Source organism: Chiloscyllium punctatum, chromosome 17 (assembly GCF_047496795.1).
Source record: "Chiloscyllium punctatum isolate Juve2018m chromosome 17, sChiPun1.3, whole genome shotgun sequence".
In the NCBI taxonomy this organism is placed as follows: Eukaryota; Metazoa; Chordata; class Chondrichthyes; order Orectolobiformes; family Hemiscylliidae; genus Chiloscyllium; species Chiloscyllium punctatum.
Window position 1 is genome coordinate 52,526,135 of NC_092755.1, and position 57,595 is coordinate 52,583,729.

The following is a 57,595-nucleotide window of genomic DNA, read 5'->3' on the forward strand; positions in this document are numbered from 1 at the left end:
ATCTTTCCCCTCTCACCCTAAACTTATGCTCTCTAGTTTTGGACTCCCCTGCCCTGGGGAAGAAACCTTGGCTGTTCACCCTATCCTTGCCCAATGCTCCAGGGAAAATAGCCTCAGCCTATTCAGCCACTCCCTATATCTCAAGCCGTCCAACCCTGGCAACATTCTTGTATATCTTTTCTGCACCCTTTCAAGTTTAACATCTTCCTGTAGCAGGGAGACTGGAATTGAAGGCAAAAGTCATTTTCATTACAATTATATAAATCCCAATCACTTAGGAGGTGGAAAGTGGAATGTTTTGAAAAATGTGATTTGAGTTTTAAAATGTATTCATGTTGAGATAATATTGCGACAAGATCTGGACAATATCCAGGCTTGGCAAGTAATGTTCATGCTTTTCCAGCAACACATTTTCAGCTCTGATCTCCAGCATCTGCAGTCCTCACTTTCTCCTCGAAGTAATGTTCATGCCACACAAATGCCAAACAATGACTATTTTTAATAAAAGACAATATGCCCGCCATCCCTTGACATTCAATGGTATTACCATTACTAAATCCCCCACTATCAACATCCTGGGGGTTACCATTGACCAGAAACTCATCTAGACTCTACTCAAAAATACTATGGTGAGTAATTCACCTCCTGATTTCCCAAAGCCTGTCTATAATCTACAAGACACAAGTCAGGAATGTGATGGAATACTCCAAATTTACCCAAATGGGTGCAGCTTCAACACTCAAGAAGCTTGACGCTTTCCATGACAAAATAGGTTGCTTATTTGATACCATATCCACAAACATCTACTCCATCCACCACTGATACTCAGTAGTGGCAGTGTGTACTATCCACAAGAAATCCACCAACGATCCTTCCAAACCCACAAGCATTTCCATCTAGAAGGACAAAAGTAACAGATTTATGGGAACACTACCACCTGCAAATTCACCCCAAGCCACTCACTATGCTGACTCAGAAACATATTGCCATTCCTTCAAAGTCATTGGGTCAAAATCCTGGAATTCCTTCTCTCATATCATTGTGAGTCTACCTACAGAACATGGACTACAGCAGTTCAAGAAGGCAGACCACCACCATCTCCTCAAGGGTAACTAGAGTAATAAATGCTGTCCCAGCCAGTAATACCCACATAGAGTCATAGAGATGTACACCATGGAAACAGACCCTTCAGTCCAACTCGTCCATGCCAACCAGTGTCACAAAGCTAGTCCCATTTTTCCTAAAAGCTGTTCCCTGACTCAAGCAGACTCTGTCCTTGATTTTTTCAGAGGTGCAATAAACGGGACTGGACTTTGATCAGTCTGGTTTGGTACAGAGATGAAAATGATTTTGGGAGGCCTTTTGTTTGTATGTAAACAGATGAAAATTCTGGCCAAAGTGGTCATGCTTTAGAAGTGACCTGTATAATGAAAGGGCAGTCGTCAGCTCTTTAGCTGACCTGAGCTGAGCAGTTTTAGTTCAGTCTGAAACTGGGAAGTTCAACAAGGAGATGTGTGGTAACTCTTTTTTCTGTCCTTCAACTTCAACCCATAACCATGGTTTTTAAAGGGAGTTTGCTTATTGGGACTGTTGTGTGTATTTGGAACAGCACCATTAAGTCTAGTTGGGTAGATTGAGTTCTGTAGGGGTTCTTTATTTTGTTCTTAGTGTTTCATTGTGTAAATTTGTGCATACATTTTTTGCCTGTTTTAAACCTAGTAGTCAAGCTAGCTATCTTACTCTGGATAATTTTCATTGTAAACTTACCAAAACAAATTGCAAAGTTATAGTCTAGGGCTGCCTGCTTCAGAATGTTTTATGTTGTCTGGCCTAGTCCAGAACACCAGATATCCCAATCCAATCTAGTCCCACCTGCCAGCACCCGGCCCATATCCCTCCAAACCCTTCTTTTTCATATACCTATCCAGATGCCTTTTAAATGTTGCAATTGTACTAGCCTCCACCACTTCCTCTGGCAGCTCATACCATATACGTACCACCCTCTGCATAAAAAAGTTGCCCCTTAGGTCTCTTCTATATCTTTCCCCTCTCATCTTAAACCTATGCCCTCTAGTTCTGGATTCCCTCACCCCAGGGAAAAGATTTTGTCTATTTATCCTATCCATGCCCCTCATGATTTTATAAACCTCTATGAGGTCATCCCTCAGCCCCTGACACTCCAAGGAAAACAGCCCCAGCCTATTCAGTCCCTCCTGATAGCTTAAATCCTCCAACACTGGCAACATCCTTGTAAATCTTTTCTGAACCCTTTCAAGTTTCACAACATCCTTCCCAAAGCAAGGAGACCAGAATTGCATGCAATATTCCAAAAGTGGCCTAACCAATGTCCTGTACAGCCGCAACATGACCTCCCAACTCCTGTATTCAATTATCTGACCAAGAAAGGAAAGCATAACAAATGCCTTCTTTACTATCCTATCTACCTGTGCCTTACTTTCAAGGAGCTATGAACCTGCACTCCAAGGTCTTTTTGTTCAGCAACATTCCTGAGGACCTTATCATTAAGTGTATGAGTCCTGCTAAGATTTGCTTTCCCAAAATGCAGCACCTCGCATTTATCTAAATTAAACTCCATCTCATGACTGAATACCAAACAAATTAAAATCAAGGCAAATTGATAATATATTAATATAATCTGTACCTATGGGATTAATATGTTTCCTAAAGCTGCCCACTTTTGATGCATACTGACTTGTATAGCATCAACCTCATGTTGAAGGTTGCTCATGAAGGAAGGCATGATTTTATAATCCTTCCTGCCACACAAATAATAATGAATTCAGTGTAGCCCAAATGTGGTACACTACACACAAAATGACTTGGCAACAGTTTTCCAGCAGCAAAGTTTGTTTTCTATATGACTATGCAACTTTCTCTGATACTACAATGGAACTCTTACAACTTAGACTAAAGATATAGAATGCAATATTGTTGTCAATCTATTCTCCAGCTGACTTATGAAATTTGAAATTCTCTTTGTAAAATAACCATAAATTAATTTTTTTATAAAAATGAATGGAGTTGGCTTCAGCCTAAATTTGTGGCAATTTGAAGTGCTATGAAAGAGGTTTTCTAATTGCCTAATGCTCCTTTAATTTTTGAGTACACTTTTACCATGTCACTGGGCAATGAAAATAAATCTACATAATCATAGAATCCCTACAGTATGGGAACAGGCCAGTTGGCCCAATAAGTCCACTCCGACCCTCCGAGGAGCAACCCACCCCATTGCTCTACATTTACCCCTGACTAATGCATGTAACCTATACATCCTTGAACACTAGGTGCAATTTACCATGGCCAATTCACCTAAACTGCACATCTTTGGATTGTGGAAGGAAACCCATGCACTCACAGGGAGAATGTGCAAACTCCAAACAGACAGTTGCCTGAAGCTGGGATCAATACCAGATCCCTGGCATTATGAGGAATCAGTGCTAACCACTGAACCACTGTGCCACCAATCTTAAATGCTTCCATAAAAATCACTCCTTAAAAACACTCAAGCTATCTTGGCAATATATTGAATATCATTGAGATGTTTTGAGATATACTGTGTTTTGATACAGTACATTTGTATTAGGCTCTGAAGGCAGCTGATGACTAGGATATAAAATGTGAACAGGGAAGGCTAGAATGGCTTAAATTGTTTTTAAACAATTGACTTTTCAGCCATAGTTCAATAATAGTACTCAATCAGAAATTTTTTGAAAATATATTTTTATTGAAAAATAGATTTTTAATATTACAAATACAAAACAAAACAATACAAAGGAAGAACACAAAAAAAATTTAAAACCCACATCGCTCTCATGTACAAATGTATAAATATATATATAAAAATATACTTTTAAAAATCCCCAACTACTTAACTAAATAAATAATAACTAACAACAAACTAATAAATAATAATAATACAGCTAAGCAAAACAAAGCACTAAGTCTCAAATATCGAGAGCATTAATTTTCACATATTCATACATTCACAGTTCCCCATCTCTGGATATTGGACCCATAAAGCAGAATTGTTATAGCTATACAAAAGCCCTTATTCGTGTGGCAGACAAATCTGTGTTCAGGCAGTTGAAAAAGGGCTGCCATGTCTTATAGAAATTCTCAGTTTTGTGGTATACCATACTTGTCAGAAAATCCAAGAGGATGTGCTCCATAATAATCTTCTGCCAATCCAATAGGCCCAGGGGATTTTCGGACACCCAACCAAACAAGATATTCTTTCTTGCACATAAAGTGAGGATGTTGAAAAGCTTTTTTCTTATGCGCATCCACAGGAAATACACTGGGCAGGCCAAGCAGAAGAGAGATCAGGTCCTTTTCCATCCTTACACCCAAAATCTCCTCCACAGTACACCAGTACGTTTGAAGCCTACCACAGGACCAGAGATAATGGGTAAGAGTGCCTGTACTATTCCCACACTTGGGGCATGTTAAAGATACCCCTGGTTTAAATTTAGACATACAATCCAGAGCCAAGTGGGCCCTGTGGAGAATCTTCAACTGTAAAGCATGGATTCACTGATTATTTGGTTTGTACAGAGGGTATTGGGGGGCCATTGGGCAACCTGTCTACTGTAGGATCCATAAAACAATTAAAATCTCCCCCTATAATGATATGCCAGGACCAGAGACTGATCAAGTTAGATTAAATTCCCTATAGTGTTGAAACAGACCCTTCAGCCCAACCAGTCCACACCAACCATCTGAAGAGTAACCCACCCAGACCCATTTCCCTCTGACTAATGCACCTAACACTATGGGCAATTTAGCATGGCTAATTCACCTGACCTGCACCAACTTTGTGACTGTCAGAAGAAACCGGAGCATCTGGAGGAAAACCAAGCAGACACAGGGAGAATGTGCAAACTCCACACAGACAGTTGCCTGAGCCTGGAATTGAACCCGAGACCCTGGTACTGTGAGCCAGCAGTGCTAACCACTGAGCCACCAAATTTAGAGAATACATCTACCAGAAATTTGAGGGAATGTGCCAAAGGGCAGGAAACATTTAAAACACCATATTCTTGCCTGTTTTTCAGGGCTTTGAGGATTACCAATCTCCTGTGTGTCTTTAACACACTCCCGTAACTTAAATGGGAGAGTCCTCTGAACCAATGTAGCCATTCCCCTACGTCTATTATTGAATGATGAAAAGTAAACCCGATCAAAGCCAATCTGCTGCAGATAATGCTCCCTATTATCCAAGTGTGCCACCTGTAATTAAGCAATATCCACCTATTCCTTTCTAAGACGCAAGAGTACCTTTTTCCTCTTAATTGTTGAGTGACTCCCCTTGATATTCCAGGTACATCATTTAATCAAGTCATTAGCCATAACCTTCTGCAGTAACATTGAGAGTCCAGAGAGGAGGAAGCGCCAAGAATGTCGCACGATCTACTGAACATAAAAACTACATAAATTAGAACCTCTACAGTTAACAAACCTACAGAGCTATCTAAGACTATATACAACAAAAACTAAAAAAAAAACCCCAACATATAAAGCACCAATGGCGCTGAATAGGGCAACTCACTCCTTGCCTAAAGGGGACATCTATACATCCCAAAATCCAATTTCCCATCCTGCTGCCAATACTGCAGCCAGGGCATTTAAATACCGAAACTGGGCATAAACCACCATTAAGTAGGCATCTAGCCATCCCAACCATTTTCTCTCCTTGTAGCAAGAGCTGCACCACAAACACAAGCAGCAAAGAAAGAAAATACACCATGGAATAATAATGTCAACAAAGAAATTTTGAAAAAAGAAGGTTATGTATCCCACCCATCCTTTGGTATAATTTAATATAGAAATTGAAAGCATGCATACCAACCACTCCCGGGCATAGTTTAGACCAGATTATTACCAATAAAAAAGAAAAAGAAAACCCCGACCAGACTTACTCTTTTTCTTAAAGGAATGTTGAAACATATCCAAAGCAATCTTCTTCCTGACCCCTCTGCCCCCACCCCTACTCTGGCCTATCACCCACACCTTAACCTCCTTCCACCTATCGCATTTCCAACACCCCTCCCCCAAGTCCCTCCTCCCTACCTTTTATCTTAGGCCGCTTGGCACACTTTCCTCATTCCTGAAGAAGGGCTCATGCCCGAAACGTCGATTCTCCTGCTCCTTGGATGCTGCCTGACCTGCTGCGCTTTTCCAGAAACACATTTTCAGCACATATCCAAACAACACTACTATTTGTACATACTAAATTGTTCAGATTAAGTTAATTTGTCCACAAAGTCTCTTGCCTTCTCTGACGTGTCAAAGAGATGTACAGATTCATATAAGGTGTTTCATTGTGTAATTTTGTGAATAAATTTTGTGTTTTACAATCTGGTAGTCAACCTAGCTAACTTAATCTGGGTAGTTTTCACTGTGCACTTACTGAAACAAATTGCAAAGTTATGGTCTGAGCTGCCTGCTTAAGAAGGTGTTGAGTGCTCTGGCCTCGTCCATGACACCCCAGAATTCTTTTTTAAGTCTTACTCAAGAGACTTGAGCACATCAAGGCAGACAGTTTGGTGCACTACTGAGGGAACATGGTATTGTTGGATGCACTGCGTTTCACCTGAGACATTATGGGTCCTTTTCCATCTTCGGTGGATATAAGAGATCCTAAAGCAATATTTGAAGATGAATGGAAAGTTCAACTACTGGGTATTATGTATTCTTCAACAGACTATCTGCTCATTCTTACTGTTGAATGTGAAGACATGCTCTGTGTCAATTGACTGCTGCACTCCCCTCAATTACAATAATTGCTAAACATTTTATGTAAGTGTATCATATTATCGAGTTTGCCAATAAATGCAAGATCACCTATTCAGAGATATTATTCTGCAATTCCGAAACAGGCGGAACTTGAAATTAGGGGCTCTCAGTCTTGAAGTAGGGGTATTACTAATGGGCCACAAAAGCCCTTAAGTTTTATTTTTCAAAGATAAGAATCCCAAGGTTCTGTGATGAAACCAGTAAAAACTGCCTGAATTACTGAATGTTACAATTGAAACAACTTCTAAATAGTTGATTAGTTAGGTTTATCCGATTACAAGTAAGTATCTCATTTGAAATTACATCACCAAAGGAGGGGGGAGGGGAGGAGAGTGTTGTTTTATTCAAGGTTATTTTAAAACACAATAAGAAGTAAATCAAGCAAATTTGGAGAAATCGAAACAAAATGGTGAAGAAAAGCACCCAATTTGATGATATATTCTGCTGCTCAAGGACCTTGGTCATAAAGTTGGTAATTAACTACAAGCAACCTGCCTGTGCACCTCAGTCTTGAGTATTTAGTCTCCAGTTTACATTATTTGTTCTCCTGTCCTCGACTAAATGTTCTCAGCAGAGTTCAAAATAGGAATATTTAACAATTCAAATAAAGCCAAAATATTGAAGATCCTGGAAATCTGAAAGAAAAACAGAAGTGCTAGATAATCTCAGCTGATCTGGCAGTATGCAGAGAGAGGCAAGTAGAGTTAAAGCTTCAAGTCCAATATGACTCCTTGTAAAAGGTCTTGTTTATTTGAGATGAGATCCTGTTGGTTGTTATTTGGTAGGCAGTATTACTGACATTGATAAGAGGGTGAAATTCCTGTGAATCTTTGTCATAGGTAGGAAGTACAGCTGAGGATCTGCCAATGGAAAGGCTGTGTAGTGACATGGAGAGATATATTTTCGTTCTCCTTTCACATTGTTGCTAATGACATAGGTTCAGAGAGGAAAAAATACCAAGGCATGCTAACTCCTTCACCCAGACACACATTACTTTTAAGATTTGGAGATGCAAGTGTTGGACTAGGGTGTATAAAGTTAAAAGTCACACAACACCGGGTTATAGTCCAACCTATTGGACTATAACCTGGTGTTGTGTGATTTTTAAATTAGCTTTAAGAAAAGCATAAACTGTTGGAAGTGGAGAGAAAACAGTTAACATTGACAGTCACCCACAACCACCTTATGAATGAGCAGCCCTCCAAAAACTAGTTCTTCCAACCAATGGAAATAGATTATCTTTATCTAGTGGGGTATAACTACAGAGTAACTTCTGCATCCTTATACTCCACATATAAAGATCAGTATTCCATTATCTTCCTCAAATATTGTGAACCCTGAACTCTTCTCAACAAAAGCTGCCACACTTACTGAGCGTATGAAAACTCCTTGATTGAGTTCACTCAAACCTTTGTAATTTTGTGCTTTCCATCCAATCAGGGGGTAGGATGTGACCAATCAAGAGCAGACACCCATTTCCCATCCAGTCCATATGCAGCATGCGATCCGCCTAACCAATCATGAAACAGGATTCGTTCCAATCAGTGAGGAGAGATGCTGCTCCACTGTCCAATCAACAGCGGACAGCCGCCATCCAATCAGTGAGGGAAGCTACGCGACAATCCAATCGGCGAGGAGATCCTGAGCCTCCACCCAATCACTAATCAGTTGCTGCAGCTGACGGGCCGTTTGGCGCCAAGTTTGCAGTCGGCAGGCTCCAGAAACGAGTTGTTGTTGTTGTTCAGTGTCGGTGGTGGCGGCTGCAGATTGAGAGGGTGGAAATCCGGTACCGGGTGTATTAGCACACTATGTTCCTGTCGGATTTCCGGAAGGAATTTTACGATGTGATTGTAAATCAGGTGAGGAAACGGGAAGGTGAGGCGGCAGATGTACAGGCCCGGACGCTGCACAAGCCCAGGCAGCAAAACTCAAGGCGGGGAGCGATATTATCGCTGGACTGTTAATCTAGAGACTCTGGTAATGTTCCAGGTTTGGATCTCGCTACGGCAGATGCAAGAATTTGAATTCAAAAGAAAGCTGGAGTTTAGAGTCTAATGATGACCATGAAACCACAGTCGATTGTCAGGGGAAATAAAAATCTGGTTCAATTTCATGTCCTTTCTGGAAACTGCCATCCTTACCTGGTCTGGTGACTATATGTGACTCGAGACACACAGTATTCTAATTGACTATTAACCACCCTCTGGATGGGTAATAAATGTTAGTTTAACCAGCAAGGCCGTCATCATGAATGAATAAAACAAAACTGACCTTAACCTGCAATCACTGCCACTGGGAAGTAGCCTCCTTCTCCTTTTGATTAAAGTGACATGGTAGCATTTGAAATTTAATATGCATCAATGAGCTGTCACTTTTAAGAGAAATCGGCTTAGGAAAAGAGAGAGTCAGGGCACTTAAATCCATGAGCTCTTAATAATAGGAATGGCAACATTCAAATTAGATCACTTTGTAAGCAGACAAACCGGAATGTTTGTTAATAGTTAGTGTTAGGTCTTTGTTCGTATGTGATCTTGTATTTTACTGTTTATCCTATCTGAGAATCAAGGCTACCAGTATTTATCGACCAATCCTTGTTGTCTTTGAAAATGTGATTTTAAAAAAAATCTGCTGTAGTCTCTGCCAGGCAAACAGTGTTATGAAAGGAATTGTTTAACAGGCCACCCATTGAATTATGCAGCAAAAAGCTTTCAGAGATTTACAAGGGGCTTCATTGTAAATCATAGTTTAACACCAACACAAGTTTCCATCTTTTTCTGTTCAGAAGTCTACTTAAGGACTCAGAACCCAGAACATTTTTAAATTTTCTAATTGACCAGTTAGAAAATTGATATGTTATCTCTCAGCTCTGGAGCATTTGGGACTTGAAACTGTATCTCCTGGCTCAGAGATAGTGTGCACGGCAGCACAAAAGCCCAGTTTTGTTTTTATATTTAAACATGCTTTTATGCACTCCTGAACCTCCCACCACTAAAAAAGCAAAGTCCGATGATCGTCACCTACTCTGAATCAATTCTGGAGCTGTTCTGGCTTACCATTAAAGGGACATACATTTCTAGCACTCATAGAAAGTCCCAGTGACAGTGAAGGAGCAGCAATATATTTTCAGGTCAAGATGTGTGTGCCTTGGAAAAGAGTTTACAGGTACTCGTATTGCCATATTTTATTGCCCTTGTCATTCTAGGTGGCAGAGGTTATGGATTTAGGTGATGTTGAAAGAGCCTTGCATTTTATTGCAGTGAATGTGATTTGCCGACCCCTATATTCCCCTCTAATCCTGTCAATTACTTCAAATCTTTGACTCTGTTATTTTCCTTTTCTAAGGAAAATGGGTTGTTCAGATCAACTTTATCAATGTACCACATAATGTTGCATACTTCACTTAAGTCTCCCTTCAATCCTCTATTCCAAAGAAATAAGACTCTCCAGGCTTTACTCAGATAAAAAAAATTCATTCATGGCAACATCCTCTTAAATCTAATCTGTGCCCACAGTATTGCTTTGGTGATATTGAAAGTTGGCAATAAATAGCTGGACTTTGTCTTATTTGCCTGTCATTTGTATGATTGAATTATTATTCAAGGTGATTTGATGCTTCAGCATCATTCAATACCTGAAAGGAAATGATTGAAATTGGGAAGAAATAACATAAACAAGGAAACGAAAATAGGTTTTGAAGCACAGTATGCTTGAACTGATTGAATGACAGAAAAGGTTTTAGGGGCTTGGTGTCCCTGTTTTCGTGAAAGACTAGTTGGACTTCCTTTGCTTGCCTTCTATTTAGAACTTTTTGGACACCTAATCTAGATTAGTAAAATGGTAATAGTAACATAGAATAAACAAGATGTAACAAAGACTCAGCAGTTGAAATTCTGGATAAGTGAAATGCTATGCTTTGCTGCCTTTCATATTCAATTATTTATGTACTTTTTCTCTTGGTTTATCACCTATGTAAAGATTGGTATATTCGATTCATGTCACTAGTGTCACTTCTGTTTAGTTGGCCAACCACCAATTTGCACTGAGTGGTGAATTTTCACCCTCTGTTCCATATAATGAGATGTTGCACATCTCTGGAAAATCCTGCACATATTTCCTATCTGATGAAAAAAGTTCCTCTTCGTCTACCCCATTAATTCCTTTCAAAACCTTCAAGCAAATCATCTTTAATTGTATACCCCATATGTTGCTATTGAATACAGAAGTTTGAACATAGTACATCTGTACAAGAAGGAATCCCCATTGTCAGCACCTTTGGGCCAGTGCCAAAATCGAACAGCTGTTTCCACACCAGTCAAGAGACAGCCTGACATAGTCTTAGTAATTGAATCATACATTGCACACACTGTCCCAGACAACACCATTAACCCTGGGTACACCCTGTTCTATCAGCAGGGCAAACTAAGCAGAGATAATAGCATAATAGTATACAGCTAGGAGGCAGATGCCCTGAGAGTCTTCAACATCAGCTGCATACTCCATGAATTCTCATAGCATTGGGTCAAGTATGGGCAAGGAAACCTCCTGCTTGTAACCATATCTACAAATATCCGCATCCTCAATGATGGGGGAGCCCAGCATATCAGTGCAAAAGGAAAGGGTAAAATATTTTCAACTTACTTCAGCCAGAAGTGCAAAGTGAATGATGCATCTCAATCTCCTTTTGAGTGCCCCAGCATCACAATGTCAGACTTCAGTCAATTTGATTCATCTTCGGGCTAGTTTTAGCATATTGGTGTTTGAGGTTTTTGAGAAGATTTGTAGGAGAAAGTGAGGACTGCAGATGCTGGAGATCAGAGCTGAAAATGTGTTGCTGGAACAGCGCAGCAGGTCAGGCAGCATCCAAGGAACAGGAGAATCTACGTTTCGGGCATCAGCCCTTCTTCAGGAATGAGGAAAGTGTGTCCAGCAGGCTAAGATAAAAGGTAGGGAGGAGGGACTTGGGGGAGGGGCGTTGGGAATGCGATAGGTGGAGGGAGGTCAAGGTGAAGGTGATAGGCTGGAGTGGGGTGGGGGCGGAGAGGTCAGGAAGAAGATTGCAGGTTAGGAAGGCGAAGCTGAGTTCGAGGGTTTGACTGAGACAAGGTGGGGCGAGAGGGAAATGAGGTCTCCGTGACTCCCTCGTCAGGTCCACACCCCCCACCAACCCAACCTCAACTCCCAGCACCTTCCCCTGCAACCGCAGGAAATGCAAAACTTGCACCCACACCTCCCCCCTTACCTCCCTCCAAGGCCCCAAAGGACACTTCCATATCCGCCACAAATTCACCTGCACCTCCACACACATCATCTATTGCATCCGCTGCACCCGATGTGGCCCTCTCTATATTGGGGAGACAGGCTGCCTACTTGTGGAACGTTTCAGAGAACACTTCTGGGACACCCGGACCAACCAACCCAACCACCCCGTAGCCCAACACTTCAACTCCCCCTCCCACTCCACCAAGGACATGCAGTCCTTAGACTCCTCCATCGCCAGACCATGGCAACACGACGGTTGGAGGAAGAGCGCCTCATCTTCCGCCTGGGAACCCTCCAACCACAAGGGATGAACTCAGATTTCTCCAGTTTCCTCATTTCCCCTCCCCCCACCTTGTCTCAGTCAAATCCCTCTAACTCAGCACCGCCTTCCAAACCTGCAATCTTCTTCCTGACCTCTCTGCCCCCACCCCACTCCGGCCTATCACCTTCACCTTGACCTCCCTCCACCTATCGCATTCTCAACGCCCCTCCCCCAAGTCCCTCCTCCCTACCTTTTATCTTAGCATGCTGGACACACTTTCCTCATTCCTGAAGAAGGGCTGATGCCCGAAACGCCGATTCTCCTGTTCCTTGGATGCTGCCTGACATGCTGCGCTTTTCCAGCAACACATTTTCAGAGAAGATTTGTAGCTCAGGTTGAGGTTCGGTTGTAAGTTTGCTTGCTGAGCTGGAAGATTGTCATCAGTGAGCCTCAGGTGAAGTGCGGTTTCTATTGGGACATAACACCAGTGCTTCACCAGAGTCTCGCTGGTAATGTTACCTGGTATGGTGATGAACCGTTTGAAAACAAACTTTCCAGCTCAGTGGGCAAACATACAACCTGAGTTCGATTCAATGATAAGAAAGGCTGATGGCTGCCCAAAAGTTGATGCTGTTATTTTTAGGTAACAGAGACTTAAATCTCCTTTAGAAACTATTGACATCAGTTGGCGGCATGGTGTCTCAGTGGTTAGCATTGCTGCCACACAGCACTGTGGATCTGAGTTTGATTCTAACTTCGAGAGACTGAGTGTGGAATTTGCACATTCTCCCCGTGTCTGCATAGGTTTCCTCCAGGTGCTCCGGTTTCCTCCCACAATCCAAAGATGCACAGGCTAGGTGAATTGGCCATGCTAAATTGTTCATAGTGTTCAAGGGTGTGGAGGTTAGGTGCATTAAGGGCCAACGTAGCGTAATGTGTGGGATTGGGTGGGGTACTCTTTGGAGGGTCGGTGTCGACTTGTTAGGCTGAAGGGCCTGTTTCCACACTCTAGGGATTCTATAAATTAGACCTTTTTAAAGCCAGAATCAAGTTCACATTTGCTCCCTTCATCTTTATTCTGCAGCGCAATGATGTTAGACATATGGATGCAAAAAGGTGAGTTTACAAAGTGCAAACTCTTGGTATTCATTCTGACTCATGTTGAAATGGCATTCCCACAGCCTGTGAAAAGGCTTACTTTAAGCTTTTGTTTTGTTTTCCAGAGGGTATTATTACTTGTTGCCTCAGATGTTGATGCCCTGTGTGCCTGCAAAATTCTTCAGGTGGGTAGTGTTGACTATCGTATTCACTAAACTCCATGTTGAATTTATATAGTAATTCAAAGTTTGGGAGAAGATTTGTAGCTCGGGTGCTCATTGTTGTGGTTCTGTTCGCTGAGCTGGGATTTTGTGTTGCAGACGTTTCGTCCCCTGTCTAGATGACATCCTCAGTGCTTGGGAGCCTCCTGTGAAGCGCTTCTGTGATGTTTCCTCCGGCATTTATAGTGATTTGTACCTGCCGCTTCCGGTTGTCAGTTCCAGTTGTCCGTTGCAGTGGTCGGTATATTGTGTCCAGGTCGATGTGCTTATTGATTGAATCTGTGGATGAGTGCCATGCCTGTAGGAATTCCCTGGCTGTTCTGTTTGGCTTGTCCTATAATAGTAGTGTTGTCCCAGTCGAACTCATGTTGCTTATCATCTGAGTGTGTGGCTACTAAGTTTAGCTGGTCATGTCGTTTCGTGGCTAGTTGGTGTTCATGGATGTGGACCGTTAGCTGTCTTCCTGTTTGTCCTATGTAGTTTTTTGTGCAGTCCTTGCATGGGATTTTGTACACTACATTGGTTTTGCTCATGGTATCAGGTCCTTCGTCCTGGTGAGTTGTTGTCTGAGCGTGGCTGTTGGTTTGTGTGCTGTTATGAGTCCTAGTGGTCGCAGTAGTCTGGCTGTCAGTTCAGAAATGTTTTTGATGTATGGTAGTGTGGCTAGTCCTTTGGGTTGTGGCATGTCCTCATTCCGTTGAGTATAGTAATCTCAAGCCAATGGACCATTTGATGGGGTACCAAACCAAAGAATTTGTTGGTATACTCTTTGTTCTTCTGAGGGAAAATTGGAAATAGTTATGTCTGAAATAAGGTCGGTACCCCATTATTTAAACATGGTCAGAGTCAGCATCCAGAATTTCTGGAATGTCTGACACTCTTATTTTTATCTGTCAGCCAGGGCTCCTTGATTGCACCAGAGGAACAGCCTCAATTAAGGAACTGAAATTCTTTGATGTCTAGCTGGTTGACCTCATTACAATAACTGCAATGTCATATTTTTTCACTATCTTTGTCTCGTTCAGCAGAACTCCTAAATTGGGACATAAATTTGGAGAAAGGTTATCTGAGAACAATTCTTCCCTGTTCTCTTCACCAAAGGATTTGAACTGTTGAAATGTCCTGCAATTGAGCACAGAAGGCCTATATATTCTGTTGAATCTGAGGACAAAACTTTATTGTGCATTTGAAATAACAACTGAATTGGTAATACACATGGTAATTGGCCTAACTTTGAAAGCTCCCTATGAATTCCAGAGAATTCACAAGTGACATTGTATCATATAAAGTGATCACAAAACTTGACATGATGTGGTGGATGCTTATTAGGGCTGTGATACATTATAGGTTTTCTTAGGGACAAGAGATTAAAGTGGTTTTATTTTTTGGTATTGTATGGTTATAATTGTAAAGGGAATAGCTTTGTCACTTCCCATCATTGTGCGAAATTCAGTGTGATCATAATGTGCATATAACAGGATTATTTAGAGTAGTATTTTCTGTAATCTTTCTCCTGGCAAGAACTTGTGGCTATTGGGTTGACCTGCCTTGGTGCCTATCAACGAGGTAAAAACAATAACTGCAGACGCTGGAAACCAAATTCTGGATTAGTGGTGCTGGAAGAGCATAGCAGTTCAGGCAGCATCCAATGAGCAGCGAAATCGACGTTTCGGGCAAAAGCCCTTCATCAGGAATAAAGGCAGTGAGCCTGAAGCGTGGAGAGATAAGCTACAGGAGGGTGGGGGTGGGGAGAGAGTAGCATAGAGTATAATGGGTGAGTGGGGGAGGAGATGAAGGTGATAGGTCAGGGAGGGGAGGGTGGAGTGGATAGGTGGAAAAGGAGCTAGGCAGGTCAGACAAGTCCGGACAAGTCAAGGGGACAGTGCTGAACTGGAAGTTTGAAACTAGGATGAGGTGGGGGAAGGGGAAATGAGGAAGCTGTTGAAGTCCTTCGGACTTGACGATTGATCTGTTTCATACAGATGTAATTTGTTTTGCATGGAATCCCTTTGACTCTGTACAGTATGGCGAGGTGGGGAACATGATGAATTTTGTCAGTTCCCATTCAAAAATCATAGAATATCAACTGATCTACAAGCCTAAAAGAAAGAAAATTAGGCAACAAAACATAGAAAGTAGGATCAGGAATAGGTCATTCAGCTGTTTAAAACTGTTCTGTAAAATGCCCTACAGCTCCTTCCATGCACCAATCCCACTTATTCTCCCTTTTATAGATACTATAAACATTTTATTATCCAACATCAATGGGACCAGGAATGTGCTGATTGATCAAATATTCCGAATAATCAAAAGGTCCACATCGTATGTTATTACATTGGTTAAATGATAGAAAGGTAATGCAGATGGTATACACTTGTTATACTTTTCTTATAGCGTAAATCACTTAAATAATAATGTAACTTTGCCTTGAATAAAACTTCTTAGCAGAGAGCCTTCTCACTCACATCCTCAACTGACTATTCGGACTTCGCAATATTTGCGGAGAACTTGACTCAAAATTGAACGAATTATTGACATTTTGTATTACCGTTAGATTGAACAAGCATATTTCCATTGAGGTAAATAAAATAACAATAAACTATACTAATTGGACAGAATAATACTGTAAACTTTGGTATTTGAGGTATATAAGTTTCGTCGCTTTATCAAGAGCGCCAGCTCATAAGGTGCTGGCTAAAACAAAAGTTTGCTTTATTTTCTAATCAACCTGTTCAGAGATGCAATTACAAGTCTCTGGGAGGGCTTGAACCTGGCCTCATATCCAGAGGTAGGAACTCTACTACTGTGCCACAGGTAAATTGGGGAAAGCTGCAGGGGGTACTCAAACTTAAATTAGTGTCTATGACCATGACCTCATGGTGAAGAAAGAATGGATGTTGGAATAATGTAATCAGACTGCATATTTGTATAATTCTGTCCAGGCCCTTTTCCAGTGTGACCATGTTCAGTACACATTGGTTCCAGTGGCTGGATGGCAGGACTTGGAGACGGCATTCCTTGAGCACAAAGAACAGGTATGTAAGTTTTATGGCAGTATGATAAGAAAGACTATGTACATTTTTAATTCAGAAATATTTGGGATTATTTCTCTTGGAAGGAACAGTTATTAACTACCTTTTTAGAAACCCCTTAGGCTATGTAATGTGGTAGGAAATGAAGGTATCTTAATGTTGTAGTTCTCTTATAGTGTGAAGATGGTTTTTTTGGAATAATTTTTCAAGAATATTGTCTTTTTTTAATGTGAAAGGTTTTATAGTCCTACATACACTGGAGTGTATTAAAAGTATATGTTCTAAGTTAGCAGGGAATAAATATGAAGTGCTACAGGACATTATTTGTCTTACATTAGGTTTTTCATTGAAAGCTAATAAGAGGCAAATCAGATCTGTACCATAAAAATGTCAACTACTGACCATCTTCAATAAGAGAAAATCTGACTGTGTCCCTTTGATATGCCACAGAATCACATTGTTAAATTCCCAATCATCACCATTCAGGCGGTTTTTGTTGACCAGAACCTGAATCTGATCAGACACATAAACACTGGTTACAAGAGCATTTCAGTTGCTGGGAATGCTGTAGTGAGTCGTCTAACTTCTTTTTCTGCAAGGCCTGTCCACCAATGCTTTAATGATCACAAGTCAGTAGTTTAATGGAATGCAATCAACTTACTGGATGACAGCGTCAGTGTTTGGGAAGCTCAGTACTCAAAACAAAACACCCTGTTGATCGACCTTCCACACACTACTTTAAACAATCAATTCCTCCATCACCAACAAATAGTGACAAGTGTGTACGATCTAAAAAAATGCAGAATAGCTACTGGCCAGCACAGTGACCTCTGCCACTTAAACGAAGAATAACAGTGAGCACATTGGAATATCATTACGTTCATGGACCCCTCCAAGTCACAAGACATCATGGAATTATATTTCCACTTCTGCACTGTTGCTGATTCAATATTCTGGTGCTCTTCCCAATACCACTGTGGCTGTATATATTAGTAACTCAAGGCTAATCACTACCTTAAGGGCGATAAGCATTTGTAGAACATGTTCTACTCCTAATCATGGTCTAAACTGAAATTGTTTTAGCTTTTATTTGAGCTGCAAATATGTTATTATTTCTTTATGTTATGATTTTCAAGATCACTTTAATGAGATGTCTCAAATCTATAGTTCTAAAATAACCACATTCCATTGCTTGGAAATCTTATCGCTTGGTATGTACCTTTGATCTCCAATTTCTGTTACTGCTTCTATTTCTATTTCTTTAAGGGCTTTTAGAAAGTCCAGTGTTACTTCACCAATGCCTGGAAACTTTCCTGTAGTTATCATTTCAAAGCATTTATTTTAAAACTCCTTGCGTGCTACACACAATTTCACTATCCTCAATGTGTGTTTCCTTTCTCTCCCCTTTCTATTATCTGTAAACATATGTTAATACATACTTTGTAAGCTATGAACCAATGTTCAATTTGTTTTTTATCACCAAAAGCTAATAGATGTGCTGTTAAAATGTGACTTTGTCAGCAGAGATGTGAGATTTACTCATTATCTACATTTGGTCTATGGACCAAACAATGAGCTCCAGGCTAGAAGGTGGACAAGCAGGGATTTTTTGAGTGAAGAGAGGAATATGATAAATCTGTGTATTCCCGCCTAAATTAATCAGTCTGTACACAGAATAAATATTCAGTGAGTTAGGTGTGCCTTCACAGGTAAGATAAGAAGCAAGAATATGACAAACTTGCAGTATGCTGATGATACAGCAGTTCTTGCAGAATCATAAAAGACCTTTAAACATTTTCATAGGTCAAACAAAATCTAGACGCTAAGAATAAAAATTTTGAGTATGAACACCAAATGGACAAAAATGATTGTAGTCAAAAGGAACATATCAGAAGAAACTAAACGAAAAATACAAGTTGATAGTCTTGTACACAGTTGATACACTGGATCAAGTAGTCAGCTTTTTCTACATAGGATAAATAATAATAAAAAATCGGAGGTGTGATGTTGATGTCAGAAGGATAGAGATAGTCAAAGTGACATCATGAAAATGAAAGATGTAAGGAAACACAACCTCAAAAAGGAATAAGAACTCTTAAGGTACAACATTCTTTTCTCATTGCTGTGAGCCTCAGAAACCTGAATAATAAATAAAAGTCTGTGGGAGAAAACAGAAGGTTATGAAATGTGGCTATGAAGAAGTATGCTTAAAATTTCATGTATAAACCATTAGACAAATTAAAAGGTGCTCAAAGGAAAAGTCAGCACTTCAACCATTTGATAAGAGCTGAGAAACTACAGAGATCCCTCCCAGAGGTCAAAATTGAGGGTAGAGGTCAGAAAGAGGGGTAAACTTGACAAAGTGGATGTGTGAGAATGGTGCAGGACATATCATGATTACAGATCATGCAAGCAGAACAGGAGGATGCTATTCTGTGAACTGCAGTCAACAAGAAAGAGGTGAAAGTTAAGATTAAAGAACAGAACTTAGATTATTCTCCTGACTATTCTCTTTGGTTGTGGGACCTTTGCAGTCAACAAGTGGGAAACCTGTCTTCCCAACAAGGTCTGGTAAGCATCTAAATGGTTACATTATGGATTGATTTCAAGCTTAGCCATGCCTGCCTTGAGTCCAAGTAAACCTCAACCTTATTTTGAAAGAAAATTGTATTTGACTGAAAATTATCCTATTTAGAAGATTTGACTATCTCTACGCCAGTCTCATCAATTGCTGCACCTTCATCAACTTTAAAGGAATTCTGCAACTCCTATCTTAGCGAACTGAGCTCCTCTGAATATGAGCTGTTAGAGAAAAGAACCTTCACTGAATGCTAACTTTCTACACTTTAAAAATCACGTGACTTGATATCCACGCCTTTTAAATTAAAACAAAAATCATAATTGTCAACTTTCCTTTTTTCTTCTTGTATGCACGTGCACCTGTATGTGTCTGTGTTCTGAATGGTTTCTTTGTACAGGGGAATGCAGAATAGATTTTGATAATTGGTGTATGTAACAAAGTAAATAATAGCTTGTATTTATGTAATAGCTTTGACTTCGATAAACCATTCCAAGGCACTTAACAGGATTGACGTGGAGATGCCGGTGTTGGACTGGGGTGAACAAATTAGTCAGGCGCAGCGCTCTAAAAGCTTCTAATTTTAAATAACCCCCTGTTGGACTGTAATCTGGTGTCATGTGACTTCTAACGTAACAGGAATGTAATTGGACAAAGACTGACACCAAACTAAAAACAAAACACTAGGACAACGGCTTGTTGGAAGAGAAACATTTTTGGGAGTGTATTTAAGAGTGGGTAGTGAGGAGAAGAGTTTTAGGGAGAGAATCTACATTCCTTAAGGAATTGCAGGTTCCTGTAGAGTTGGAAATGCTGTTAGTTTTGTTTGGATTGTTTGAAGCTAAAAAAATGTATAAACTGATTTCTATGTATAAGTTATTGAACTTGGAATAGCACTTTGCTTCCTCTCCTACTGTGTGTGTTTGCTTTTGGTTGTTTGTTGTGTTTTTAATAAAGTTGAGATTTGAGAAGATTTGTGGCTCAGGTTGAGGTTCTGGATGTAGGTTTGCGTGCTGAGCTGGATGGTTCATTTTCAGATGTTTCGCCGCCATGCTAGGTAATATCTTCAGTGAGCCTCCGGATGAGCTTTGTTCAGAGGCTCATTGAAACTGTTCCCTAGTATGGTGATGAAACATCTGAAACTGAACCTTTCAGCTCAGCGAGCAAACCTACATCCAAAGTTGAGTATGTTTTGTGTTGTGGGTAAGTAAGAACTGGCATATGGAATAAGTAGTTTCTCAAAAAAAGTAGTTTACTTCTGGATGTCGTGTGCAAATGTTGTGCTGTGCTTCTGGCACCAAATCTATCATTACCTCCAGGATACAGCCCATTGAATCTGTAATTTTCCTGTTTGCAGTTCAAGTACTTGGTGTTAATTAATTGTGGTGCTAATCTGGATTTACTGGAGACGCTGCAACCTGATGAGGATACTGTCTTCTATGTCTGTGATACCCATAGACCTATTGATATTGTGAATGTCTATAATGATACACAGGTATGTCTGTCAATTAAATTCTAACCTTAAGCATGCCATAAACTGATTTCTATGTGTAAGTCATTTGACTTAGAGTTGAATTTTATTCTCAGCCCTACCTCTGTTCAGTGTTTTCTATTAGTCGTTTGACTTTTTATCAAAGTTAAGAATGTTATTTTGTTTCCACCTTCTGCGCAAGAAATTGCAGGTGAGGAATAATTTGGCTCAGATACAATGTGAACCCTTTCTGTGTTAACCCATAGAAATGTCTTTTAACCCCAATAATAGTCATAGAGATCTGCAGCACAGAAAAAGGCCCTTGAGCCCAGCGTGTCTGCACCAGTCCAAAACAGCCACCTAACTATTCTCATCCTGTTTTTCAGCACTTGGCCCATATCCTTGTATGCCTTAGCATTGCAAATGCACATCTAAATACTTCTTAAGTGCTATTGAATTTCTGCCTGTATAACCTGTAAAGGCAGTATGTTCCAGATTTCTACCACCCTTTGGGGGAAAATGTTTATCCTCCCATCTCGTCTAAACCATCTGCCCCATACCTTAAATCCCTTTGAAATCTTGGATGAACATATCAATTTAATTGATGTTTTATGCACAGACCTATCCATTACAATTTTCAATTCTTGTGTTGTTGAAAAAGACACGTTTTGTCAAAGCTTTTCAGAGTCAGGCAACACGGAAACAGATCCTTCGGTCCTAATGGTCTATGCCAAACATAATTCTAAACTTGTCCCATCTGCCTGTTCCTGGCCCATATCCCTTCAAACCTTTACCTTGCAGTCATCAAAGCAAGACCCACAAATGCAAATTTAAAAGGAAACAACCCAGTGTCCCATCTGTCTCCGTTTACCCTGGAAGCTAAGGTAAGAAGACCATAAGAAATAAGAAGAGGAATAGGCAATTGACCTCTTGAGCCTGCTTTACCATTCAGTAGGATTGTGGCTGATGCGACTTTTCTCAAGTCCACTTTCCTGCATAATCCTTGATTCTCCTATGGTCAAGAATCTATCTTTCTCGGCCTTAAGTACACACAAGGACTGAACCACCGCTCTCTGTGGTAAAGAGTTCCAAAGACCCTCAGTTGTTTGAGAGAAGAAATTCGCTGGTTTGTTGCACAGGGCAATGCCCTGACCAGTCAGAGTCAATCTGCTTGGTTTAGAATTTAACCAAGTCTGACAGTTAACTATCGATCATTAATAGGTACATTCTTCATGAAACTGCCTTTACTAATCAGTGGCCAGTAAATCTCCACACTCATGGTATAAATGTTGTTTTAATTTCCCCCTTGCATTGTTATTCTTGTAAATTGTCCTGATGAGTGCTAGGTGAAAAGCCTTGATTTAAAATATCTTTTTTTATAAGCAGTACTCGAATTGTGTATTACAAAATTACTATGTTCTTTCCTACGCAGCTGTAAGAATTTAGATGGTTTGATGTGTTCAGAGAAACCAGGAAAGAAGTATAAATTGAATTATGCACTCAGCAAAGGGAATGTGGCCAAAAAGCTCTGCTCATGTAGTACATCTGCATTCACTTATCAAGGGTATTTCCAGCATCAGTCAAAACCAACTCCTTATGAATTGGGTCAATGTCTGCACTCGTACCTGTCAGTGACATTGTAAATGCAGTTCTGTGGCCAGCATTATTATTTGAAAATAATCGTCGTCTAACTGTGGTTTCTCAAATTTGTCTTTGATATATAAACTGCTCTGCATTTGCTACATTATTCAGAATAACTGAAACAACTGCTCTAAATCTGAAATCTAGACATGCCAAATACTAAACACACGTTTGCTGGTTGTTGCTCACGAAACCTTGTGCACTCACTTGTTTTTGATTCTGTTCAATAGGTTCTAGCTAGGAGCCTAGTTTTGGAATGTAAGCACTTTAATGTCGTATAATGACCATCTAACTGAATATATCTCTTTTACTTTCTGCATATGACTCTCTCACCTTTTTATAGAATCATTTTATGTACAATATATTTCTTTTCTTCTTGATGATGACTTACACTATTCTCCTTGGGGATATTGAACAAATTTGCAATAGCTACAAATTAATAAATATTTTTGAAACAGTTGCTGAGACTTCCTGGCTTTTGAATAACTTGATTTACATTTGAAATTACTGGCTGCCATACATATAACTGAAAAAAAAGCACTGTTCAAAAATAGCTTGGCTTCTTCCTCAGAGTTTTGCACACAGCCAAAGGAAACTCAATATTAATAGTTTTCACAGATTCCAGTCCCCCATCTATTCATTCCTACAGCATTATTAGTACAGACTTAGGTTTATCCTAATATTCTACTGACAGCTTGTTGTCTTGGGCAGTGGCACTCATTTTACAGGCAAGGCTTACTTTATAATCCCATTGATAGTAGTGGAATGGGATAGTGACCAATATGGGACTTCCAAAGAAGCATTTCTCCCCCTTTGTGCAATGTGACTGGATTTCAAGGGACAAATGAAAACAAGCAAAATAATTTTTGACACCGGAATATCCTCCCTTTGAGTCATCCAAATTAGGAAAAATTCAAGATAACAAACTGGACACAGTTTGCTTTCAGAACATGGCCTGTGCACCTATAGTTTTGGGATGGAATTCAATATTGCCTGACTTATGAATTGTACAGCAGTTAGCATGGTTAATGTGTCATATGTCCTTTAGGTTAAACTGCTAATAAAACAGGATGATGATCTTGGTGTTCCTGCCTATGATGACCTCTTCAGGGATGAAGAAGTTAAGAATTCAGAGGATTCAGGAAATGAAAGTGAAGGGTCAGAGCCTTCCGAAAAGCGCAGGCGATTTGATGAGGTGAGTGGATGATGAGAATGGTGTGTTTACTGCAGAAGTTGTGAGAATATGTTGTGCTGAGTTTAATTGCTAGGGCAACTGAAATGTTTACAAACAGACTGAAATTGGAGTTGTTCTGAAGGGTAGGTGTCAAAAAAAAGTCTGAGGGATCACACATTGCTATGCCTTTTTGTTAGTGCTTATCAGCATGGTTTACTACTCCCAGTTGGGACACATCAACATGCGCATAAATTGTCAGTGTTGACTCATAGGCACAGGACATATTAAAGATCAGGATCAATCAGATTGGCTATGTTATTTCCTAAACAGTGCAAGAGCATTTTAACTCTGGTATTGCACAAAGAGTAATCGTTTGAGTCAGTTTTAGAATACTCCCAGTTTCCTTTTAACAAATTTAACCTTACCAAGACTCAATGAGAAAAGCACATAGAAAAGTTACTAACTGAAATAGAAATTTGGGTTCATAAGCATTCATGTATGATGTTATAAATGAGAAAACTCTTCTGCACAGTTTGATCATGTCCTGCACACTGAAGTTGGAGAACATTTGGTTTATTTCACTTCTATAAGCAATTAGATTATATATATTTATGAAATCTTTCTAAGTCAGAAGGAGTTGAGCCTTTCAAGATGTCTCCCGATTAATTTGTGCTGGTGAGTGTGTTGCATTTCAGAGGATTATACTGTCTTCTAGGCAGCCCTGGAGAGGAGAATAGATCGAAGGCGTCAGCACCGGGAATGGGAAGAACGCAGGTATTGGTTACTATATTTGGTTTCATATATCTCTTTGGAAATGTTCAGTAGTTTGTTCTGTGCATATCAAAGTCAAGTTGTTAAGCATGAAACAGCTTATTCTTTGCTGTCCCCAAAACATGGAGAAGATGGAGATAATTGAGTTGATGAGAAGTCACAGTAAATACTGATAGGGTTCTTGGGAATCTTGACATTACGTTTTGAGGAATTACATTGATGAATTTCTCAACTGCCTTTCTCCTTACTAGTCTTTCCTTTCCAAGTTTGGATCTGCATCACCCACTCCATGTTGAAAGCTAGTTTTGCACAAATATTTTTGTCTAGTGTAACAGAGATACAGTACCTTCTGAAATCAACTTTTGAAATGATTCTCTAATTCTCATTGTATCTTTGGTAATTATCTATTGGTTCAGCTATTTTAAGGAGTTCTCAGCTGTACTAAGGACTTCTCACCAGTACCTTATGTAGTTCCCTTACATTGCCTGACTCAGTAGACAGGTGACTTGGTCTCTGCTAACAAACAAACCCTTTATTTATTAAAAAGGAATCCTTCAAAGGGCTTTCTTGATACTAAACCACTCCCAACTTTAGCCAAGTGGTGCGGTGTTAGAGACATTCAGGAGAATTTGCAATTGTAATGGTAATAAAGCACTTCAGAGAAATGATTAGCTGAAGTGATTAATAAATACTTCCTTTCATGTGTAGAATACACAACATTTATGGAACAGTGGACTTGAGGTGGTGGTGATATAGGATGTACAGCATTCCTTTAGATGTATGGCTGAGCTTTCTAACCCATATATCTGGACATATACTCAGAAATCTCACACATTTGTTCAATTAAGTTGGTCAACATAAGGATCATTTGTAGGTTAATTCAAGCAGAAACTGTCTTGATTTAATGCTTCTCTTTGGAATTTCAAATGACTAAGTACTTTATTTAAGCTTTCAACTTGTCATATTGAAGTCCAGTCTGGTCAAAAATGGGGCTGTGGTTATGAGAGTAAGTTGTGATGGTGGGGTGAGCATACAGATTTGGAGTGGCAAAAATTAAAGCACATGCGTGAGAAAGGGAAAAGAGAGAGAGAGAGATTTTGAGTGGGGAATAGAGTTGTACAGATTACCAATGACCTATTTGCTTGTTCTTTTGCAGGAGGGAGATTTTGTTTGAATATGAACAATATGAATACCATGGAACTTCAGTATGTATCTGTAGCTAGTCTGGAAAATATTTTAATGTTTATTGCTATGAAACAAGAATCTTCTTTCATACATGCATGTCACAATCTAACCTTTTCCATCTGAAGCTGATATATTGGGTAGAATTCGAAAGGGTGCTTTATTGTCTCACTGACTCAACAACAATTTGAATTAATAAGGTCTGAAGTTAGAGGCAAGATTGCCTACTTAACTTAAGATCACAGATTCATGTTATGTTTTGGCAATATTTAGTGAAATTAGTCCTTTTCAAAGAAATGAAACTGAAGCTTTAGTGGTATGTCACTTTGCCAAAGTCAGTCAAAGAAGGTGATAAACATTTTAATCTCAGACTTCCTTTATCTTTCATCCTCAGTGCTGGTACACTTCATCCAGCTCCTGCCTGGAAACCGGTCATGACCAGTTGTCAGATAACTAAGTACTGGAATATATTGTGCTTTACCCTTCATTACTGTCCTAAAGCATAGCTCAGTGAGTAAACATTCACAGAAGGAAGTAAATGCTTACCAGCTAAACTTTTTTCAAGAGTTAATTATTTTTCTAACCTTGATTGACTTGGTAAAGCATCTCAGAACTTCTGCTTCTTAGTTGCAGAATTGATTATCAACAGGGTGGCACGGTGCTCAGTGGTTTGCACTGCTGCCTCAGTGCCAGCGACCTGAGTTCGATTCCACCTTCAGGAGACTGCTTCTGTGAAGTTTGCACGTTCTCCCTGTGTCTGTGTGTGTTTCCTCTGGGTGCTCCAGTTTCAAAGATTTGGTGGATTGGCCATACTAAACTGCCCTGTAGTGCCCGGGGATGTGCAGGTTAAGTGGGTTAGTCTGGGAAATACAGAGATAGGGTAACAGGGTGGGTCTGGGTCATTGGAGGAGCGGTGTGGGCACGATGAACCAAATGGCCTGATTCCACAGAGTAGGAATTCTATGATTCCGAGTTTCACATCTTCTCTGAGAAGGGTATTAGCTGCTAGACCAGCAGCAATTATTAACTTTGTTTCATTGTACTATTCATTAATAAAATCTGTTCCTTGTAGTTTATGGTGTGTCCTAACTTTGTCTCCTATGCTTTAGTAGTTCTAATCAGAATTTTTTTTTACAATGGTGGCATTTTAATGTATTTAATCATAATTGTTGAATTTCAAATATCAGCAAGATAACCGGAGAGCAAGCAGATGCACTCTGTTGAAAGGTAAAGGGAATTTGAACTAGCACTGTATCAGTTGAAATTTCCACTAACACCTTTGTCTGTCCTGGAACATGCATGGAGCAGGCATTGTATCCCAAACTTTTAAAATTATTTGGGTGGCTTATGAATTTCTTTACTGAATCAGCTAAAAGACTTAGTTCAAACTCTTTCACATTTTCTAATATCCACAGTTCTTTAACTTCTGTGTTTTGTTGTTTGCAAGAAATTTTCAACACATTGCTTTGGAAATGATTTACTGTCAAATTAATCTTAAATAAAATGTTTTTGAATAGCCAAAAACCCTGTCACCTGGGTCTGTCAGCCTTGGTCAACAGTTTGTAAATTCTTAGTTCTCTGTGGTTAGTCCATGGTAACCACAGTGTTGCTACTTTAGACATCTAGAAAATGATGTATACTAACATTTGCTGATGCTTTTCTTTAAATCATAGCCCATTAACATCAAATTATGTAAAAGCCACCAAGGCAGTGATTGGATTCTTTAAATTTATGTACAGCAAGCTCCTACAAGCTGCAATGCAATAATGTCCAGATAATTTATTTTTCTTTGAGATTTAATTATTAGCCAGGATGTGGGATAACTCCTCTTGAAAATAAGGTTATAAGACCTTTTATGTCCTCCTGTGAATGCAGATGGGGGTCACCGGACTCAAAATGTTAACCCTGCTTTCTCTCCAGAGATACTGCCAAGCCTGCTGAGTTTCTCCAACAATTTCTGTTTTTGTTTAAAGCAGATGGGTCATAGAGTCAGAGAGATGTACAGCATGAAAATGGTCCTCGATTTAATGTCTCAACATCTCATCCAAAAGCCAGCACCTTCAACACTGTAACTCAGTGTTGCTCAGGGGTATCAACCCAGCTTTGTGTTCTCAAGTCTCTAGAATTGACTTGAACTCACAACCTTCTAACTCCCAAGGTGAGAGTGCTACTAACTCAGCCACAACTGATACCATTGTAGTCAAGAATTTCCACTTGAGACTCAGTGATTCAGACATAGTGAACCTTTTTTGTTAGGATTCGTTTTGATGCTGAGTTTTCTGCTGAAATATATTTGCGTACCAATGAATATAAAATCTTCTGTGGACTGGTGCAGTGTTTTGGGATGTAATCTTTAGAAGAAATTTGAAAGTTTGGGGCACCATCTAGAAAAGAAATAGGAATCATTCTATTGGTGCCCTTTTGCCCAAATAAGGACTGTATAACTTTTAAAAACCACCTTGAATGGCCACTAATGGTCGCAATAAATGAAAACACTGTGATGATCGATATTTACAGAGAAGAGATTGATTTTTGTTGTGGAGCTGATTTCTAGCAGATTACTTTCTAAACTTGAGCATGTGTTTGCCCACACGCTCAATATGTCTAGATCGCCCTGAAGCCTCCTTGCATCCTCCTCATAATCCCACCTATTTTCATCAGCAAACTTAGAAATATTTCATTTTTGGTCCCCTCGTTTATGTCCTCTATATATATTGTGAAATAACTGTGAAACACTGATTCCTGCTTTAAATCACTCGTCACTGCCTGCCACCCAGAAAAAGACCCATTTATTCCCACTCTCTTTTCATTCTGTCAATCAATTCTCAATCTGTGCCATGATACCCAATCCCGGTTACTTTAATTTTATGGCCTGTTCTCTGGGACCATATCAAAAGCTTTCTTGATACCCAAATCCACCACATCAACAGTTCTTCCTTATCTATTTTACAAGTTATTTCCTCAAAAAAATCTCCAGGAGATTATTTGAGTATGATTTCCTTTTCCCACACAGATAAGGTCTTGATTTAATATCTTACCTGACAGTGCAGCACTACCTTCAAATAGCAATGAAATGTCCTGCATTCGAAATGGAGTTCAAATCCACAAACCTGAGTTATCAATGTGGGCAGTATAAGGGCACCAAGGTGATATTCCAGACAGTGCTGTGTTGCTAGAAGTGCCATTCTTTGGCAGAGACATTAAACCCAAGTGCTCAATAATTTGTATGAAAGTAACCCTGTGATCTATTCGAGAAAGAGCAAGGGATTTTGAGCATTGCTCTAATTCCAGCAATTGTTCATCTCTTATTGCTGTTTGTGGAGTGCAGAATCGCTGCCATGTTTGCTCATGTAGTCATCAATATATTTTAACATAATTATTTCTGTAAAGCACTTTTGTGATATCATTGTGTAACATGCTGTATGACTACGAAATTGCACTTGGCACTTCCAAACACATTTCAGGACATCAGTTCTTGGGCGGCACGGTGGCGCAGTGGTTAGCACTGCTGCCTCACAGCGCCAGAGACCCGGGTTCAATTCCCACCTCAGGCGACTGTGCAAACTCCACACAGTCATTCTCCCCGTGTCTGCGTGGGTTTCCTCCGGGTGCTCCGGTTTCCTCCCACAGTCCAAAAATGTGCAAGTTAGGTGAATTGGCCATGCTAAATTGCCCGTAGTGTTAGGTGCAGGGTAAATGTATAGGAATGGGTGTGGGTGGGTCGGTGTGGACTTGTTGGGCCGAAGGGCCTGTTTCCATGCTGTAAATAATCTAATTTAATCTAATCTTTTATATTTCCTTGTAGTATTGTGGACTACCTTAAATTGCTTAATCTAAGATGATTTGGAAAATTACGGCATGGGTTAAACAGCTTTCTGGCGTATGTTATATTTGAAATGATGCAATGCTGAGCTCTTCTCAAGTCCTTTATGGACCCTGAATATCAAATGCTGATAAACTAGTAATTCTGTCTCTTTTCTGCAGTCTGCCATGGTGATATTTGAGTTGGCCTGGATCATGTCTAAGGATTCAAATGACATGTTGTGGTGAGACATTCCTCCACATAAGATTTATTTAATAGAGCACTATTTTTGTTCAATTTCCACATTTCCAGTGCTAGGCAATAGAAAAGAAACCACTTGTCCTGCTTTCTACTATAATTCTGTGCTTATATATATGTGCATGTTTCTTAACTTCTAGGTGGGCTATTGTCGGTTTGACGGATCAGTGGGTTCATGACAAAATCACACAGTAAGTGTTCTTGATGACGATTATACTACCATACTTTATCAGCTTACTGTCAATAGGGAGTGCTCATACATTAAATATGGTATTTATCAAGTTCAACATGTTGTAACTGTAAGCTGAAAAAAGAATTTACAACTTCAGTGAAATTTCTATTTCATTCATTTAAACAGTCTTTCTCTACATTTATGCCAGATTGCTAACCTACACTTACTCAGGCCTTTATAGAGTCATGGAGATGTACAACATGGAAACAGACTCTTCAGTCCAATTTGTCTATGCTGACCAGATATCCCAACCTAGTCCACTTGCCAGCACCTGGCCCATATCCCTCCAAATCCCTACTATTATTATACCTATCCAGATGCCTTTTAAGTATTGCAATTGTACCAGCCTCCACCACTTCTCTGGCAGTTCATTCCATACACACGTCACCCTCTGTGGAAAAAGACCTTGTCTATTTTCCCTATCCGTGCCCTTTGTGATTTTATAAACCTCTATAAGATCACTCCTCCGCCTCCGACGCTTCAGGGAAAACAGTCCCAAACAACCTCTCCCTATAGCTCAAATCCTGAAACTCAGGCAACATCCTTGTAAATCTTTTCTGAACCCTTTCAAGTTTCACAACATCCTTCTGATAGGAAGGAGACAAGAATTGCACGCAACATTCCAAATGTGGCCCAGCCAATGTCCTGAACAGCCATATCATGACCTCCCAACTCCTATACCCAATGCTCTGACCAATAAAGGAAAACATACCAAATGCCGCCTTCACTATCCTATCTACCTGCGACTCTACTTTCAAGGAGCTATGAACCTGCACTCCAAGGTCTCTTTGTTCAGCAACACTCCCTCGGACCTTACCATTAAGTGTATAAGTCCTGCTAAGATTTCCTTCCCATAATATAGTACCTCACATTTATCTAAATTAAACTCCATCTGAACTCCTCAGCCCATTGGCCCGTTTGACCAAGATCCTGTTGTAATCTGAGGGAACCTTCTCTGTCCACTACACCATCAATCTTGGTGTCAGCTGCAAACTTACTAACTATACCTCCTATGTTCACATCCAAATAATTTATATAAATTATGAAAAGTAGTGGACTCAGCACCGATCCTTGTGACACTCCCCTGGTCACAGCCTTCCAGTTGAAAAACAATCCTCCTCCACCACCACCCTCTGTCTTCTATGTTCAAGCCAGTTCTGTAACCAAATGGCTAGTTCTCCCTGTATTCCATCCAGTCTCCCATGGGGAACCTTGTCAAATACCTTAATGAAGTCCATATGAATCACGTCCACTGCTCCCCGTCATCAATCCTTTTTGTTACTACTACAAAAAACTCCATCAAGTTTGTGAGACATGATTTCCCACGCACAAAGCCATGTTGACTATTCCTAATCTGTCCTTGCCTTTCCAAATATGTGTAAGTCCTGTCACTCACGATTCCCATCAACTTGCCCACCGCAGACATCAAGCTCACTAGTTTATAGTTCTCTGGCTTATCCTTACAACCTTTCTTAAATAGTGGTGTCATATTAGCCAACATCCAGTCTTCCGGCACCTCACCTGTGACTATCAATGATACAAATATCTCAGCAAGAGGACCAGCAGTCACTTCCCCAGTTTCCCACAGTATTCTAGTGTACACCTGATCAGGTCCTGGGGATTTATACACTTGTATGCATTTCAAGACATCCAGCACTTGCTCCTTTGTAATTTGGACATTTTTCAAGATGTCCCCATCTGTTTCTCTACTTTCTCTATCTTTCATGTCTTTTCCACAGTAGACGCTGATGCAAAATACTAGTTTAGTATCTCCCTCATCTCCTGTGGCTCCACACAAGGGCCGCCTTGCTGATATTTGAGGGGCCCTATTCTCTCCCTAGTTACCCTTTTGACCCTAATGTATTTGTAAAAACCTTTGGATTCTCCTTAATTCTATTTGCCAAAGCTATCTCGTGTCCCCTTTTTGCCCTCCTGATTTCCTTCTTAAGTATACTCCTACTGCCTTTAAGGGTTCACTCGATCTATCCTGTCTATACCTGACATATGCTTTCTTCTTTTTCTTAACCAAACCCTCAATTTCTTTAGTCATCCAGCATTCCCTATACCTATCAGCCTTTCCTTTCACCCTAATAGGAATATACTGTCTCTGGACTCTCATTATCTCATTTCTGAAGGCTTCCCATTTTCCAGCAATCCCTTTACCTGTGAACACCTGCCCCCAATCAGCTTTTGAATATTTTTTCCGAATACCATCAAAATTAGCCTTCCTCCAATTGAGAACTTCAACTTTTAGAACTGGTATATCCTTTTCCATCACTATTTTAAAACTAACAGAATTGTGGTCGCTGGCCCCAAAGTGCTCCCCCACTGACATTTCAGTCACCTGCCCTGCCTTATTTCCCAAAAGTAGGTCAAGATTTGCACCTTCTCTAGTTGGTTTATCCACGTACTGAATCAGAATTTTTTTTTGTACACACTTAAATTCCTCTCCATTGAAACCCTTAACACTAAGTCTATGTTTGGAAAGTTAAAATCCCTTACCATAACCACCCTATTGTACTTAAAGATAACTGAAATCTCCTGACAAAGTTTGACAAGTCATATGCAAAATCTTTCAACCCACCAGACTGGGTATAATTATAACCCAGATGTTGGCAATAGGCTAACTGTATCCTCTATTGATGATCAAATTTCTTTGAACTTCGATTCCTCAATTTGAACTTCCTTACCGTCTTATGTTTGAACTTTGCAACAAATAAAAAGTGTGTCTCAATCTACTTTCGTGTATTCATGAAAGTTAACTAAAGAAATTATGATAATATTGGATTAATGTTCCAGAAGATATGAAATTGCCAGCCCATTTCTTTCTAAATTTTTAAAGGATGCGTCTTTAAGTCTGATCATTTAATTCAATTTCAAAATGGGATAGTCACAAAAAGTCCATTATTTTGAAAATATCATAGGTGGAGAAAGAGACAACAGAAGATCACCAGGACAATGTATTTCTCTTATCTTTCTACCCCCACAACTGCTGATGATTGTGCTGTGATGCCCCCACATCACATTCTTCTAACTTTGACCTCTTTGTGCATTCCAATTTGCTTCACCCCACTATTCGTGCCACACCTTTCAATGTCAAGGCTCTGATATCTGAAATTTTCTCTTTTTTTTTTCCCTATACCTCTATCCCTCTCTTACAATTATGTTTGCTTAAAGTGCATTGGGATGCTTTGCTATGTTAAGTTTCTAGATAAAGGTGAAATTTACTTTTGTTTCTGTTGATCACAAAGTATTTAGCATACCTTTTTATTGCAGCATAAAGTATGTGACTGATGTTGGCATTGTGCAGCGTCACGTATCCCGACACAACCATCGCAATGAGGATGAGGAGAACACGCTTTCTATTGACTGCATGAGGATCTCCTTTGACTATGAGTATCCTTTAATCGCAGAATAGAACAAAGCAATTAAATGAAGATAACAAAATTTATATCGTTAAAAATCACACAACACCAGGTTATAGTCCAACAGGTTTAATTGGAAGCACACTAGCTTTCGGAGCGACGCTCCTTCATCAGGTGATAGTGGAGGGTTCGATGGTCCTGATGAAGGAGCGTCGCTCCAAAAGCTAGTGTGCTTCCAATTAAACCTGTTGGACTATAACCTGGTGTTGTGTGATTTTTAACTTTGTACAGCCCAGTCCAACACCGGCATCTCCAAATCAAACTTTATATCATAAGCTATTGTGCAGTCAGCATGACAAATGTATTACAAATTCAGTAACTGCTTTCTTAAAATAGATTCATTTTGTTGCTAAGATAAATATTATTACTTGAATAGGACTGAAAAACAAATAATTTTGATGGTTTTTAGGATAGTCAAGAAACATATGCAATTTCTCTTGGGTTGCAACGAAAGGATTATGCCATAATGTGAGCTAATGCTCATGTTATGAAGTTTAATATATCTTTAACTATTTAGTGGTTTTCATTCAAAGAGACGCTATCCTTCCTTTCTTTATGTAAGTTGTCCTTAGCATCTTGACTCGTACATAGGACTGTACCAAGCAGGATTGGTCTTTTTTTAATGAAGATTTTCTTATCGCAAGGATTAATAGGGGCTCATGAGCTAAGTTGTCCGGCTTCTTTGGACCAAATTGTTCCTTTACAGGAAGTCAGTTGGTGAATGATGAAGTAGAATCAGTCGTGGCGCACTTGTTTATATTTATTTACAGACTTACACTTCCAAGCATAATCACCCAACCCAACAGCTGTAGTTTGTATGTTTATGGGATCAATACAAAGTTAATGTCCATCACTTGGATACAATTAAACAATGAAATGACTACATGTTTACATAGAAAATGTATTGTAATTTAGAATTTCAGCAAAAAAAAGAGAACATAGCTGACTGAGAAAAGTAACGAAAAGAAGCTTTCCCCCGTTGGCTACAACACAATGTAACGCCCGTAATGATAGATAACAGCAATGAATGACATGTAATGCTAGTGACCATTTGTTGGTAGATGCTGTGATTGTCTATGGCTCGTTTTCTGAGTTTGCATGTTTAGACCATGAAAGAGTGTTCTATTGACACTCGTCAGATAATTTATTAATTCTGGGTTTGAATTACAAAGCTTTGGTCAGAGCAAAACTGCTTTGCGTTCGCACTCCAACTATAGCATGAATGCAGCCTTCATCTCGCTGAGATATTTTGCATCACTATTTACTGTGGAAAAGGATATGGAAGATATAGAATGTAGGGAAATAGATGGTGACACCTTGCAAAATGTCCATATTACAGAGGAGGAAGTGCTGGATGTCTTGAAATGCAAAAAGGTGGATAAATCCCAGGACCTGATCAGGTGTACCCTAGAACTCTGTGGGATGATATTTGTATCATCGATAGTCACAGGTGAGGTGCCGGAAGACTGGAGGTTGGCTAACGTGGTGCCATTGTTTAAGAAAGGTGGTAAGGACAAGCCAGGGAACTATAGACCAGTGAGCCAGACACCAGTGGTGGGCAAGCTGTTGGAGGGAATCCTGAGGGACAGGATGTACATGTATTTGGAAAGGCAAGGACTGATTAGGGATAATCAACATAGCTTTGTGTGTGGGAAATCATGTCTCACAAACTTGATTGAATATTTTGAAGAAGTAACAAAGAGGATTGATGTGGGCAGAGCGGTAGATGTGATCCATGTGGGCTTCAGTAAGGTGTTCGACAAGGTTCCCCATGGGAGACTGATTAGCAAGGTTCGATCTCACAGAATACTTGGAGAACGAGCCATTTGGATACAGAACTGGCTCAAAGGTAGAAGACAGAGGGTGGTGGTGGGGGGTTGTTTTTCAGACTGGAAGCTTGTGACCAGTGGAGTGCCACAAGGATTGGTGCTGGGTGCTCTACTTTTTGTCATTTACATAAATGATGTGGATGCAAGCATAAGGGGTACAATTAGTAAGTTTGCAGATGACACCAAAATTGGAGGTGTAGTGGACAGCGACGAAGGTTACCTCCGATCACAACAGGGTCTTGATCAGATGGGCCAATGGGCCAAGAAGTGGCAGATGGAATTTAGTTCAGATAAATGTGAGATGCTGCAGTTTGGGAAAGCAAATCTTAGCAGGAATTGTACACTTAACGATACAGTCCTAGGGATTGTTGCTGAACAAAGAGACCTTGGAGTGCAGTTTCATAGATCCTTGAAAGTAGAGTCGCAGGTAGATGGGATACTGAAGAAGGCATTTGGTATGCTTTCGTTTATTGGTCAGAGTATTGAGTACAGGGGTTGGGAAGTCATGTTGCGGCTGTACAGGACATTAGTCAGGCCACTGTTGGAATATTGCGTGCAGTTCTTGTCTCCTTCCTATCGGAAAGATGTTGTGAAACTTGAAAGTGTTCAGAAAAGATTTACAAGGATGTTGCCAGGGTTGGAAGATCTGAGCTATGGGGAGAGGCTCAAAAGGCTGGAGCTTTTTTCCCTGGATTGTCAGAGGCTGAGGAGTGACCTTATAGAGGTTTACAAAATTGAGGGGCACGGATAGGATAAATAGACAAAGTCTTTTCCCTGGGGTTGGGGAGTCCAGAACTGGAGGGCATAAGTTTAGGGTGAGAGGGGAAAGATATGAAAGAGACCCAAGGGGCAACTTTTTCACGCAGAGGGTGGTACATGTATGGAATGAGCTGCCAGAGGAAGTGGTGGAGGCTGGTTCAATTGCAACATTTAAAATGCATTTGGATGGGTATATAAATAGGAAGGGTTTGGAGGGATATGGGCCAGGTGCTGGCAGGTAGGTGGGACTAGATTGGGTTGGGATATCTGGTCGGCATAGGCGGGTTGGACCAAAGGGTCTGTTTCCATGCTGTACATCTCTATGACCTGACCTATGTGGTCACTGCGCTCTGATTCTGATTCCTTGGGAGATTTTGAGAGCTTATTTTGTAATCCTTTCATTGCAAACTCTTTGTTTTTCTAAAGATTAGGATTTTTTTTTCTTTAACTTTAAGCTTGTTGAAGCCTACGCCTGGCTCTGTATCAGCATTGGTCACTTTATGAAAGTATGTGCAACTCCAGCTATACCTATTCCAATCTCAAGCTGTGGTCCATTCAAGGCCTGAAGAGGTTGCAGGAATTTCTTGCAGATATGGGGTATGTGCATCTATCAAATTTCCTTATGCACTTGTTTACAATCCTTTTACAATTCATGCATAAAACACCCAGAAACCTCTGCATTTCTTGGCCATTTCTCATCGTTTAGATATGTTTATTCTTCCTGACAAAATGGACCATATGTTTAAAAAAAACATTTTACCGCTTTACCAATTGCCTGATCTTTACCCACTGATCTAAACGACTTATATCCTATGGTAGTTTTCCTTATGTCCTGTTCACAGCTTGCTTTTCTATCTATAATAAAACGAAGAACTACAGGTATGAAAGAAAAACAAAACGCTGGAGAAATTCAACAGGTTTGGTAGCACCTATGGAAAGAAAGAATTAACATTTTTGAGTCAGATCACTGGAGCTCTCAATGACTGCCACCTAGTGAAACCCATCCCACCATCTTACCACTGGCTGAATTGTGCAGTGATCCTAGGCCTTCAAAGGGTGTACTTGCCGTGATGCCCACCACCTGCTTGATGGCACTGCAAGCAAAAGAGCTACCAACCTCAAGTTGACTTTGTCACAGCAGACAGAATGCAAACACACTCTCACCACCTTCTCAGGTTTCTGATCCTCTGAAAGGTCCAGCTATAGCCTAATAATTACTTAATTGGCTCATTATTCAACAGTCTTCCCCAAAGTAGCAAAATGGACTTCTCTCCAACTCATCAATTGATGGTTGAGAGTCGACAAGGGTAAAGGTAGGTTAAATAGATCACAGAATTTTGGCAGGAATATAATGTCAAAAAATTATGATCTTGAATTCTGGCATGCAAAATAGAAAATCAGTACAACCCATGGACAAAACCAACGTCATCTACAAAATTCCATGCAAGGGCTGCCACAAATACTACGAAGGACAAACAGGAAGAAAGTTAGGATACACGAACACCAGCTAGCCACAAAAAGACACGACCCTCTCTCCCTCGTAGCCCTATACACTGATGAAAAAAACCCACCATTTCGACTGGGACAACACATGTATCCTGGGACAGGCTAAGCAAAGACATGCCAGAGAATTCCTAGAGGCCTGGCACTCCCACCACAACGCCATAAACAAACACATAGATCTAGATACCATCTATCAACCCCTCAGAAAGCGAACAGGAAATGACATCACCACAAACCCCAGGAACCCCATCCAGGACAAACATATAAATAGAAAGCAGGGGATAACAGCTTTGCTTCACTTGGAGGTCGCCACTGATGATGTTTCCTAGCCAGGTAATGAAACGTCTGGATATCAAACCTACAGCTCAGCAAGCAAACCTACACCCTAAACCTCAACCTGAGCTACAAGCCTTTTAGAAAATCAGGGTATTATTGACAACATGGAGATGTGTGTTCTACAGGCAGTAAGGTTAGACTAAGCTGTTTCCTGCCCAGAATTGCAAATGACATCGTCATTATATCTTGTGATCAGACTCAAGTGACAATCCATCATGCTAATGAAAATACACAACAAAGATATATTGTAGAAATCTGTGGTGCAGAAAGATCTGTGTGTTCTGATAACAGGTAAGCTAACATGTTGTTATTACAACTTTTAGTTGCCTTTAAAGGAAAAGAAATGGAATATGAAAGTAGGGAATTGTTGCCATATCAGTAATGCCAGTAATCAGTAATGAGACCACATCTGTAGAATTGTGTGATTAACTAACAAATGAATCACTTAAGGAGGCATTCAAGTGTACCGGAAGCCGTTTTGATTTGGCGAGTAAGCTGATTCCTTGGATGAAGGAGAAAAGGTTGGAGTTTAGGTAGATGAACCACGATATTATTGAGGAGATTGGTAGAATGGATGCTTGCCCCTGTTGGGGCAATTTGAATTCGGGGACAGAGTTGGAAAATAAGGGATCTTGCAGCTAAGACTGAGATGAAGAGTACTTTTTCATTGAGAGTTGTTAGCATATAGAATTCTCTTCTCCAGCATGCAGTGGAGATTGGCTCATTGAATATATTTAAGACTGAATTGGACAGATTTTTGATTTACAAAGATACTAACATTAGAGGCAGTCCAGAGAAGGTTCACCAGGTTTGGAGAGATCTTATTATGAGGAGATGTTAGGTTGATTGGGCTTGTACTCATTGGTGTTCAGAGGAATAAGAGGTGACCTTATTGAAACATAAGATTCTTGGAGGGCTTGATAGACTAGATATAGAAAAGTTGTTTCCCCTTATCGAATAGACTAGGAGTGGTCAGTTTAAGACACAGATGAGGAGGAATTTCTTCCTCAACAGCAGTGAATTTAGATTAGATTACTTTACAGTGTGGAACCAGGCCCTTCGGCCCAACAAGTCAACACCGACCCGCCAAAGTGCAACCCACCTAGATCAATTCCCCTACATTTACCCCTTCACCTAACACTATGGGCAATTTAGCATGGCCAATTCACCTAACCTGCACATGTTTGGACTGTGGGAGGAAATCGGAGCACCCGGAGGAAACCCACGCAGACATAGGGAGAATGCGCAAACTCCACACAGTCAGTCGCCTGAGGCGGGAATTGAACCCAAATCTCTGGCGCTGTGAGGCAGCAGTGCTAACCACTGTGCCTACAAATTGTGGAATTCTTTACAGCAAAATACTATAAAGACTGGATTGTTAATTATGTTCAAGACTGAGATACAGGTTTTTAATTAGTAGAGGAATAAAGTATTATGGGGAAATAGTGGAGTTGAGGAATATCAGATCAGCCGTGGTCTTATTGAATGGCAGAGAAGACTTGATGTACTAATGTGCTACTTTCTGTTCCTATGTCTTTTGGCCTTGAGGCAGCCAGATTATGTAGTGAGGGCAGGAAAGTGGAATTATGGTCACAGTGAGGTCAACCATGTTCTTACTGAATGGTGGAGCAAGGTCAAGAGGCCAAATGACCTGTTCCTGCTACATAGGATATTATGATATTAACCTATTCAAAACTAAATGAACTGCTACATCCCAATTTCTTAGTTACAATGTTACTACAATAGAACATTGAGCCAAGAAAGATCTCACTTCATAACTACAATTGTTATTACTCATGATATTGGAATATAAAAGTGCTTGTATAACTTGCTTTGAAAACTGCGTAATTCCTGATTAACCAATTTCAAGGAAATTGATTGCAAACTTACAGCATTTTGTAAATTCCCGGGTTCTGAAGAAGGCTGATTGGACCTGAAACTTCAACTCTGCTTTCTCTCTACAGATGCTACCAGAGCTACTGAGATTTTTCCTGTTTCTTGTTTCTGATTTTCAGCATCTGCAGTTCTTTGAGGGTTTTTCTGTGGTTGATTGAGCTATTGCAAAGGTTACAGTTCTTGATTGGTTGAATTCTCAGATTATTCTTTGGTCTGCCTTTGCTAAGAGAGTCGGTGCTTTTGTGGTCATTACCCTGTTTATGCTGTAAAGACCACATTATTTTAGGTGCTGGGCTTATCTAATTAATTCTGACTCTTTGTTTTCACATTTATGTTTCAGACTGCCTCTGAAAGAAGTCAGGCAGAAGTTTAACTCCATGGACATTTCGCTGAAGGAGAATTTACAGGAAATGATTGAGGAATCAGCTACTAAGTTTGGGTATGAACCAGAACAATCTTAAATTTATAGCTATCCGATTACTCTCGCCCAATTTTACAGAAATCAAAGTGACAGCAAGTTGCTCAGAAGAACAGGAATTATCTCCATGGCTTGCTACGGGCAGGTAGTTTCAGAAAGCATAAGTGTGTATCTGCAGTATATTTGGAATAAAAGTCAAGGAAGATTAAGATTTTGATGACCAGTTTGAAGAGTACCTTTTGGGAGAAGGGTGAAAATAATTAGACAATCAAAAACTTTGAGTTGATAATTGTAGAATTATTGTCGCAGCTACTGTTCTTGATTGATCTTATTCTCATATTGTTCCTCGTGTAGTATATTACTGCTTTTTAATTTTTTTTTGACATATGGATCATTAGCAAGGGCAGTATTTATCACCTATCCCCGATGCTAATAAGAAGGTGGGTGGCCTTTTTTTTTTAAATTATTGGAGTCCCTATGACAATGAAGGAATTAATACATATTTTAAGTGAGAATGGTGTATTACATAGAATTGACAGTGTTGCCATGCAGTTGCTGTTGTTAATTTCTACCTTTTTAGAATGATGTATTCGAAACTTTTGTGAGGTGCCTTTCGAAGGGTCAGTTACTTAATTGTCAACTTGGTTTAATTCACAGCGCTTAGTCATAGAATCATTCAGTATGAAAACAGACCCTCCTGACAACCATGCCAACCAGGTTTCCCAGAATAAGCTAGTTCCAGTTGCCTGTGTTTCATCCATATGACCCTAAATCTTTCCTATTCATTTACCTGTCCAAATATCTTTCAAATGTTGTAACTGTACTTCCTTTGGCAGTACGCTCCACATACAAACTACCGTCTGTGTGAAAGGTTGCCCCTCAGGTCCCTTTTAAATCTTTCTCCTCTCACCTTAAAATTATGCCCTCTAGCTTGAAGCCTCCTCATCCCACCCTAGGAAAAAGACCGTTGCTATTCACCTTACTAATATAAAAGATTGTAGACTGTAGCCTCACAACAGACTTGAGTACAGAGTTGGGAGTGATAGGTGCTAAATTGTTAAAAGTGCTGTCTATGGGATGGTGCAACACAAGTAAACACTTTCTGCACCAGCACAAGTTATTGTAACCATGTAAAGAGTGCTTCCCTTTCAGACAGACTCCTGCCATGACTCTAAACTAATTTTCCCTGGTTTGTCCAGTAGAGGTCATCTTAGAATTGATAGTGAAAGCAACGTTCAATGGTTTGGAGTAACTGTTCTGTGTCCTAGTCATTAGCTGTTGATAAGAGCAACTTGTAATTGTAACACTGTTGATGCAGACATTGTTTTTATTTTCAGTATGAAGGATATTCGAATGCAGACTTTCAGTGTGCATTTTGGGTTTAAAAACAAGTTCCTTGCCAGTGATGTTGTTTATTCAGCAGCTTCTCTACTCGAGAATTTAGAGAAAGACAATGGGAATGAAAACTTCATCGAAGCCTTAGACAGTCTTTCCAGGTATTGATTCTCTTTATTTATGGGCAGAATTTGAAGTACACTGCAGGTATCATTGTACTGGAGTAGATTGATTTATGGTCAAAACACCAACATGAAATCATTTTCAGCATTTTGTCTTCAATGTAATTGCTTGTCTCGAATACATGAGCAAAGTTTTCTGTTCTGAAGTAGAGTCATGTTGAACTCGAAGCATTAATTCTTTTTATCTCTTCACAGATCTGCTGAGTATTTCCAGCACCATTGTTTCTATGGCAGATTTTTCTGTTCTCTTCCAGCAGCTATTATTTTATCTGAGCACTGAAAACGGGGAAATTTTGCTGAAGTAGAGTTCACAACAATAAAGGGACTCACCTGACATTGCTTGTATTTGAATTGATGGACTGATTGTATTTGAATTGATGGACTGAATATCAAATAAGTTCTCTTTGGGTTATGCAGTTCTTCCAGCCTGATTGTTTCCTGCCTTTGCTGTGCTCAGAAAATCCAATGGATCCAGGCACAGAAACAGGTAAAATTGGTTTTACCTGCGTCTCTTCCCCCACCCCCAGTGTGAATCAAGTTCTATTGTAGCAGACATCTGATAAATTTAGAAATAGCACTGATTCCACTTGCAACTAGTAGATGAAGACTTGGTGGCTGATGTTTCCAGCAAAGGTAGAAAAGTTTGGTCTTAGTGAGTAAACATTACACTCACCTGTGGTTACGATGATAGTTTTTTAATATCATATAGTCTGGAGTAAAATAAAGATAAATTGCCAAACCATTAGGCTGCTCTCTCATTAGACTGGTGATGGCTTAACCTCCTGGACACCATGTCTCAGGCAAAGGAAAAGCTGACAATCCTTCAGGTAACCTTAGCTGTTGCATACTGTTGTATAGCTGAGCCAACCAGAACATCAGGAAAAATATTCCGAGGTGAAATTACTCTGGTTTAGGTCCATCCCAAAACAAAATGAGACTATAATGTCTTTTCCTGGCATGTCCTAGGAAACTTTTCCAATGAATCAAACAAAAATAGCATTTTTAGCTGATTAAAGGGAGTTTGAGGGGCAACCAGGTGGTTGGTCAAAGAATAGGGTATTAAGAAGCCTGTGAAAGGAGGATAGATGGAGAATGCTAGAGAAAATTACAAGGTGTGAATCCAACATAGTTGCAGATCTGGCTGCAAATGGTGGCATGCAAGGAGAGAATCGTGCACAAGAAGCTAGAGTTAATGAAATGTAGAGTTCCAGGAGTTCAAAGGTTGAAGGAGATTAAATGCCTTGAGGCAATTGCGCCATGTAGACTGGGCTTCTCAAGTTGAGAGGTTTTAAGCTGCGAGATCCTGAAGATTAAACACCCCCATTCCCCAGCCTCTCCTAATTTTACAGCTCTGTGTCCCCTCCGCACAGTCTCGCACAGCCCGCACTGTGGGGCCACAGAATTGCAAGGCTTGAAATGCTGTACCAGTGAGAAAATGTTTGGGAAGCTCCACACAAATGTCATTATTTTAAATTGAAGGCATTTAAGAAAAATGCTTTCTCAGAGAAATCTGAAATTAAAAGCATACTGTCAGTAACTCTGCGATGCTTTTTCAAAGTTATTTTCTGGTAATTTTTCTTATACTTAAGTTGTATATAACTGCCTGAAGAATAGAAGTGGAGATTGTTTAGGAGTTCAGGTGTTTCATTTGATGTCAATGGTTGTGAACTATTCTGTCATCTATTTACATGAGCAAGTCTGACAGTGAGATAGGCACAAAATAAAATAATCTTTTATTTGAAGTAGACTTTGAGTGGTATTTATTGTGGGAACTGACTGCAAGTGAGATTATTTTTCTTATTCTTTCATGGACGTGGACATCGCTGGCAAGTCTAACATTTCTTGCCCGTTTCCTGATTGCCCTTAAACTGAGTGAATTGCTAGGCATTTCAAAGTCAACTAATTTGCTGTCTGTCTGAAGTCACGTGTAGATCAAACTGGAAAAGGGTGCCAAAGTCAGACATCCTTCCTAAAAGGGCATTGTTGAACCAAGTGAGTTTTTACAACAATAGATGGTAGTAGTCATGGTCATCATTGCTGTGACTAACTTTATATTTCAGATTTTTTAATTGAATTTAAATTTCACTAATGGCATGATGGGATTTGAACCCATGTCCCCAGTGCAGTAGCCTGGGGTCTGTGTATTACTGTCCTATGACATTACGACTGCATAACATCCTCCTCTAAATATATTAATGAACATTTCTTCCAAAGTCCTCATTCCTCATTTTCCACAGAAACACTCAAACGAAAATAACATTGAAGGGCTGGAAAAGACTAGTCTGTCAAAGCTACCCCAATCTCCTAACCTCTCCCTCAGTTTCTCAATCCTATAACTGTATAATCTGCAATTAAAATATATCTGTGTTATGCTCTCAAGTCAGTCAGCAATAGGAAATAGTTTTTTCTTTAGCTGCAAACTCTAGTCACTATCCCATCTATGGTGGTGTATTTCAGCAACAATTTCATCTTTTCTCTGGCAAACCTATTCTTTGAGATGGCAGAATAAGTTCATGGTTGTGACAACCATTTTATGATACCTTATGCACCTCCATCATAGATGAGCAAGAAAGTTTAACACTGTAGTTTGGCTCAGGATGATCCAGTCTAGTGGGAAATCTAGCAATGGGAGAACATGGTTCAGTGTTGTAATGCCCTGTTTAGCCACCAGATGCTGTCCGCGTACTTGCAAATTATTTTTAAAAATCAGCCTGTTGAGACATTTTTTGGTACACCTTCACGGCAAGAGGAACTTGAACCCAGACCTTCTGATCCTGTGGTAGGGATATTACCACCACAACACAACATCCTTTAAGATAAAAGTGAGACCACAGAAACACAGCACTATCCATTTACTTGAAGCCTTTTTTAAAAGATGCTGCAGTGATCTTTGAGGTTATCAGTCTCAAGCCAGGTTATTGTGTGATGCTGTACCCCATAATCTTTTGTGCTTTCAAAAATAAGCCTTCTGATTTCTCCAGATCAGATCACGAGTCTGCTTGGTTTTGAGTCTGTTGTTACTTCTGCCTGCCATGTAGAGCTGGTTTGGTTGAAAAAGAAAACTTCTTGAAAACAGAATTTGTGTATAATTTGCTTACTACCTATTTATTACAAATGGCAGTACAAGACATGAGGGATTGACAGTGGAGGACCTCCTTTACTCCATTATTTTGTTTTTTGTTGCTTTAAACACTGGTCAATACAGATATCTAATATTGCATAAACCAATGTGAATACATGGGCAAGTCATGCAAATTTTATTCATTATTATTACGTAGTTCTTTGTTATTGAGGTAATTCACTATAAGAAATCTGCAATATCATATTTCATAACCTAGTGTGATTAGAATAGTGGTTTGCTCAAAATATTATACTAATTCTACCTTTGATCTCTTCATTTCACGCATATCGCTGCTAAATCAGACAGTATCAAAAGACACAATGTGACAAATTATATCGACATGAGATATCTCAATCTCTCCCTGTTACCTTAACTGTATGGTCTACTTAAACCTTTCAGTTACTTTATCAATATAAAGCAAGTGGTCATCACAGCATCTCCAGAATAGATGCATGGCCATCACATATTCTGTCAGCTATGCATCTTTGTGCTTAGGCTTTCTTCACAAAACATTCTGTTCTGAAATCTGTTTTGACTCAATGTGTGTCAATCTCACCAGTACTCAAGACATTGAGATACACAGTGTGAACCCATATTCCCATTGATCGAATCCCTACAGTGTGGAATCAGGCCATTCAGCCCATCGAGTCCATAACGGTCCTCCAAAGAACAATCTCACCCAGACCCCTACCCTATCCCTGTGACCCTGCATTTCCCATGATCATTCCGCCTAACCTGCACATCTTTGGACTGTGGGAGGAAGCCAGAGCACCTGGAGGAAATCCATGCAGATATGGGCAGAAAGTGCAAACTCCACACAGACAGTCACCCAAGAATGGAATCTAATGCAGTCCCTGGCACTGTGAGGCAGCAGTGCGAACCACGAAGCGACCATGCCACTCTGATAGCTGAGAGGTTTCATGTTGCAGGATGTTGTGATATTATGTTGAAGGACTGTCCATCTGCCAAATTCTCCTTATAAAATGAATTGTAATCCAAAAAAGTATGGAGTCTACATGTACTTCAAGCAATGTTATAACTGTGCAAACATGAATGGATTCTATAAATAATGAAGTCATGGATCGAGTCCAAACCTCCATCTCATCTGCTCAGATATTGACTTGGAAATTCTGTGCAATTCTCTCCAATTTATCCCCTTGATGGGATACTGTTCGGAAATAATCATTTGGTCGTTTGTCTAGGTGTTCTGCTGGCCTTAACCTGAGCTTATAATACAGGACTTGACCAAAAACTGTGCAGGGTTTCACTGCCTATAGGTTTATGTAAATCTCTCTGATTTCACTTGTTGTCACAAATTGACAGTAGAGCTCTAAATTAAATTAACATTTCAGACAGCCTTTATAAAAAGTAATGGGGTGATATTGTGAAATAATCTTTCCAGTCATCTGCTGTAATTTGAGTGAAAGAGCCCTGGATTTCCAATTACATCTAGATTTTTAACACTCCCAAACTTGTTTTCATATCCATGAGTGTATCCCTTTCTCTTGAACTCCCTCTAGCCCTACCATCTTTGAGATCTCTGCTCCACACGACTGTGTGCTCTTGCACATCCTTCATTTTTAAAACTGCTGCACAATTATTTGTCATGCCTTCAACTGTCTGGTGCATAAGTTCTGAAATTCCTTCCTGAAAACTCTGCTTCTTTACCACTCTGCCCTTTCAGACACTGTTTTGAACTTGTGTCTCTGTCTGCCCTAAAGCTTTGTTTATCTAATATTCCTCTTGTGAAGTGTTTTTACTCCAGTACAGGACTACATAACTGTTAGTTGTTGATAGAGGTGTTGAGTGAGAGAACCTCCACCCAACTCTCCATCCCAGTCGACACAAAAATGAGTGTCTATACCTTGAAAATAATTTATAATGAAAGTGTTAACTACTTTGTGTTGCCTCTTCTGGCTGTTTAGGAGTAACCCAGATAAGCTACAACAAGGTTTGGAACTGGCCAAGCAGCAGCTCCGAGCCATTCACCAAACAGTTGCTAGCTGCATTTGCACTAACCTCGTCATCTCACAAGGACCCTTCCTCTACTGTTATTTACAAGAGGTAAGGATCAACCCGGGACAAACTTAGACATTTTTAGGGAATTTGATCTTGTAATGCAGACTGACTGGAATGTGAGCTAAATAACCAGGGAAGTAAAATCAGACTTGGATAAACATATCTTGGAATGAGTACAGCATCTGAAACAGGATTATGCTATTTCTACATGAAAGGTATCATGAGAAGCCAGGGTTTCCCACAGACCATAACATAATATATCGAGGGCACTTCCTGTGAAATGAACACCCATAAACAGACCAGACAATAAATTAAAGCCTGTTAAATTTGAAGGGTTTTTTAACCTTATTTATTCAGGAATAAAAGGCAGCACCGACAAGACTATATTTATTGCCCATCGCCAGATGCTGTGAGTGTCTGTCTCAGTACATTTCTTTCCCTAATGTTAATTCATTTTCTGTATTTCCTTGTGTTTATTCCCAACCACTGGATCTTATTGCTTTCTCATCTAGTTAGTACTTTGCTTTACTGTAGTTTCTTGTCCCATGTACCACAGTAACAATCACCTGACTCCAAAGATCCATTTGCAGAACATTAAAATAGTTCCACAATTTAAATGCATATAAAAATATATACAAATAAATTATTATATGTGCAATTTGTGTCAGATCCTGCAGTATCTTTCATCACTCCATTAGTGAATTATAAATCAATGATATATGTGGAAAGAATGAACAAAAACTCAGTAACTAAGCAGAATTCCCCTGTAATTACAAGACTGTATACTTATAAAAATATATGCAACTATATCAAATAACTAAAAGAGAGTTACATTTTTCTGGTAGAAATATTAGCTTTGCCTTTTTCAAATATTGCTATAATATGCTTTATTCAGATTTATACAATAATTTCCACCAGACATCCTTTTGCACACGCCACCTTCAAAAGGATCAGTCTAAAGATCAAAAGATAAAATCTGGTTTATCAAATGGCTTTGTTTCCCCTGTTTCCCTTGCAAATTGAGACAATCACTTAAACAAACAAATGGAAAATAGGAGATCGTGCTGCTATTTATTTCTGTGACAGTAGCACAGCCTTTTTAAAAGTGAATTATTTCTCCTCAGCTTAATATGCAAAAAGATCAAGATGATTTGTGGAATTTTGACACTGACTACAAGCCTGGGAAAATGACATCTGACACTTTTAATTGTCAAAGTTGCACGGCACAAGTTGTAGAAGAATTACTCAGCAATCTGTTGCCACCATTTTAAAACCAAAGGATTAGTGTCATTTTACATATTGCTTGCACCTTGATCAGTATCAAATTAGCAGATCAAAACTGCTTCAATCACAAGGCTTTGCTAGGAGCAGCAACAGGGATGCCTTAGAATAAGCTATAAATGTAGTCACATAACTGTTATAGTGAGACCAAACACTAAATGCAGTAGGCTACAGATGGTGCTAAATAGTCTCGCAATAAATGAATCCAAGCAAGTTACATCTAGTCAGGGATGCTAGTGCAAAAGTAATAGGAAGTGCTATCTCTATATACATTTCCGTCTTCAACTATAGTGTACTTGTAATTGACATGTGAATGCAAGAGCTAAGGCTGAAGCAACTGCCCTCAGCCAAAAGTGCAACATCTTGGATTTTTTTAACATCTTTCTGAAAACCCCACTGTTGCGGATGTATGTCTATCAATTGATGCTGAGAACAGTAGGTAGGAAAAGGCTGGTTGATGACTAATACCCAAATACGTACAGCTCACAAAATTAGGGTCTACTCTAGCAATCCCTACTGATTGGATTTCACAATTTTGCATGGCTATGGAAACACTAGGCTACAGGTAGTTCAGCAATTCAAGGGAAAGATCTACCATGACTTTAGGGCAACTAAAGATGGACAAAAAGTGCAAATCTTGTCATGATCACTCTGAAGAATAATAGTTTAAAAGCTAGGAGCAAAACAGATATCCGATTTCACAATGTATCCTAACCAAATATTACATAAACAGAAATTGAAGATGTTGTAAGTACTCAACAAGGTCAAGCAGTATCCGTGGAGGAAAGAAACATTTTGCTTGCAGCTGTGACCCCTTTTCCAGAACATATAGATTTGGCACACAAAGTTGCACCTGTTTAATTTCCTTCACTTTAATACACACTTAACCAACATTGTGATTTAGCTGACTTATACAATTCGGTAATTGTGTTCTTTTAAGTAATTCTTTTTTATTCATCTACAGGGGACCCCCGATGTAAAGATCTATTCAAAGCCCATTTGTTTGAAACTACTGTGTAAACACTTGCTGAAGTGCTTTGTCCGTTCGGTATGTATGTATCCTCGTTAAAGGGGGAGCACACACACACATATGCACATGTGACAGGATGGCTGTCAGGGCCCACCTAAGATGGGTGATGGGTTTGAGAAGACCGGGGCAGAGTTAAAGTAGAATATGATCATGTTCAGGGTGGGCTCTGATGGGTGCACGATACCCTCAAAGGAGCTATCTCTTTCCCTCTTACCCAACACTAACCAATACAGAGGAACCTCAATTATCCGAATGAGATGGGCGGGCACTATTTCGTTTGGATAATTGATTATTTGGTTAATTGATTCAATGCCTTTCCTCTGGGGTTGGGAATTTTCTGTTAAGTCTGCTCCCTGTTGAGGAGACTATGCAGCAGCACAACGCATGTGAGCAAACCCCCACCCCCACCCCCACCTCCACCTCCGGTCAGCTATCGTGTCCCAGTCCCCTGTGTGCCCCCGTTCGCTCCCCACCCCCTCTCCAGGGCGGCCAGACTGGACGTCAACAACAAGACTGCTGCCACCTTTTTGGGGGGGTGAGTCTCCAAATAGCGCGCACACAACCACACACACAACTTTTTACTGCAACTGTTTGACAGGTTCCACCTTTGCCCTGTACCTGTGTAGAAATCCTGGGAAAGTGTGGGCGGGAGGTCACTCATCTGGAGATGGTGCCTGGGCTCCCACCAATGTCCAGGACTGTTCTCGGCAGCATTTCAATAAGCCGAGTTCACTTTTAATCACTGTTAACAAAAGACGCGATCAGTGTTGGAAACTCTTCTTTGATGTAATGTTTCTATTGGGACCTTGAAATCTTCTTCAGATAATCTGATATTCGGATAATCGAGGTTCATCTGTACAGCTAAAGCTCTACCTCTCCAGGCAGGTAGTTGGAATGTCCCTACTCTGAGCCGAGATGCTCAGATTCAAGTCCCACATGTCCAGTGGTGTGTAATGACATGGACAAGCAACAGCGTGAATAGAAAGCAGTTGTTCCCTAAGTTGAAGTGTCAATAAAAGGGACCATAATTTTAGAGTGAAAAGCAGGAGGTTTAAAAGGGATTTGAGGAAAACCTTTCTCACCCATATAGTGGGTGCCTGGAATGCACTGCCTGGAAGGAAGCATCAACATTTAAAAAGTACTTGGATGAGGGCTTGAAGTGTCTTAACATTCAAAGCTGTGAGTCTAGTACAGGAAACTGATACCAGTGTAGTATATTTTTGGCAATACAGATTTAATAGGCCAAATGGCCTATTGCAACATGCCCAAAATAGGAGCTGGATAAGGTACTTAAGTGACTATTTATTAGCCATTTTAAGGCATTCAATAGGCTCAAAGATGAGTGGGCTGTCTGGGGTGCAGGTTGGGGCAGGCAGATGAAGCCATGCGGTGCATTCCATAGCATCTTCAACGTGCCTGTAGGGACTGTAAAATTCTGCCCACTGTTAATGTGGATTAATTAATTACTGTTTTAAATGCATTTTTTTCAAAATTCATTCATGGGATGAGGGTGTCATAGGCTGGACTAGCATTTATTGCCCATTCCTAATTGCCAGAGGACAGTTAAGAGTCAGCCACAATGCTGCGGGTCTGGAGTCACATGTCTTGGCCAGACTAGGTAAGGATGACCGTTTCCTTCCCTAAAGCCTCATTCATGATTTTTTTCTTGGCAATGGTTTCATGGTCATCAGTTGACTCTTATTTCCAGATTTTTTTATTGAATTCAAACCCAACTTTGAATCCAGTTACCTAGAACGATACCTGAATTTCTGGATTAATAGTCAAACACTAATGTCGGCTATTGCCTGTCGCGATAAGTTTTATGCTTTCATCTTGTCCTAATCTCCTTTTCCCAGCCCACCCCTTCCTCCTCTTCCTCCCGCCACAGGCCTCTTTTTCTGTGTTCTTTCTCTTTCCTCTTCTCGGCTCTCTCTTAAACACACTTTCCACTCCTTTTGCTTTCTTGCTCACTCTCTTGCTCTCTCTCGCTCTACCTCTCACTGCTCATTCTCATCCTGCCTCTCCAAAATCCTCTGTAGCAAATTTGATCGAAGCACTGCCCTTGATATTGACATCCTGCATGCAGTGCCACAGGTCATTGACTTGCCATTTTGAGTGGACATGTTGCTGGAAATTCCGTACATGGTGTTGTAGGAGAGTAATAAGCAGTGTCTTCTATTTACATCTGTTCTTCTCTACAGACCAAAAACAAACGATGTAAGGTGCTCCCGCTGGTCATAGCAGCACCAATGGACCTGCAGAAAGGAACAGTGATCGTTATTGGAATCCCACCAGAAACTGAAAGCTCAGACAAAAAAAAGTGAGTCCATAGCTAAGCTCCATGTTTATGGTGGAAAAATGAAAGCTCTATTCTTTCCCTCCATGATGAAAGCAACCACTGCTGTTGTCCTCAGCCAGGCAGAGTCAGCAGATCTGAAAAGAGTGGCGCTGGAAAAGCACAGCACAGCAGGTCAGGCAGCATCCAAGGAACAGAGAATTGATGTTTCGGGCATAAACCCTTCTTCAGTCAGCAAGTTCCAAGTCTGATCTTCAGTTGTGCTAAATTTGCTGATGGAGCAGTGTTTCCAATGAATGAGGTTTTTTTTTGAAATGTCAAATAGAAAACTGAATTAATGTTTCCACCTTCATATTATATTTTTTAAAAACTTATCACTGCATTTAGCTCGAAGAAAGTGCAAAGGAGATTTTGTAGTGGTACCAGGAACAAAGCATTTCATAAGGAAGGCAGTGGTACTTTTGAACTATCACTAATTTAGTAATCCTGAGGCCCAGGTTCATGCTGTGGGGCACTGGTTCAAATCTCACCTGGGCAATCATTAGAATTTTAATTTGATAAATAAAATCTGGAAATGAATGCTAGTCTCATTTACAGTGACTATACCAATATTAATTGTCAGAAAAACAATTTGTTTCTGTATTCCCCTTTAGGGAAGGAAATCTGATCTTGACTACATGTAACTCCAGTAATATGGTTGGCTCTTAACTGTCCTCTGAAATGCAACTTAATTTAAGAGCCTTTAAGAATGGCCAACAAATACCGACCCATGAAAGACTAATTGTTTTAAAATTTACATATAGAAGTTTGAGTTCCTGTCTTTGCAGCAGAACAAGATTTGAGAAAATTTTAGAAATTAGTAAATAGGGGAATCTTTTTTCCAAGATCTTAAATGTCGTTAATCAGAGGACACGGGTTTAAAATAATTATGAAGTAATTTTGTTTTTATGCAATAATTTATGATCTATAGTACTATACATATTTGGTGAATGAAGCAGATTAAATAATGTTCAAAAAAGACAAATACTGGAATGAGAGAGATTTCCAGGAATGTAAACTTGGAAGATCGCTAAGAACCAGAATGAGAACTAGGACTGAGTGGCTGCTTCTGTGTTGCACCATTTTTATTAATTGAAGAGCTCCATAAAAAATGAAATATAAACTAAAAGAAATTGGCTTGATTCCTTTGTATAATTTAATCTTTTTGTACATACAATGTAAATAATGTACAGCGAGTAATTACACATTGACCTTTGAAATGTGAATTCAACTTCACCCAAGATTCATGAAATGAGAGCTTTTTCTCACTGTATGTCTTATACATGATATGAATGTAAATATTGAGCAACCAGTGACAATATTCAATCTTATACCAATAAGCTGTAGGAAGCCAAAATTAAACTAATTGTGAAAATAGTTGTGTAACTCTGAAGTTAGTACAGAACTGAATGTACATTATTCATCTAGTTGCAATATCATCTGAATGTTCATTGCTGCTACTGAGTGACAAAATGTCAAGAGTTTAGTATTAACACATTATCCTTTAAATAAGCACAGAATTCATACAAAAGAAATGTTGAAGTCTGGTTCCAATGCAGCTACTGTATAACCAGAAGCAGCTGGTTTGCAAGCTTGTCTTGATCATTTCTGTAACTCCAAATAGAGTGCTATTAATTCACATTCAGAAGGAGTATATAAAATTGCTTGAAGTTCTGTAAACAATCATTACTCTCTTTCAGTTTCTTTGGTAAAGCATTTGAGAAGGCAGCAGAAAGTACAAGCTCACGGACTCTGCATGACCACTTTGATACTTCCAGTAAGTAACCTTTAAGATAATTATGGTACTGTGAGATTAAGTTCAGCAATAATGCTGCTAGTGACTCTCCCTCAGGGCCAGTTTGAGGAAGAATCTTTCTTCATTTCTCTGTATAATTGTGATTGATTGCAGGGAGGTAGCTCTTTGAAGTGTGTATGTGAGGAATACGTGTCAAAAATTTTGTGCATAGCTTCAGCCGATTGTTTTAGGACTTCCTTATAATACAGTAGCGGGAAATCGTTCCATTCACAAGTATTACAGGATGGAGTTTGTGGGCTAACTCGGCGGGGTTAGAGCTGAAGTAATTTTAGAAAGGTCAAATCTAGTATATAAAGAATATTCTCGGTAGCTGGTGTTGTACGATAAATAAAGAACACATCCTGATGAGTTTTTGATCTCATAGTGTCTAACTTTATGCCTGATATTGTGTCCTTTTGAAATAACATCGCTATCCATTGGATATAATGTTTATGAACTTCAGAACAGTGTTCGCTGAATAAACATTTCACAACAGCTATGTATCAGTGGTAATATCTTTACCCACTTGCATCTTGTGTATATTGACATATTCCATCCTCCCACATTCAGAGCATTCCTTCCGCTAAATATCTGTTTGGTGCTGGTTTGAGCACAGAGACTGATTTCCAGTCACGTTGGTAAAGGTATAGTTTAAGGTGTTGGCCAGCTCTGTATACATGCTGAGTGACTAGATTCCAATTAACTAATTAATCTTTTCATTACAGTAATTGAACTGAAAACTGAGGATCGTAGTAAATTTCTGGATGCATTGATCTCTCTGCTGACATAAATGTGAGTGCAACTTGCTGAAGCAGGAGTACCCAGTGTTTCTGGTCTTGCGTGGCAATGACACCTCTGGAAACCATACTTGGAAAGTCTGACTCCATTTTATGACTCAGGTGTTCATACTGTGCCCAATGAACTTGCCAATACATTTTTGAAGTGGAACATCTTGTGAAACTGGGGACAAATTACTGGTTGTAGACCTGTCAACCATCCTGTCTCCCTATAGCGACGGCACCACATAAATGGCAGCTGAAATCAAGGCTAATTTTAAACAGATCCAGTAAATTTATGACAGATTAAATCATCTGCACTTGTAAGTTTTATTGTTTAGGAACAATGCAGAATTTAGAGGGGTATGGGAAAGCAAACAGTGAAAAATTGTGCTGTACCTATCGTATGCTGTAAGCATGATCAAGTGATGGTGAATAGACAACAAGCTGATGTTTATAATGTAGATGCTTCCCTAATACTGATTAATTAATTAGTCAGTTAAATAATTGTTGGTAGCCATCCCTTGATTTGAGAGTGGCATCTACTACGGTCTTCATGTGACTGAGTAGGCTGATTCTCAATCCCCTGATAAATCTCTGACCACCTGCGGCAGGATATCCCTGAGTGCAGAATTTGTTTCCTTTCCTTTCTTCCTTTGTTGCTGCTCTGTCTCATCGTTATGGTGCTTGAACATGAGTTGGACACAAATTACCATGATGCAATTTTGATGGACACATTTGTCACCATTTGAATGATTGGTAACAAACTCCTCTTAATCATTTAAAGCAATGTTGCTACACTTCAAAGAGGAGCTTCAGAATGTTTTTGCAGTATTTTTGTCCTGCCCCGACACTGCACAGGCAAGTAATGTGAGGTTGAAATGACTGCTAGTGTTCTGACATTTTTACTGCAGTTTTTAATAGATCTTTTTACAGTGCTCTTTATTTCAAACCCATACTGCAAGATTGAGAGTTTTTTATGCTTATCACTTGCAGCTACTTGTTTATCCATGAGCATTTTTATGATTCTGTTTGGGAACCATTCCCATCAAATGATTTGGTTTAATATCCTGGTAATGGAATGGAAAGTCAAACAAAGTTGCACCTAAAACTGATTTTCTTGCACCCCCATTCCTGAAGAAGCATGCTGTTTTGTAAAAGCAATGAACTTTAAGACAATGTGTTTGAGAGGTTTGATATTTCTTTAAACTGGTATGTCATTCTGAATTCTCATTGCCCAAATGAGTATCTTGTAATTTTTACTGTACATTAATTCCTTTAATCTTATGATGTTCAACTAATATTTTATGTTTCTCGTTCTTCAGAAACATGCCTAGTGATTTTTCACTTTGTAGGAAGATGCAAGATTGTTCTTATGTACTTGGTTCTGTATTGTGTAAGGTGTGTAAATTACCTCCCTGTCATGTTGCCATGTTGTCATTTACTGGTTTTTATATTGAGTATTTTATTGTAAATTGTGTATTATTGTAGGCATGCTATTTACCCAAATTTTACTGCCGTATATTTTAAATAAAATCAGTACTAATTTTACATGATTGAATTGGTGCATAATTTTACCTTGTACATTTTCAGCTAATGTGGAAGTGCCTAATTTTTTGCCTAATTCTTTTGAACACTAAATTTTAGTGGCGGAAGTGAAGAAGCTGTGGGCAAAATATGGCAGGGGGCACAGCCAAACAACTCCACACCATTGTCCCATTGCCTGGGAATCTCACAGGAGGCAGACCAGTGTGTAGATTGACTACCCATTCCACAGAAGTGGGCAGCTAATTACTTAATGAAAGCTCAGATGGGGCCATGAACCAGAGTAGCTGGCTTCTTACTAGTAACAGTGCAGCCTAGCAGGATCCATTTCAATAAATGTAACACTTAGAGTACAAAACAAAATTGGGATTGAGCTCTCACTCCACACAGTTGTCATTAATGTTTTCATTAGGAGGCTGCATCCAGTCAAATTGCTGAAGCACTCTGCTACTGGCAAGTGCAGGCTCAGGACCTCTATTTGGACTCGCTGTTGGGGTCCCGAAGTGCACAGTATCACCTTTTGCATCTATTACTGAAGCTCCTACACTTTAAAAAAAATCTAAAACCAAAAGACAATAAAAAGTGAAAACTATAAGCAAATGTGGCAGCTCGGAACAACTTGTGGCTTGATTTATAATTGCTCCTACATCTTGATCCCTGCACTTTAACTGATTGCTATTTCAAATTGTAGAGTGTTTACAGTACAGTTAAGCCCATCAAGTCTCCACCAGTTCTTTACAAGAATAGTTTCCCTGAATATGCCAGTATAGTCTTTCAACAGTTTGATATAAATTCTCAATATCTGATTTAAAGAACAAGAACAAAGCTGCAATTCCTTTTGCATCACTGGTAGTGAATATCGCTGAGAATTTTGAAGCACTATTAAGGAACCTGGTGACTGTGAGAAAGGCATGCTCCTGTTCCTATGACAACAAACAGTGCCATTTTTTAACACAGCAAGAGGCTCCACAACAAAAAAGCAATGTCAATTATATCTGTCTGTGCACCAACCCTACCCCCCCCCAACCTGTTCAGAAGACTTGTCTTTAGTGAGGAAAGAGAATTTCTTTTTCCTTTCCAAAGAGAATTTTGGCACTGCTTGATCCCACTTCATCTATCCACCCAGGCTTTCCACTTCTAAGCTTGTAGTCCTGCATGTTTCTGGCACGTAAAGTAATTGTGCAAAATATCACTGGTTGCTGAGTGCAGAAGTAGAAAATTCCAGACATTTAATTCTCTGCCCCTTTTCAAAGCGGTTTATCCACTGTATAATGGAGCTTGACCTTTCACGTTTTGTTTTTAAAACCGTAGAGCTGTTCTTCACCAGTGGAACCATTTTCCATTTATTTGTTTAGACATGGTGTAATTTTCTAGAATCTGAAAGGAATTCTAATATCCAATTTAGGCAGATTTTAGGGCATTTGATTCTTCCATATCCTGTAAACCCTTTTTACAGGTAATACTGTCACTATGGTGAAAGTGAGGACTGCAGATGGTGGAGATCAGAAATGCAAAGTGTGGTGCTGCAAAAGCACAGCAGGTCAGGCAGGATCTGAGGAGCAGGAGAGTGGACATGTCGGGCATAAGCCCTTCATCAGGAATGTGGAGGGGAAGTGGGTTGAGAGATAAGTAGGAGGGAGGAAGGAATTAGGATGGGGGGGAAAGGTAGCTTGGAAGGCAATAAGTAGATGCAGGTGGGGGTTGATGTGATAGGTTGGAGCGGTAGGTGGACCACATAGATGGGAAGGAGATAGACTGGTGTGACAGTTCAAGAGTGTGGTGCTGAGTTAAAGGTTGCATCTGGGATGAGGTGGGGTGAGGGGCAATGAGGGAACTGGTGAAGTCGACGCTGATGCCATGTGGTTGGAGGGTCCCAAGGTAGAAGATGAGGCATTCTTCGTCCAGGGTGGTGGGGTTGTTTAGTGTGTGTGTCCCAGAGATGTTCTCTGAAATGTTCAGCAAGTTGACATCCTGTCTCTCCAGAGTAGAGGAAACCACATTCGAGAGCAACTGACACAGCAGATGAAGTGTTTGGGTGTGCAGGAAAATCTCTGCTGGATGGGAAAGGATCACCATCACCCCCCAACTGTGTCTACCTATCGCCTTCCAAGCTACCTTGACCCCAGCTCCACCCCTCCACATTTATCTCATCACACCCTTCCCCACCCAACCCTACCCACATTCCTGATGAAACATTGACTCTCCTGCTCTGC

The 57,595-nt window shown here is 39.9% G+C and overlaps 1 protein-coding gene across 3 annotated transcripts; it reads left to right on the forward strand.

The window, feature by feature from the left end:
• The first annotated feature begins 8,496 nt into the window (after positions 1–8,496).
• cdc45 (CDC45 cell division cycle 45 homolog (S. cerevisiae)) lies at positions 8,497–55,388 on the forward strand. 3 transcript variants are annotated; one of them, XM_072587129.1, is made up of 18 exons: positions 8,497–8,675; positions 13,561–13,620; positions 16,599–16,691; positions 20,624–20,761; positions 23,427–23,573; positions 24,268–24,326; positions 25,480–25,528; positions 29,490–29,551; positions 29,706–29,756; positions 33,074–33,193; positions 36,276–36,407; positions 39,886–39,984; positions 41,301–41,459; positions 46,527–46,665; positions 48,866–48,949; positions 51,133–51,251; positions 52,967–53,043; positions 53,787–55,388. In XM_072587129.1, the coding sequence occupies exons 1-18, from the start codon at positions 8,625–8,627 to the stop codon at positions 53,849–53,851; spliced, it is 1,704 nt and encodes a 567-aa protein (XP_072443230.1). In that variant the 5' UTR covers positions 8,497–8,624; the 3' UTR covers positions 53,852–55,388. The 3 variants fall into 3 exon arrangements, with proteins under 3 accessions (XP_072443230.1, XP_072443231.1, XP_072443233.1); XM_072587132.1 differs by lacking the exon at positions 8,497–8,675 and adding an exon at positions 15,891–16,010; XM_072587130.1 differs by lacking the exon at positions 13,561–13,620.
• The last annotated feature ends 2,207 nt before the right edge of the window (positions 55,389–57,595 follow it).

Coding starts and splice junctions, on each gene's coding strand:
- cdc45 (XM_072587129.1), top strand. CDS start 8,625: ATGTTCCTGTCGGATTTCCGGAAGGAATTTTACGATGTGATTGTAAAT. Junction 33,194..36,275: donor AGGATCTCCTTTGACTATGA/GTATCCTTTAAT, acceptor AGCTTGTTGAAG/CCTACGCCTGGCTCTGTATC. Junction 39,985..41,300: donor GAATCAGCTACTAAGTTTGG/GTATGAACCAGA, acceptor TTTTATTTTCAG/TATGAAGGATATTCGAATGC.